The sequence below is a fragment of the Phalacrocorax aristotelis genome, chromosome 7, assembly GCF_949628215.1.
Source record: "Phalacrocorax aristotelis chromosome 7, bGulAri2.1, whole genome shotgun sequence".
Classification (NCBI taxonomy): domain Eukaryota; kingdom Metazoa; phylum Chordata; class Aves; order Suliformes; family Phalacrocoracidae; genus Phalacrocorax; species Phalacrocorax aristotelis.
This window is the reverse complement of record NC_134282.1, coordinates 54,289,316-54,360,081: the sequence shown is the minus strand read 5'-3', so window position 1 is coordinate 54,360,081 and position 70,766 is coordinate 54,289,316. Positions and strand designations below refer to the sequence as shown.

At 54.8% G+C, this 70,766-nt stretch overlaps 1 long non-coding RNA gene across 1 annotated transcript; it reads left to right on the top strand.

Annotated features, from left to right (window-relative positions):
- Window positions 1-41,848: 41,848 nt before the first annotated feature.
- On the top strand, window positions 41,849-45,327 carry LOC142060521 (uncharacterized). The gene is made up of 3 exons (XR_012661782.1): window positions 41,849-41,966; window positions 43,799-43,907; window positions 44,565-45,327. It is a non-coding gene; the product is annotated as an uncharacterized LOC142060521 (long non-coding RNA).
- Window positions 45,328-70,766: the final 25,439 nt, after the last annotated feature.

Below are 70,766 nucleotides of genomic sequence, written 5' to 3'. Positions count from 1 at the left end.
ATTTTATTCAGCACGGATGATTTCTTGCAAACAGGCTTTACGGTCGCGGCTTGTCGCGGCTGCTCCCGCGGCACGGTTCCCCCTGCATGGCAGCCCGGCGACAGCCCCTCGTGCAGCTTTACGCTCCACGAGCCTGAAAACCTCCCCGCGGCATCCCGCAGAGCTGCCCGCATCGCTGTGCGTGCCGCCGGGTGTCTGCTGGGCTTTGTGGGGGTGTTCCCTGCAAGGAACCCTCCGATCTGCGGCTGTTCCCAAAAGAGCAGCTCTCTGGCTGCCTTCAGGGCAGTTTTCCCTCGAGCTGAGCCACGCGCGCTATCGGAGCCACGGGGATATCCCCAAGCCATCCCCCGGGAGCTCTGCCCCAGCCGCTCGGCTGAGGAAGGCTATCTGGAGGAGGCAAGAGAAGGCAAACAGCGTCAAATCTTAATTAATAACTGGAAAGGTGATGCCTGGGAGCCTGCCCGCGGCTGACGCCAGAGCAGCCCGTTAGCACAGCGTGGCTCTGGACCTGACTGCGCCCGCCTCGGTTTTGTGCTGCTACGACTTTGCTCACTTCCAAGCGGTGACCCTGAAAGAGCCGGGGTGACGGAGTCATAGAATCACAGAGTCATTCAGGTTGGAAAAGACCTCTAGGATCATCAAGTCCAACCCCCAACCCAACACCCCCAGGCCTCCTAAACCGTGTCCCCAAGGGCCACGTCTACACGTTTTCTGAACCCCCCCAGGGACGGTGACTCCCCCACCTCCCTGGGCAGCCTGTGCCAGGGCCTGACCGCTCTGTTAGTGAAGAAATTTTCCCTAATATCCAACCTAAACCTCCCCTGAGGCAGACCTCCCCTGAGAGGACCAAACCCAATGCACAAGGCTCAGGGCTCCATCCCGGCTACCTGGGACCCGGCGGGATGCTCTGCTTGCACGCAACAAGAATAATTCAAAACAAAACACACAAGGATGGACAATCCTCAGCAGAGGACAGGGCAACGGATGTGTGACAGATACTAAATCAGGTCTCTTGGTGGTCACAGAAAGGCCTCGGTCGTTGATGACGAGCATCCAGAGCCGGGGCCGAGCATCTCGCTGGGGGTACCCACCTCCCCGCGCCCTGGCCGGGTGTGTCTGTCTGCAGCCTCAGCATCCGTCTTCTACACGCTCATCTGAAAGCAAGCTAGGCCGAGGCCTCGGTAATTGAATGACAGCCTAGAAAAAACGGGCTTTTTATAAAAAAACCAAACAAAAAACCACATTGAAGCAGCCTGCCTTTTAATGTGGCCTGAAGAGATGTAAAAATATTTTAATTCAGATTTTGTTCCACACAAAACTACTTTAAATCACTAGAGTCCAGCGATGTACTTGATTGAGGTTTCGGCTTCCTTGTGGGTTGGAGGCCTCGTTCACTTCACTGCAATAACTCTCTTTAAACAACAATTCTGTGTGTGCGTGTGTTCCTGCAGCCATTTGGGGTAATAGCTATTCGGCATTTTAGATTAAGTTTAAATTGGCTCAGGTCATGTGTGTTATAATTTAAAATTTGTTATCTGAGCTCAATAGTCCATTAAAAAAAATACCTCACTGCTGAGAACCATTCAAAATGATGGCGTTTGCTAAAATGAGCCCTGAGATTGAAAAAGAGGGAACGAAACGACATTTTATACCTAAGACACAGTGATCCCTTCAGGTCAAAGGGAAGCGCATTGGCGGAGCCCGGCGCAGGCAGCGCTGCGTGGCTGCAGGGTCCGTATCAGGGCTGGCAATAACACAATAGAGGGTCATAAACACCGCAATGAATTCCACAACTATGATTTGATTCCTTTTTCCCCCTCTATTTTTTTTCTGCAGCTAAGATAAACAACTTAAATTAGATCAGGGTCACAGAGACGAATGATTTGTGCTGCCTCAGACTTTGCGAGGTTGCTGGTGGAGAGAGGCACCGCGCCAGGGAGGGCTGGGGGGGACCCCCTCGGCAGGCAGCCGGGCTGGGTGATGGACCCCGACCCCACAGTCAGGCTGTGCCCTGGGAGAGCTCCTGTCTGAGTGGGAGAGGTGGTGTGGGAGGAAGGCACGGCTCCCGGGACTGCTCCTGCCCTGATGCCAAGGCTTGGGTGGGAACTCGCTACCGGGACATCCCCCAAAGCTGATGCCCCGTCATCCACGTTGCCGGTGTAACGGCACCTTCGGATTAACTCAGGGCCACCTGGACCGCAATTACCCACATGGGTTTGAGCTTCCTGATGGTAGAAACAAGTGGGTCTGGAAGCCAGGAGAGATTGAATCCAGCACCTGCCTTCCCAGGGGCTGGTGGTCCCCCGCTGCCCACCCCTGCCCTGCCGTCACCCACCCTGGCACAGCCACCTGCCCCCGGGGCTCCGCACTGCACACAACATGGACAGAAACAAGCTCTATCTCTATCTAGCAGTTATATTTAGGCAAATTTTCCTCACCTGGGATTGGAAAGACCACAGAGCCCAGCCTGCCACACCACAAAATCCCATTGTCAGCCTCCACCTTGACACCTCTCCAAGGGGATCCCAGTGTTTCCCCTCCCAGAGGGCTGCAAGCCTTCTTCTGAAGTGAAGTCACTGTTTATTCACACCTGCATTACATAGTTTCATCTTCCTTCGTGCTTATGTCCTTAGTATATCTATTAATCACAACCAGAACTTCCTCTACAGGTGGCTTTTCTTGAGTAAGGAAGCAAATTTCTTTCTACCCTCATAAAATGAACTCTCTGTCTTCCATATCATCCTAGTAACCATGCTCGGGTCCAGGTCCACTTTGAACAGGTTCCCCTTGTGGATGAAACCCCATGACCATGCAGGGCACAGCGTTTTACTGCTGCCTTAGGCCATTAATTTTATCCCATCCCAAACTGAGAGACTTCTTCCGAGAAGAGCATTTGCCTTCTCTCTTTGCAGGCTGAGTCACCCCTACAGGCCATGGGATGTACATGAGACAGGGCCTCCCGGCTCCAACGCCGGCGACCACTGGAGAGCTCAAATTAGAGGTGATGTGCATGGTTTGGTGCTGGGCTGCAGCACCGCCACGGGCAGCACCCGCTCCCCTGCAGGTAGGCTTGGCCATGGGCTGGGGGCAAGGGAAGGGGCCTCTGAAAGCTGCTCTTCCCTTAGCCTACCTCAAGGCAAAGAGCAAACGGTGAAGCAATGGGGAGAGGCAAATCACAGGGCAAGAGCCGCTGTGAAAGGCGAGATGAGGAAATGGCACATGTCTGCTCCTTTATGCGCTCCCACATGGTGATGCTGGCAAGGAGGCCAATCCCTCAGCGAAAACGAGCAATCCCCATCCATGGCCGCATGAAGACATTTGTTATTTGCCAAGCTCCCAGCTTCTGAGATAAACATCTGCACAGTCACACATCTCCCAGGCCGTCTGCCCAGACAGAAAGATCTCCAGGGCAGACGCTTGCACCTTTCCATACCTCAGGATAGCATCATTTTCAGTAATCCCCCAATATGAGCAATTAATAACAGCAGCCCCTCCTCTCTGGCACTGACCAACGCAGAACAAGAGGAGGCTTTCCTCAGCGAAGGCGTATTCTGCGTCATTAATCAGCCCATCGAAATGTACCTTTTTAACAGGATAACCGCCCTGTTTGCTTTGCAGCTGTGCGAGGACTGAAGCAGTGTTCTGCCCGGGCAACACCCGCAGGCGATGGGCACGTCGATAACCACGGGCGCGCACACCCTTACCTGCTTGCACCACCGCCACGGTGCCTGCATCCAGGACCTTGTGTGCCGACCACCTGCTCTGCACTCCATCTCCCTGACCCCTCTTCCACCCACGCACGTCCACCAGTCGCTTCCGGAGTGCCACCAGGTCCTACAAAACCAGGAAAAAATGGTTGTAAGGTTCACAGCAGAGGTTATGAGAAGAACAAGATTTTCACCCCTCGAAGTCGAGAGACGAGGAGAACTGAGATACTCTCTGCAGTAGGATAACCACTTCCATGAGACGCCTGACCTTCAAAGCTGACCAAGGCACTAGAGATGCCTCCAAGGTTTCTCATGTAGGATTTTGGTCCTTTGTGGGACTGATGGATCACAGAGAGCCTGGGCTAAGGGGGAAGGACCAGGAAAACCAAACCTGCTGCTGACCTTCGCACTGCGCTGGTTTAGTAGCATTATAACAGCTATGAGCAATTTCATCAGTACACATCGAGCTCCGCCCACCTCACCCCACACCCTGTGCCGGTGAGTTCAGCCCCAAGACTGCAAACCGGGGTCAGGTCTGTGAAACGGACTGATTTGCCAAAGAAAGGGCTCCAAGCTGAGCCTCCCAGACTGCCCTTCCATGTCTTCCCTTCCATGTCTTCCCTTCCCTTCCCATGTTGCCTCTTGTCAACACCAACCCATGGGCTCCTGCAGCAGCACCCGGACCTGGTTTGCAGAAGAGTCACAGCATGCTCAGCCCAACTGTAGGCTGAAATGTGATGGAGGTGGCTGGGGGACATTGCCTTTGATCCCTGCATGTCTCCCCGAGATGCTGAACAGGCAGCAGCTTTTTACTCTTGTGAACACTTTTAGCAAGTCAGAACACACAGAGCCATGCTGCTTCGAGATAAAGATGATCCACCCACCTCTCCGGTTGCACATTTCTCACTGAGCCTTACTCATCACCGACCGCTACGGTGCATCCTTGTGCCCTTCCCTCCAGGGCTGCTCCACAGGCAGAGACGGAGGAGGCTTGTGGGACACCAAACCACTGATATCTGTAGCACCAAATAGCTGGATGTGGTGGCTGATGTCTGGAAGGCGCCATGTAGCAGCTAAGATCAGCCGTGGGCTGTGCAAAGGACAGAGCAGGCAGCCGTAAGGCTGCCCAAAGTGGTCTGTCAGCGCTCCCCCTGTCCGTGTGCATGGCTGTGTCAGAGCCAGACAGAGATTGAAATGGCTTCTGGCAATTTCCAAGGCCATCGCCATCCATCAGGCGCCTAACAAGTCCATTACTGTCAGCTGACAGCTCACAACACGCATCTCTGCTCTCGCAACATTTGTGCTGACAGAGCCTGAATTATTTGCAACATCCTGCTCCCGGGGTGCTTCTGCCTCGCCTCGCAACGCCGGGCCCGCGTGGTCCCCGCGCCGGCCAGCATCGGCCCCCCAACCCGGGGCCGGACCCCGCCCCAGCCGTGCTGCGGGGCTGAGCCTGCCCCCCACGCCGGGGCTCCATCCACACCCCGGGCTCTGGCGCACGCAGCCCCTCCGTGGGGACGGGGATAGGAACACGGATGGAAATGTTGGGGGAAAATGAGTAACTGCAGCAAGCATTTTGAAATTGGAAAATTTCAAAGAAATTTGCCCAGAGAAGCTGTGGACGCCCCATCCCTGGGGGGTTCAAGGCCAGGCTGGACAGGGCTTTGAGCAACCTGGCCTAGTGGAAGGTCCCTCCCCATGGTGGGGGGTTGAACTAGGTGATTTTTAAGGTCCCTTCCAACCCAGACCATTCCAGGATTCTGTGAAAAGTGTGGATAGGAAGCCGTGTTGGAGTCACCTCTTCCTTATGAGATTTGATATGTACATAAAAATGAAAAAAAAAAAAATACATTTACATAATGAATCCGTGCTCAAAGCCTCGAGAGCGATATGATTAATAGTTGACCATGAGTCCTTATAAGCAGAGAATAGGCGCTGACACAACAGTAGCAGTTTTGTTTCCTAATTTTCCTAAAGCTTCTAACGATCTTTAAAGGAAACCTCATGTGAGATCTCTGCCATTTCCCCTCTTCCTTTTATCCTGGTTACGGTTACGTATCTGCCTCTGGACAAAACGAGGTCTAATTAGCCACAAGCCCCCATTTATCATTTATCATCAGCTAAAGTATGTTGCAACAGAGAATAAATTTGATTCTTTTTTTTCAAGGAGGATCTTCAACTTCTGCCAGCAGCATTAACAGCCTGTAAAGTAATGAGGTACTGTTGATGGTCTTAGACAGGTCTAGACAAAAACATAATTGCCTTCTGTGCTGTTATAGTTCATTAAGGCAGACGTGTTGTAGACCAAACCTCTACATCACACAGCGTGGCTCAGTCCAAAATATTAACAACATAAGAAAGAATAGACCCCTGACCTCTCCTGATGTCCCGCGGATAGAGCCAGAGCATTTAATGGGGCAGTTTCACGTCTCTCTCTGAGCTATCGCTGCAGAAAAACAGAGCTATTATCCCACACTTTCAGTCTACATTTTATCGGTGTTGCTGCAAGTCTCGGCTGTATGAAAAGCCCTTTACAAGGGTTTGCTGGATGGGCTGTATACGGTTATTCAGCACGCGAATGCAGAGCATGACACACACCCAGGTCGAAACATATGCAACCAGCAAAACTCCGCCAGCCCCAGAGTCAGCCCTGGTATCGGAGGGTACGGTCAGTGCCAATTAACACCAATTATCGGTGCCACATTCCTCCTGGAGGGAAGCTTACGGCAACCACGGAGCAGAAGGATCTGCAAGGTACCGCAGAGCTGAATGTGTGGGTTCGTATCTCTGAGTCGCTCTTTGCAACCAAGAGATCGGCTCGCTGGTTTGGGGTTTCCCTGATGCTATCTCAGCCCATTTCCAACCCCAGGAACTGCCCCTTTCTGACGTGCCACAAACCATAGTGCCGCCCCACCAGGCACGATCGCATTCCCAGCTGGAGCTGAGTGGGTCTCCAGCTCCCAGCACCAGCAACGCGTGGGCTTGCTGGGAGTCGGGGCATGGGGGAGGGCCAGCGGTCCTGCCCAAAACTTGCCAATAGGATGCTCAGGGCAAGGGATTAAGATATATTCCATGGACCACTCGGGCCTAAGGGATTTTTTTCCCCAATTTCTCCCCTGTCCTTTCTCAGGCAAAACATCTGGTGACTTCACTGGAAGCTTTAACTGACTTGTACTCATGACACATCATCTTTCCATCCAAATTTGACAATCATTAGCGGGCTTTTCCAAGGTGGACGAGCCACCTATACTTAACCCGGAAAAGGAACGTGTATGCAGTTCTATATGTTCGATAAATAGCATGAACCTTGGGTTTTGGGATCATGAATGAAGCTAGCAAAGCAGCAGAAATAGCTAGAAGCAAGCAAGACAAGTTTTGTATTTTACCTCTGTCCTTCAGCTGCAGCTCTGCCGGAGCCCCAGGCTCGGTCGGGCACCTCTCCCTCGGCGCAGCCGGCCCCGGCTCAGGGCTGGTTTGCGGGCAGGCATGTGGCAGCAAACACCCGGCGGCTCCCGGGGACTGCGCTGGGTCACCTTTCCAACAAAACGCAATTGCAGCCTCTTGTTTCGGGAAATCAACATCTCTAAAAACTTCCAAACTCTTGCAGTATTTTTGTTTCTCTGTGCAGAGTGTCAAAAATTGTGAAAAGTGAAAGCAAACCAAGACAATTCCACCTAATTAGCCCAAACCACAGTTTTAAGCAGAAAGATGTTGCCTGATGAAACCTGTTTACGTGTTTGTGAGCCGCGTTCATTAGGCGAGAAGCATTAATGATGATCCCCATGTCAGGAACTTTAATCAAAGAGGGGTGGGCAAGTGACAGGTTCCCCTGGCTTTTCTCCAGCCCGCAGCTCTCAGCATCCCCTGGCAGCACAGAAAGGCTGCCAAGCCCAGAGCCACCACTGATTTGGGGAAAGGAAAAACAAGAGGCGAGATAATAAAGCTGAGCAAAATGCTTTAAAGGAACAGATCGGGTGCCTTTGGCTTAGGAGGAGAACAAAGCTGCTTTCCGGAAAATTTAAGGCAGTAAATCTAACTCAGAGCTGTGCAGCTCTACCCCGCGGGCAGCTGGAGGCGGTTTAGTCTCTGATCACCTCAGGAGGGTTTAAACTGGCCGCCCGCTGTCCTCGGGGTGCCCCACGCCGTGTCCCAGCCCCCGCGTTCCCACGGCTGGCCGGTCAGAGCAAAGCCCCCTACCAAGGGCAAACACCCCTGAGCCCACCCAGCTGCACGGTACTCGGAGGGATGCTCTGCAGCACCCGTCTCTCCCCCCAGCTACCACTGGGTACTTGCTCGATACCTTACAGAAGCCTCCAAAACCACCCCAAAGCAAACACCAGGATAAAGAAGCTCTCGGGGCCGGGGAGGGAATTTGTGGCGTGAGCCCACCCTGAGCCGCACGTGTTGGGCGCAAGGGTCTTAACGGGGCTCTGTCTGCAGTGACAAAAGCTTCCTTCTAATAAGCATAATAAATCAGTTTCATACCCTATATAGGCTGGAGTCCCATGCAAATTCATCGGAGCACTCCATCGTTATCTCTGCGCTCTAATTAGGCTTCCCAGCACTGAGAGCTGGGTGGAGCCCATGCAGGGCCATTTGTTATTCCTTAACGATGTTCTCCCTTCATGGTAACAGCTACGAGAGGTGCCTGTGTGTACAGACATAAAGGGCATCTCATTTTGCTAAATGCATCCCTTGATCTTTCCTTTTTCAAAAATATAATAATAAAAAAAAGCCTGGGACTGGCATCGCAGGCGGGAATCGCCCTCATCACGCTGCATCTCCTCAACGAGTGGTTTAATCTCTCTTGGAGCCAAAACCCTCCCAGGCTCTTCTGCAGCTCTTGCAGCAAAGAAGCCTCTTAAGAGAGCAAAGGGAAGCGCAGTGTGACGGACCTCACCCATGCCAGCGCCGTTTTTGGGTGACAAAATGCATACGCTTTGATTCCCATTAGCGCCGTGCACTCCTTTGCGGAGAGGTGTCCTGTGATACAGGCTGTCATTAATAAACCACAGCCGTTCACCTAATGGTTTACAAACCCTCGTCTCTCCCCGCATCCCTCGGTGTGGTTCTGAGACGGTCACACGCAGCTCCCGGGCCGTGCTGCGGCCAGTGGCACGGGGGATGCTGGCGTAGCCGCAGACTCCCCCTTTTGGATTAATCTCACGTATTAACATCACCTACTTGTATCTCAATAGAGCCTCGCGGGATTTGCTCCCTCAACGCTTGCCATCGATGCCTCAAAGCTCCAAAAGTAAGTCAGCGAAAAAAAAAGATTATAAAATTATAACTGCATCACCGGGCATGGACAAGGAAGCCATTAATGACAGAATTCCTGCAGCAGGCAGATGGGTGCATCTGCAACGAGACATTTCGGATGCAAAGGGGAGAAGAGACGGGGCAGTGGCCGTGCCCCCCTCCCAGCCCACGGGCACCCACTGCCCGTGGCGGTGCCAGCCCTCCCCCCCGTGAAGGAACACACCGCAGCAACACTGCGAGGGCAAAAATAGGCATAAATCATGCATGTGCAAAGCCTTTCGGTAATTAACGTCACCGGTGATATGTCTGGGAAAGTTGCACCTCAGCCTCGCATGATGTTCTGCTAATTAAAGGCTTATTTTGTTACGGGAAGCCCTTTGTGTAAGATGTTTCACACAATCCAGCCTGAATTTTATGACCTGTGGGCTCCGTGAAGTGAGTAAACTGATGATCCTGGATTGTGCAATGCTCATTAAACGTTAATGCTGTGTGCATTTCCACCCCTGCGTTTGGAAGGCTACTAATCATTTTCCTAATAATTGTACAAAGCGTCTGCTCACCCCAAATCCTTTACTGAAATGAGCCCGCAAGAGCCACGGCGGCACAGCCCTGCTGGACCTTCCAATTTCATGTAAGCAGATGCTGGAAAACTTTCTTCGCTTCTTTAATATTCTGCAGGCGAGCCGTTCCGGGGATGAGGAGGTGGCTGCTGCACCGAGCAGGTCTGCAGGAACCAGACTCATTGGAACAGTAGGGTGCCTCTAACCAAGGTTAAAACATCTTATTTCACACCCCCCGGGTTGCGCCCTGCCCCGGAGCAGGGGGTGTCTCGCACCTTGGAAGCACCCTCAGAGCCTTGCTGGGAAAAGGCGGCTGGAGCGCGCTGGCATTTCAATGGGTTGAGCTGTTGATAAGGAGATTATAATAAATCGGGACCTTTTTTTCGCTAATCATTCCCCATGCAAAATAAAATGCAACGTGTAAATGGGAGAGAGGGAGGCCAGGCTGTTGAGGAGCAGGCAAACCCAGCGCATTAAGGAATAGTCAAGGCGCTGGGAGCAACTTGCTGCCCACCAGCATTCCTGGGCCCCAAATGGGGGTAAAAAAAACCCCAAAAAACCCACGGTGAGATGATGGCAGCGATGACTATCCCAGTGGCTCCGCAAGAGAGACCCGGCTGCCGCCTCCCCCTGCAGCCGCCCCCAGCAGCCGGCACTCGACTCCGCAGCCGTCGCTGCTTTTGCCGACAGTGATTTGCGCCTATGTGGGATTTTATTAAAATGTGCCAAACAATTCTAATTTATTCCTGCCAGCTAAAATGATAATTTCTCTCCGCTCCTGTTTTACTAAATTGCTACCTTTATTTTTGCAATGTGTATATAATTACCAAATGCTACTAGATTCTACACAAAATTTCTCTCCTTGGAATAGCAGGGATGTCTACTCACTGCTGTCATTTTTTTTTTTTTTTAAATGTTATGATTGATAAAATTAAACTGTGAAGCAGGGCATGAAATCTGTCTCATAGACACTTTTTTTTTCTTTTTTTCTTTTTTTTTTTTTGGCAACGGGAGAAAACAATGCCAGTCATAGAAAATTTCACAAAATGATTCACTGGAGAATGGAGGGAAACTTGTGTTTTTTTGCTTGAAGAACTTAATAAGACATCCGCAGCAACTCCGAGCTGTATTGTTATATTCAATTACTTATGAGGCCCCAAGTTTCTCCACTTTAATTGCTCGAAGCAGGGAAGCTTTAGTCACAGTGTAATGTACCCAGGCATGTATGGGGTTTAATGAATCATACTAACTCTGCACTCCAAGCAATTAGGTAAATCTAGCTGTTAGTTAGTGAGGCATAAAATAAATTTAATCTCTCTTCTAAAAAATCAATTATAGTGCTGTAATGTATAATTCAATTTGGGTCATGCTACATAAATTTTCTGGTTTTAGTATGTTTTTCAACCGGTTGTTATTAGATTTTGCAAGCTGCATGTGTGTGTGTCTGGGGTGGGGGGGGAAATGCTTTTTAATGCATTTTAAAGCATCCTGAAACATCCTTGCTGCTGCTGAAAGGGCCCGGCCGAGGCTGTTCATCAACGGTGCTGCCCGTGGCACGGCGAGGCCGGGGGCACCTCCCCTGCCCACGGGACGAGACCCTCCCTGGCGCCGAGGTCCCCCCGTGCTCCACGTGGGCATCCCCCCCAAATAGCAGCGTTGGGGTATCCACCGCCAGCCCCGGCGCCGCGGGAAGGGGGAGCAAAGGATGCGGGAACAGCGTGGCCGCCCAAAACCACGTCTGCGGCGCAGCCTGGGTGAACTAATTGCTGAACACAGGGTGCTGGGTCCTGCCAGCCACCCAAAGCGCTCGTGCTGCCTCCCCCTCCCGGGGCTGCGGGGTCCCGGCTCCCAACGGGCACTGAGCCCCGAGTGCGGCAGACCCACCCCCTGCAGGCACCGGCGTCCCAAACCCAGATCTGAAGGTTGCCCAGCTCATCCTGGACATCAGCCCCACTATTTTCCCAGCTCATCGCAGACAGACACCCCCGCAGCTCCTCCGCACATGGCTCCTACCCTGAGACACGTGTGCCCAGAGGCCCCCTCACTCCAAATTCATCCCACCCCCTCCCCGGTGATGGAGCCTCTGCAGGAGCGGCCCCGGGCGATGCTGGGGGCGCGGGTGTTGCTGTCCTCCTGCAGCACCGGGGACCCGAAATGCATGGGGTGTCCCCCAAGTGCAGCCAAGGGGCACGACACCCATGCGGAGGTGGCACACGGGTCCCTGAGGTGCACTGGCGATGGGTCCTAGAGCCCCGGGCCAGCGCTGGTCAGTGGGTGCTGCAATCCAGCATCATACCGGAGTCTCCCTAAAGAGGTGCTGCACACAGACATCCGCAGCATCCAGGCAAAACCCTTGCAAGAGCATGGCTCTTCCTTTTAGCATCCAAGAGAGTGGGGTGTCGGGAGGTGCGACCCCTCCCTCCCCGGGGCGATGGCCCACCCTGCATGGTGGGAGATGCTCCGGCGACAAGCGAGCAGCAGCGAGCCCGGGGAGGGCGGCCGGGGGTGCGGGGGCAGCCTGGGAGCGGCAGGAGCAGCACCGCAGCCTTGGCACGGAGAGAGCAAATGAGTCACGGGCTGATGCGGCAACATGGGAAACGTTCGGTGCAAGAAGCGCCCACGCTCGTAGTGGCGTGGGAGCAGCAGGGCTTTCAAGTAAAACACACACGGCAGCAAGAACGAAGGCTCGAGTGCCCTCGGGCACCTCGCGAGCACTCTCACGACATGGCCGTCCTGGCAAGAGGACGAGGTGGCACGTTGCTACCGTCTCTACCCAGCGGCATGGATTTGCAGTGCTGGGACACACACCGCGCTCGGTGGCTACCTCTGCCACCGATCTCACCAACGGGGGCAAACGCGCTTTGTTTTCACACGAAAACAAACAAAAAAAAGGCTTCGCTGGCTCTTTGACAAGGCGGAATCTCCTGGAAGAGCGTGTGTTTTAGAACACGTTTTCCCAGAGGAAACAAGGTGCGATATCCAGAGAACCCGGGTTTTTCCCCATCAGGTAAAAACCCCGGTGTCTCACCTGGGCCGGCACCCGCGGCCGCATCCTGCCCGCCTACCCTGGGGCAGCACAGGCGGGCGCGGGCGCACCAAGGCGTCCACGCCTCCGGCAGTGCCGCGCTGGAAGCCGCGAGGCACATCGCGCGCGCGTCCCGGGGGGCCGCCGGCATCCGCACGCGGCGCTTCTGCGGATCTCAGCATACAGAATTAAAGAAGGTTGAGAGCGTATTAACAACTCTGGCATAAAGATTAGCCGGCAATGCAAACAAGCCTGATTCACCTCTAACTGGAGAAATTGGAAGCGTTAACCTCTGCGCCGTGTCGCTCGGCGTAATTGAAATCCAGCCCCGGTGAGCAGATAAAGCAGCGCACCAGGGCATCCCTTTCCAGAGATGTCCCGTTGTGCCCTTCCAGCAGCCAGCGGAGCCCGAGCAATAAAGATGTATGAATTGTCGCAATTTATAGCCTTCTAAAGACAGTTTTTCCATTCGGCGGGCACTTGGGTAAAATAAGTAATAGTCCCGACGGCAGCTGCTGGCGCAGACGATGCGCTTGGTGCAGAGGGAGCCAGGACAGGCTCCGGACAGGCCGAGCGGGAAGGGACAGAACAAAGAGTCCCCAAGGATGCGTTTAACGTGGAAACCGAGCCGGGAGCCGAGGCGCAGGGTCTCCTCCAAAGGGTTTCCCCTTTCCCAGCCCAATTCCTGGCCTCCCAGGGGTGCTGGTGGTGCAGCTGGAGGAGCTGGTGCCGTGTCTCGGTGTAGGCACAGCCGTGTTTTACGTCCCGGGAAAGCCAAAGGAGGAAGTCCAGAGCCAATGCCGGCACCTCCCGGCACAGCACTGCCGCACACGGAGCCCGCGCACACAACCAGAGAACTGCTTAATCTTCTAATTAAGCTTCGCTTCTCAGTGGGTGATCAGGGCTTCACAGTTTATTAAAGCCTTTCCTCTTCTGATAATCTTTTCCTCTGCTTGCATTTCTCTTGGAGGAGGGTTGTATCTAAAGCTCTCTCCAGCTGCCCGGACTCCGACAAAACAAATTATGCCAGCCATTTTCATACTGGCGGGTATTTTTTCCACTCCCACATCTCCTTTTTGGATTAAAAAATTAACAGATATTTATGTTTGTTCACATTGAATGTGTTTGCTGAAGCCTGTCCTCTCTAATGACTTTTCACGCAGCTTCCAGGGCTCTCACTCGCGTATATTTAGTACCTTTATTGATTGGTAAAATTCTAAAAACCTTTGTTTACAATCTGCAGCCACTTCGGGGCTTCAGGGCTCACTAACAAATGCCCAAAATAGGAGGTAGGAATAATTAAAGGAAAGACATGCCGCACACGGACCTCGGCGTTACATACCGTCTGGCTTGATCCATGAGATAAGTGTTATTTAAAATCCACCAGCCAAGTGCAGATTTTATTATAAGCACAACCTCTCAACTGCAAAAAACCCCCCGCTGTCTAAATAAGCACTTGCTATTGTTAGGCCATTTCAACTTGTTGCCTAGCATTTTTCCCTCCTCGCCAGCTTAATGGAGTTTATTCCGTGGTTTCTGAGCTCTCTGCACGTGGTGGCGGGGGAATCCCCCCCCCCGAGCAGTGTTAACTCGCAGGCTGCCCTCGGGAAGCGATGCTCCGTCCAGCTTCCCTCGGGACAAGGCTGGACTCGGACCTTGTGCGTGCGAACAAGGCATGTTCTCAGGTTTTCATGCAAGTCAAATGATGCGCCTGCTGTGGGGGCTGGTCTCCCTAGAGGGAGGTGTGAATAACCCCCGTTACGACGCAGCCTCACCTGAAACGGCACCAGGGAAAGATGAATTTCCATGGCCACGTCCCACCCAGGGAAGCTATCTCAGGCTGCTCAGTGCCCAAGCATCCACTCGCCCTCCCCAGCCTGGGATCCGCAGGCAGCGACTACCGCGGCGCCCTGATTTTGGTGCCGTGGAGATTTATGATTTAAAATTAAAACTCCCAAGCTAAAATGCTTGGCCTTAAATTACACCAACGAGCAAGGTCTCCTGGACGAGCCAGGCATTTGCATACTTCAGAAGTTGGGCTCACGCGGTTTCATCCCTGTCACTGCACTCTAATAATAACCCCAGATGAAACCGCGCTCCCGGCTTCAAAGCGTGGGTGTTGGGTCAAGCCCGCCTGGCCAGGGGCTTCATCGCAGACGAGGAAACTCATGCAGGCATGGGGTATACGCTCCGTCCCAGGGCAGCAAACGCCGAGGGGATGCTGTCCTGGGGATGCCAATCACTCCTACGCAGCCATCGCTGCCAGCCCTCCGCGTCGGGGCTGGGAGGTGTAGATGCATCAACAGCCCTACGCTCCGGTCTATCCCCTGTGGGCGGCGGAGGCATAAATCAGTGCTGCTGTTTGCCCCCAGGCAAGAGCCATCGCGGGGGTCCACGACCAGCGCTGGGGCTTTGCCCGGTCCCGCCGGCTCCGTACCCCCCCGCAATGCCCGCAGCCTTTGGGGGGGCTGCCCACGGCCCAAGTGTGGGCTCCTGGCAGAGGGCATGCTGCTGTGCTAAGTGCAATAATTACAGTAATTACGTGACTAATACGTACAGTGGGCTCTCAGAAATGGCAGCAGCCCTGTGCTCCTGCCATGCTGAAATTCCCCCAAAATCAGGTTTTAAAGGCACGCATTACCTTCACCGCTGCTATGGAGCAGGGGGGCTTTTAATCAGGGCAATAATGAACGATAAATTAGGAGCGAATTAGCGCAAAATCATTTTTAAGCTCTCCAAGTTCCTAAACTCAGGCAGACCTTTCCCATCCTTTGATGTGACTAAGTTTTAATAAGCCCTGGAATAGTTCCAGGACCACAGGGTATACGTGAGAAATTTTACATATAAATATATAATTGACATGTGTACAAATGCCTGCAGGAATGGACGCGCGCGCACACACACACACACATATTGTGCTGCAACTTTAATAGCACGTCCCGAATTGATACGCCGCTAAATAGCATTTCTTGTCCTGAGATCCTATTTTCACACTCGCAGCAAATATGACCTTTGTCTATGGCTGCCAGCTGCTTATGATTTTGACAGATGCAAGCACATTTCTGGGAAGCTGTATCCATTTGGTGGCTAAAGATCAACAGGCTCTTCTCAGGCTTTAGTAAGATTGATTGGCTCAGGAGAATCCCATTTGCAGCCCCAACTGAGAATAGGTTTACCGCGGAGAGGCGTTAATGACTTTGATATCAACGATCTAAATATGTCAACCTGCGACTCGTGTTGGTATTAAGGCACGCTATATTTATACAAAACAGCCATTAGCAGAATGCTAATTAATGTGATTCAGTTTCCAAGTAAATCTCAGCCCTTCCAAGTGGTGTAATGCAAGACTTTATTTTAATCTCCCTGGAACTGCAGGGCTGCTGCTGCGCCCGGTCATTCCTTGGGATTAGCCAGATTTATTTTTGCTGACGTTTCACGTGGCACCCCCAGGTCGGGAGCACCCGCTGCCAGTTATCGCATGGGGAGGGGGGGCGGAGGCGGCAAGGCTGGGTGCTGCTGGGTGCTTCCGAACAGCTCGTAAAAGAAAATCCAATCTGGGTGTTCGCAGTCCTGGCAAATGGGTCCACATACACAAATCCCTACCTGAATGAGGTCAGCTGGGAACAGCAGCACTGTTCTGCATCTTGTAGGGGGTAGTTAACGCTCCGGGATTTTCTCCTGCACACGTGCGAGCTGATACTCGGATAGACGGCACCCCAGTAAAGGCGAGGTACGGACTGGCTGCTCCGTGCAGTCTCTGCTCCCACACGCTGCCTTCGCTGGGAGGGAAAGACAGCTCCATCGGCCTGGAGACAGCCTTGGGACATCCCTAGGGCACCCTGAGGCAGCCCTGGCGGCCCAGCAAACCCCGTGAGACCCGTGAGGATGTGAAAGGCTCTTGTTCGGGACGCGTAACCCTGCTTTTGCGTCTGGTACCAGGGCCGAGGGCAGTACCCAGGCTGGTGACGGCATCACCAGTGATGGAAAGCTGCACCTCGGCGGCTGCTAGTCCATGTAAGGTGTAATTAAAAGGAGCTGGAGTTAAGAAGTTTTATCCCAACTGTCCTGGCTCTAAGAGCATCTGGATCACTCTGCACTAATCCCTGCAACACCCCTGGCCTAGAAGAGCACAGCGATAGCTGCGGGCACTTGTACCACCACTGCCTACAGCCCCCAGCCACGAGCCTCCTCGGACCTGCCTTCGGGCATCAAAGCCGGCTGCTTCTATGGGTTATTTCAGTTTTGCTTCCTAAAGTGTGCAACAGGAAAGAGTCTCGCAATCGCGGCCTGAAAGATACCACGAGAAGAGCCGAACGCACGATCTTAGTTGCCACCAGTTCCCCCTCGGCTGTCCCCTGCAGCAAGAAACACAAAGCAAACGCACAGCGCTGCCGAACACGTTACACAGCGAGGCATCAGAAACCTGACGCCACGAAGAAGATTAATGGAGCAGAGCCGCAAAAAATAAGAAAGAAAATGAAAAGCAAGTAAACACAGAGCTGGTAAAACGTTCTGCTGCTGCTCCCCAAACACACCAGGTCCCTGCTGTGGGCTGGAGCCTGCCGACCCCCACATCGTGCTGATGGCTGGGGCAGCCCTCTGACACCAACCCCATTAACAGCCCATTAGGAAAAATGAAAGATATTTAAGAAAAGAAAAAAAAAGTGAACAAGTGCCTTGGGAAGGGCTGGAGGGGCTGCTATCCAGAAATGAAATGAAAGCTGCCTCTTTCCACGAGCTGCTCTGACCATCGCCCTCAGCGGGTTGGGAAATGATGGTGAAAAATGGTAACGTGGGTGAATTTGCTTCCGAAGCCTTTGGCGTGTTGTTCCTTTGCCCCGAGCTCAGTGATAGATGGTGTTGGCTTTTTGCATTGTGCTAATGAAAGATGCCGTGGGACTCCAAGAAACCTACTCGCCAGATCGGCGTATTTCCTGTCCTGCTGAAATCTCTATTAGGAAACAGACGAAGCTGGGGAGGAAGGTGGAGGATGAGGAATGGGGCTGCCAGCTCCTCCACAAGCGTGGGCATCCCCGCAGGCAGCCCTGCCACCGCGTGCCTCCCAGACACCTGGCCGCGGGTTCAAACACCAAACTTTTGTCTTCTTGGAGGAGACACCCCACAATTTCACGGCCCGCTGGTGGAGGACGATGGCACGACTGCTGCCACTGGAGCTCGCTGCACCCGCGCGGTGCAAGCCTTCTTCGTGCAGCCCTGCCCCGCGGGACGCCCTCCTTCCAGGGGAGGGGGAAGCCACGCCGCATTGATCGCATCAATCTGCTAAAGTCATTATGAAAGGAATTGTGGGAAATATTGGGGTTTTATTACAGCTGAGACTTTTTTCAAGCTCCTGGTATTTGAGAAACAAGCTCCATGTATCATGCTGTTGTCCGACGGCGGGATGAGTGCCGGCGCTCCTGGGCACCCCAAAGGACGCCGTCCCCACTCAGACATCCGTGAGTGCCGCGTTGGGTCCGGCGCGTCACTGCTGCTGCCCAGCGCGCGGGGCTACCCGGCGCTCGCAGCAAGCTGCCAGCTGGCCAAGCACCGGGACCCTCCCCGGTTTCCTCGGGGAGCCTGTGCGATGGCTGAGCTCTGGTGCACCTTCTTGTCTTGGCGGGAGCCGCCCCGGCCAATGTGAACACCGGGGCCACAACGCGGCCCCAGCCTACCGTCGATTGCACTTCGACAGCCTGATGGACTTCACTGCCCTCCCCGGCGTAACAGCTCTGCAAGGAACAAGGACCCTCTAAAATTTAGGGATGAAACACATCCCAGAGCAATTTTCCAGGCTCTTTAAGGGCTCTGCTTTCCCACAACGCCCAACACCTTTCCCACCTTCGCCCCTCCGCCATGCGCCGAAGCCAGAGCCCCACCGCGGGGTCCTCCCGTGCTCCCCGCAGCGTGGGCTGCCCCGCGCTCCGTGCTGGGCAGAGAAGGGGCTGCACCGGCGCTCCTGAGGGTCACCCCGTGTTTTGCACGAGCGTAAGAAGTGCTTCCTCTTGGCGTGGACGCTGCTGGTTGCAAACCAGGCACATTTCTCACCACAACCTGTCTCTGCTGTTGTACCTGCCCCAGTGCAGCCCCGGTACAGACGCTGCAGCAGCCCGAGCTCCCGAGCACCCAGCAGTCGCTTTGCTCTTCGAACAGAAACACCCGTTTCTCTGCTTCTGGTAATGATCAGCAAAATAAAAACCTGATTTTTCTACCGAGCCAGAGGAACCCAGAAACTTCTGAGGCACTTTGACAGCAAGAAGTATTGGGGCAGCTCCAGCGTTCCTCTTTGTATCCAAAAAATACATTTTTTTTTACAAAAAAAGGTGGGGGCGTGTATCCAAGACCCCGTGCAAGCTGCGGTGCAACACACCCTCCCTGCCCTGCGGGCTTCTGCTACAGCAACACCACGGGACAGCTCGGGGGAACCCAGGGCTGCAACAGGAAAGTGATTTAACCCAGAGCCTCCATCTGCGGGGCGTGACGGGCCGGCGGGGTCCGACAGCTCTGCGGTGGGCAGCCCAGGAAGATTTCTCCTTAGGGGACATGTTGAAGGGGAGATCTCTTCTGCTGCTGGAGATGGGGCCAAACCCTTGGCTGACACCCAGCTCCAGTGCAACGAGTGCCAGTAAGAGCACATTTTGGATCATTATGCCACATTTTCACCCAAGGCAGTGCCAAGCCACACCTCTGAGACAGAAAGCTCAGAGCCTTTGCAGGATGGGGGGGCTCAGCCAGGCTTGGGAGGCCAACGGGGCCGTGGCAATGCCAGCTCGGGTCAGTGGCATTTGTCATCGCCGCCACCGCACACGGGGATGCTGCTGGCGTGGCTCGTGCGTGAGGCTCTTCCAGCCAGAGCTGTAATGTTGGAGGAGGCCAATTACCCCCCTCCTGCCTCCGCCAAGAGCACAAACCAGACCGAAAACCTCTGGGATGGGTGTTCGGCTGCAGCCGCCATGGGTAAGTGGAGAATCCCCCAGGGGTAATTAATGGCGCAGGATCCTCGTGGGAAAAGCACAGACAGCGTGCTGGGAGGGATGCAGGCTGCTCACCCCGGCACGTTGCCCACGTGTTTTCCCATTTTGCAGCTCCCCTGGTTCTTGGGGTCCCCCCGTTGGTCGCCACCACAGCCCAGGGCTGAGACCACACTGAAAGCATCGCCCGCAGGGACCCACGTATCCCTGCTATCGCATCCATCCCCAGCAGCACATCCCCAGCAGCACATCCCGGCCTCAGACACATTCCAGCTGGAAGGCTTAGCCATAAATCTTGTGGGGATCTGCTGGAGCTCACCGTGACCCCAATGTGTGTCTGCTTCCTCCTACCACCGACATGACTACCGCTGCACACAACAGCCGCCGCACGCTGACAAGCTGCGGGAGGGGAGAAACATCTGGCTCTGCTCAATGCTCCAGCCCGGATATATATATATATATATATATATATATATATATATATATATAAACCTTGCAATTCCTGCTCCAGCTATGCTTTAAGGCTCACATGCTCGGTGCCTTCCCAGCCACACAGCCCTCCAGAAAATAATAAAAAAAAAAGGTGTTTTAATGAGAGTGCAGCCCTGAAAGCTGCAGCCTGCAAGCGGTGTGCGGCACAGGGCGACCGGGGCAAATAGGGGCTGAAGAAACAGGGATTAGGAGCATAATCCTGCTCTCCCAGTGGCTTTGTGCCTGTGGTTAAATCAGTTTTCCGTACCTCAGGGCAGGCTCTCCCCAACCCTGGGCCAGCAAGGGTGCCGATGCGTTCACTGCAAGGCATCCAAGGCATTGGCATTAGGGTGCCCCCCGTTAGAGCTGCAGAGGAGAAGCCCCCCCAGGTCAGCTCCGTGGGTTCGCCCAGCGCTGCCCTCCCCAGGCTTCTCCCCAGGGCTTTACACCCGGGGAAAATTAGTTACAGAAAGCTGACATCTGGGATACATCCCTGGGATAAAAAAAAATGAGAAAGATGGGGCAACGTGGAGGGAACGGGCGGGTGGATCACAGGCCACGGGTCGCTCACCCACAAGGACCTTTTCAAAGGGAAATGGCCCTGAAATTCATCAAATTAACTCAGCCTCCGCTGCCAGCACCCCGCTCCCTTCCTGGCTTTGCCGTGACCCCAGCAAAGCCATCACCCGTCTGCCGAGAGCGACGTGGCCTTTGAGGTCCCCCCCGCTGCACCCGTCCCCTGCGGCTTAGCGGGGTGGCGCGGCCAGAAACGGTAAACCACCCGGGAATTAAAGCACTCATTGAAATCTGCAAAATCCCCACCGACCCCAAAATAAAAACTCAACGGCAGCTGCAAAACCACCTCTCCACCTTAAGGGAGGCGATGCGCTCTTGGAGGGATGCACATCGGGAGGCAATTCTGCGAAGGCTGTAAAGTTACACGTGTGTGGAAACAAGATCAAAGGCAGAAGTGTGTTTTTAAAGCCAAGGTTTTCATTTCGATCTAGGGGTGATACACCGGACCCCGCTCTCATGCAAAGCAGCTAAAGCCACCCGAAACCAGTGAGGCCCCAGTGACGCACGTGGGGCACCGACCCCTGCCCGCGCTGGGGCGCCCCGAAAGTCACCCCCAGGGTTTGCGCCAAAACCCAGAGCCAAAGGGAATCACGCAAGAACACTTATCCCATCCACCTGCACGTGCTCCGAACCTCCCAGCTCCGACTCCTCCCGGCAGGCTGTGCCCCTCATCCCGGCGTCGGGGCTGCCGGCCGCGGTGACGCCTTCCCGCGCCCCAAACCACGCGCTGCAAGGCGATCAGGTGGATTTTCAACACGCTTGTTTTCCTAGTTGTCTCCTTGCTCTGTTTTCTAATCGGAGATGTCTTAACACAAATAATTATAGCCAAGTAACTGATTAATCATTCAAATGAAATTAAAATTGAGTATGTGATTTAATACATTTAGATAACGCACACGTGCAATAGAAAAAAAGTGATACTTATCTACAATTGTCTCTCAAAACGGATGAGCTTCAATTATTTGTGTGGGGAGAAAACAGAGGTATAAAGTTCAGAATCCAAATTATTATGTAAACTGTTGACACATTCTGAACGCTGTTTTTTAAATGCCATTAAATAGATATTTAAATGGGAATGAATAATTGCATCAATAATTCATTTGCAGCTTAAAAAGAAACTTTCGTGCAGTGTTTGCTGTAGGAAGGGGACAGTTTGGCTCTGAATCTTTTTAACATTTGATGGAGGAAGAGTCTCCTACACACCCGTTGGGTGGTGAGGTGCCAAGGCTTCACCCAAACCTGTGCCCAAATCCATCCGCACAGCCTAGAAACGCTCCCAGGGCTAAAACCACCCGGTTACTAAACCAGTCGGGTGCTTGGAGTGGCGCGTTGGGATGACCCAAAGTATTCCTCTACCTGCGACCCAGACGCGCCCGAGTGCGGTGCATTTGCAAGCGCTCAGAAAACGGAGCGAGCGCCCTGGCCCGTGTCCCGCTGAGCACACGGGGCCGGCGAGGCGGCCGTACCCGGGGACAGCATCAGCCATGCTGGGGCATGAGGAACGGTGTCAACCCCCCCCATCCTTCCCCTGGCGAAACTCTGGCTGGCAGCAGAGGGGCGCTTGCGGTGCCACGGAGCAACGGCTGCCTTGCTAGGGTTAGCTGGAAGGCGATTAGAAAATGATCCTCATGATAATACGCCAGGTGATTATGTGTGTCCTCCTCCTGGCTGCTCTCACACCGCTGCTGCCCGCAGGGACAGCGAGTGCCGCACGTTGCGTTACACCAGGCTCTGCCGTAAATAGCTGTGCATCGTAGCGCAAGCACCAACAGCAGGACCCGGGGCCGGCAGCTCCCAGCGCGCCAGAATAAACCAGAGACTGGTGCAATCCCCATCTACAAATGACATTTTAATCTGGATCTTCTTAAAGACCCAGACATTAAAAAAAGGAAGGCCACCAGCGTTTATGGCGTATTATGTTACAGGGCGAGGAAGTATAACATACCGAGCGCCGGTTCTTTAGACGGCGTGTGCGCTCATGGGGGTGTGTGGCAAGAGGTGACCCAAGGCGATGAGACGCAGCATCAGGCATTTAAAAGAAATAGCCCCGCCAGCAAAAAATGTAGATAGCAAGTGCATGACTTTGGCTGCTCCACGTCCAGCTCTCAGGGGAGCACGAACGGCCTTTGGCAACGGAGAGAGACAACCTGAGCTGCAGAAGTGTTGAAGGGGTGAGGTTTGTTCATACTGGGAAGATGTGGAGGATGCTGTGGGGCTCTCTCATCAGCACCCAGTGTGGGGGGCTGCAGGGAGACGGCTGGGAGGGGGTGCCCGGCCAGGAGCCCTCCCGGGGGGCTCGCTCCAAAGCTCCCGTGCTCAGAGCCCAGCGGCACGGAGGGTGAGGGTGCAGCAGAGCTCAGCTGGCAGGGCTGCCCCGGCCGCATCCCCCCATTGATTTGCTGCTGCACCTCATCACCTCTCCGATGGTACCAGCCTGGACATGTTGCACGTCTCATTTAAACAGGGAGGACGACGTCTTGCCCGGCTCAGACCGTGCCGGTGGCGAGCGGGGAGCTGGTGCATGCCAGCACAGCCCTGCAAGACACAAAGCCTTGCTGCAGGAGGGAAGATGGATCGCTCTGAAAAGCCAAAAATGCAGGCAGCAGGCCGAGCGCCCTGTCTGAACAGGCAGCAAACCCAACTCGCCCCTCAATTAAAGAATCCCCGCGTGGTATTTGCTGTCCAGGGGCAGGGCAGGCGGCTCCCATTATTATGAAATAATTGGGAAAGCATTGTCTGCTGTTTCCAGTCAGGCACCTCTGTTGAGCAGTAGTTCCTCAGGTATGAAGACCTACAGGTCTCAACACACCGGGCCATCTCTGCAGCCCTGGTGCAGCCTCAGATGCTCAACGCAAAGATGAGAAAAGGGAAATTTTAGATAATTTTTTTTACCTCCCAGATGTCTCTAAGAACACACCACAGGCGCTCTGGCTGCAAAGACATCCCCAAAGTTCAGCAGGCCTTGAAAGCCCCAGGGAAAACTCTGGGTGTGAGTCGCTCTGTCCCACGCCAGCACTCCCCGCTGCCAAGTCACCCTCAGCAGCAGATGCTCATTTGAACCATAGGAAAATGCCCAAGTCCTTCAGCTCCACAATGAGCCGGGGTTTTGGAGGCGGAGGGGCGCGGTGGGAACGGCTCGGCCCTCTCTGCCCAGCACAGCGCCCGCGGGAGCTCCAAGAGCACCAGCCCCTGTCCCCTCTCCGCTCCCCAGCACAAGGTGGATATATATTACTTAGCGCTGCTGCGTTAAAAATATGATTGTCGGCCTCTGTAATTTTCCAGTGACAGCTCGAAAAGAAACAGCTGAGCCACAGAGCTCCAGCTCCACATGCCATCTATTTCTACTGTCAGCTCCAGAGAGATCTTAATTATAATGGCTTTTGGTGCTCATTCCTTCCTAATGCTGTAACAGGGAGATGATTGCAGCCGTAAATGAGCGATCAGTCTATTCCCTGCTGGGTAGTAAAACTGGTTGTCAGGCTGGGGAGGGACGGCACGCAAGAAACTGCTCCCCAGTTCCAGTTCACGTTGCACACTCTAGATAAAATTGAATTTGGCTTGCTCATAGCTGCAAGTTACCGGGCACAAGGTGGTAATTGCCCCAGGAATGGAGAGGGAGCAAGAGGTTTAATTGGCTGCAGAGTCTGGAAACAGCAAGGATCAATTTTGCATCGGCTATAAATACGGACGATGAGCTTGGCCCCGAGCCTCCGGCTTTGCAGGCACCGGCTCAGTGTCGTTGCTTCCTTATCACCCCTCCTCGGAGCTTGGGAGCAGCTGCACCGACTCAGCAGCTCAACTTATTTGCTTTGCCCAAATGAAGACAAATTACGGCCAGGGCAAAGATTTCCAGTGGGTGTCGGGAAGTTTGGGACTCCTCTGCCAGCCTGCAAAACCAGGAGCAAAACCCAAGGGACCCGTGGGACCACGTTGCCTCGCTCCGGTGGGTGAAAGACCCTCCCCTCCCGCACACCCCTCGCATAGGAAAACACGGGGAAAACCCCGCTAAATGCCATTCCCAAATACATTAGCTGTCTTCAAAATGAAAAAACACCTTTAAAAGATATTTTAAAAGAGCTGTATTACACACTGGCCCTGACTGAAAGTCCAGCTGTGGAAGTTCCTATGCAAAACCAGCAACCCAGGTTAGAAATTATTAATGAAGATAAAGCACACGAACCTCTCCAAAATGATCCACCTACCCGCTGCTTGCGTGCTGCTTTGGCAACGCCTCACTAAGGCACAGAACCGGGGCTGCTGCTTCTTCGGCTGCGCTGTATCCTGCACTGCCAGATCCTGCCGTTCGCTTCGCAAACTAAAAGCCATTTACTCTGTACAGAACGTTACTAAGTGCACGTTCATACGGTGGTTAGAGACGATGAGAAGTGAAGCTGCCTCCATCCTCAGCCTCCCAAGGAAAGCCAGGGTCTCCTGTTTTCTTTCGGATGTTTCCTTTGGAGCTGAGGCATCGTTCTCACTGAGATGAGATAGAGACACAGGTGAACACGGAGCCACCCCGGGGAAACCACCCGAGCTAAAACCAGCAGCTCAATTACTGCTCAGCCAAAACCCTCTTTGTGTGGTGGGAAGACATAGGAATTACAGGAAAGGTACATTATTATCGGGCTAGGCGTCAGGACAGGCCAACATTGGATTGCTGGTTGCTGGCATGTGGAATATTTCACATTCCTGGAAGAAGACGCCCTCAGTGCTCGGCGGGAGAGGAGCTCGGGCTGACCAGGCTGCCCGGGGTGATCCCTGCAACAACATCTCACGGGCGGGAACGGCCGCGCGGACCAGAAATTGGCACCTTTTCCCATGTTACATAGGGGTGCATGCTCACACATGTGTGCTGAGGGAGGGGTAACTCAAACGCATTTTGTACCCTTGCGAGGAACACCAAGCACTTACTGAGGACACTTTTAAACCTGAAGGCCACCTCTCAAAGATCTAAGCTTCTTCCATTTGCACGGAGATGCTGTCTTCCATCTCCATGGATGCGTAGGGGGTGGCAGAGAGGGTGGCGATCCTGCAGCTTGCCTCTGCCAGCATCAGGGGTGAGGGGCATCCAGCTCCTGCTGCCTCCAAGAACAGCTCGTCATCACTCCCAGCCCACTGTGGAGCATCGGGAGCCCCATTTGTTAGCCCATACTAGCCCCCCATTTCACAGAATCACAGCATCCCAGACTGGCGGGGGTTGGAAGGGCCCTCTGGAGCTCACCCCGTCCCACCCCCTGCGTGAGCAGGCACCCCCAGAGCAGGGGCACAGGGCCGCGTCCAGGCGGGGGGTGAATGTCTCCAGGGAAGGGACCCCACAGCCTCTCTGGGCAGCCTGTGCCCCTGCTCTGGCACCCGCGCAGGGAAGGGGTTTGTCCTCATGTTCAGGTGGAACTTCCCGTGTTCCAGCTTGTGCCCGTGGCCCCTTGGCCTGGCGTTGGGCACCGCTGAAAAGAGTCCGGCCCCATCCTCCTGACACCCACCCTTCAGGTATTTATAGGTATTGATGAGATCCCCCCTCAGCCTTCCCTTCTCCAGGCTGAACAAGCCCAGGTCTCTCAGCCTTTCCTCACCAGGGAGATGCTCCAGCCCCTGGTCACCTTGGCAGCTCTGCGCTGGCCTTGCTCCAGCAGTTCCCTGCCCTTCTTGGACTGGGGGGCCCAGACCTGGATGCAGCACCCCAGATGTGGCCTCACTGGGGCAGAGCAGAGGGGGAGGAGAACCTCCCTCGCCCTGCTGGCCACACGCCTTTCCATGGCCCCCAGGGCACCGCTGGCCCCCTTGGCCCCAAGGGCCCGGTGCTGGCTCAGGGTCACCTCGCTGCCCCCCAGCACCCCCAGGGCCTCTCAGCAGAGCCGCTCTCCAGCAGGTCCCCCCCAGCCTGTGCTGGTGCGGGGGGTTGTTCCTCCCCAGGGGCAGGACCCTGCACTGGCTCTGGCTGAATCCCATGAGGCTCCCCTGGGCCCAGCCCTCCAGCCTGCCCAGCTCTCGCTGGATGGCAGCACAGCTTCTGGCGCATCAGCCACCCCTCCCAGCCTGGGATCCTCAGCGAACTTGAGGGGACGCTCCATCTGTTTGTTAGTCCATCCAAGTCCCCCATTTTTAAGCCCATCCTACCTCCCCATTTTGCCTTGTTTTACTAATTGTAATTAACAGTGAATAAAGCCTATGAAACGAGCACAAATATATTTTATCCATAGCATTACAGGAGGAACTGGCTTGGAAGAGTGAGGAGCAACATACACTTTTATACAAAAACGTCTCCGACCTGCCAAGCCTCTTTTGTCTAAATAAATCCCGAAGTTTACACATCTCTCAATCCCCTGGTCGGCTTTAAGTCCCCAGGGTCTGGTAGGGGACCGTTGTTTACTGACAATTTTACCCAGAGTATCAAGGCACCCAGCAAACCCAAATCCTCCGGATTTAAAGAAGAAAACAGGCACAGCCCATGCAAGGGGCTGGCTGCCTCACACAGGGCTTCGCTCCTCTTCACCCTGCGTTTGGAAGGCGAAGGGTGCCTGTTGTGCGCCACTCCTCACGCCATGCACTCGTCCTGACCCAGCGCCACATTTGCTGCCTTCACGGGAAGGCTGCTATCTAAGCAATAAATTGATTTGCAAAATCTTCAAAAGCTTATAAAAGAAGTGATTGATGCGCTCATCTGCTGGGCCCTTCCTGCCTCCAAAAGTCTGGCTCATAATCACAGCATCTCAAGAAAAAATAAAAAAATAAAGGAAAGAAGGGAAAAAAAAATTAAAATAAATCTGTAAACACTCCAGTTGATATTTTCGCAGCTCTTTCTGGTGGCACCTGCGGCCCTCGAAGCTTGCGGCAGCGTGCGAAGCCTCCCTGACCAGGCAGCCCCCCGCAAATGAACTCATTGACAAATGTGCACCTTCCTTCCCTTCGCCCCCGCCACCGCCGTGCCTCCTCTCCTGCCCGCCTGGCCAGAAGGAAGGGGGCTCAGAAGATGTTTAATGTTCGTCTTTGCTCCTACCCTGCATCGCCCAGGTGCCCCTACGAGGGACGGGGAGATGGCGCGGGGCTGGTTTGCCTTTGCCAAAGCCGGTCACAGCTGACTGAAGTCATTTTACAGCTGAAAAGAAAGCTGTGAAGACCTCTCACGGGTCACGGGCGGCAGAGCAAGAGCCACACTGTGGCTATTTATGCTTCAGGGCTGCCGCAGATTTATATCTTTGTAGTTATATATTGTTTAAAAAAAAAAGAGAAAGGAAAAGAGCTCGTCCCCTTCTGAAGTTACAAAGTCAGAAGATCGCTGACTCAAGCACTGAAAGTCCCTGAACAGCCGCTGCTCGTGCAGATTTAGACTCAACCCCAGCCAACCAAAAAGAATAATTATTTCTCTGCTCCGCTGTGCTATTTAAAGTACGACAAAGTACAAAGACACTGAATTATGCACAGAAGAGTCATGCTCACGCACAGCGAGGTAGCAGCCACTGAACATAAATAAACTGGATGCAAGTGCTCCTGCACCCGACCCCGGTCTCCCCGGTGACTTTGCTTGATTCATATAGAAATTACAGCCTAAATGGGACAGCGGTTTCCAATGTCCCCTGCCAATCCAGCACCCGGACCCGGGCAGCCGTGCAGGGACAAGCGCCGGGTGCCGCAGGGGTGCTGCGGGCTGCATGGGGATGCGGCAGGCAAGGATGGCTCTGGCCATGGAAGCAGGATGGACCGAGGAGTAACTGCTCTCACATCTTGTCCCCTGAGGGTGTTTAACGCCAGAAATAGCCCTGTCCCGGTGAGCAGTCCCATCCCTGCAGCCGGGACAGCCCCACGGGGGGGGGACATCACCGCACCCTCGCCCCTCGGCTCAGGGATGGGCTCCCGGTGTCCCCCGACCAGCAGGTTCCCTCCAGAGCAAGGCTCCTCCTGTCCCTGCATAAGCCTTTAGTGACAAATCAAGCCCTGGCTGCGTTCACCGTTCGGTTCAGCGTGTTTCCTACCCATCTGCGAAGAAGGAAGGACCCGACCACAGCATAACACAGTAGGCGAGACCACCGGCACAGCCGCGCGTGAGCATCGTTCCTCCAGCCAAATCCCAAACCAGCATCCTCCCCTCCCAATCCCTGCTTCGGACCAAGCCGCTCCCGCTGAGCTGGGCTGCACCTCTCAGCACCTGGCCTTGCTCAGAAAGCCCCAGGGGATGCTCCGCAGGGTGGGCGGTTGCCACCCATGATGTGGCACAAGCCATCTTGGCGCATCCGTTTTCAGCCTGGAGGCTCTTTCTCTGCAAAACATAGAATCACAGAATCATTAAGGTTGGAAAAGACCTCCAGGATCATCAAGGCCAACCTCCAACCCAACACCCCCAGGCCTCCTAAACCATGTCCTCAAGTGCCACGTCTACACATTGTTTGAGCCCCCCCAGGGACGGTGACTCCCCCACCTCTCTGGGCAGCCTGTGCCAGGTCCTGACCCCTCTGGCAGGGAAGAAATTTTCCCTAATGTCCAACCTAAACCTCCCGTGACGCAGCTTGAGGCCATTTCCTCTCATTCTATTGCTAGTATAGTATATATATAGTACATAAATATACAAAGTACATATAGTACTGTACATATCACAAAATCCCAGGCTGGCAGGGGTTGGAAGGGGCCTCTGGAGAGCGCCCCATCCCACCCCCTGCTTGAGCAGGCACACCCAGAGCAGGGAACGTATAGTACAGTAGCATGTATAGTATCTACATATGGTACGTATAGTACATATATGTAGTACCTCTTCACCTGCCCGCTCCCAGATTTTCTTCTGAGTCCTGTACCCACAGGCACCGGGCACAGGGAGGGGGCGGCCCCACGGGCGGCACAAAGGAAAGCAAACCTGACATTTTTCAATGGGATGGGATTTGCCCAAAGCCGATCCACTGCCACATTCCCAAGAGTCCCTTGGGATGTGCCCAGCAATAGCCTGGGGCTTTGCTGCACAAAAAGAGCTTTCAAATAATTTCTTTTTCTTTTTTTATTGGCCCCACAGTACTTTATGGATCATTGTCGGTTTCCTTATCTTCTCATAATTTATAAAAATGGCCTGTCGCTATACTTGGCTTCACCTCAAGTTCAGTAAATCAAGGTATTTAATTAAACATAGCAATTTACCAGCTCTCAGCCCAATTCATAAGAAACTCACGCATCATTTGAGAGGGATTTTCATACACTTCACTTGGAAAAAGTACAGAAACGACTTCAGCAGAACGAAATACATCTTTTTTTTTTTTTCTTTTTGGCAACTCACAAAACCACTTTTATCCGATACGTCCCGGGGAGAGCCGTGGGGCACAGCTCCGGCGAAGGCGGCGGCAGGCGCGGCGCGGGCCGGAGCGCATCACGCAAGAAGAAAGCGTCACTGTAACAGCCACCAGCAAACGCAGCGCCCTCCCCTGCCCCTCCACAGCCAGAGGAACACCCCTACGCCACCGCATTCTCCTTCATCGCTCAGAAAGAATAAAGATATTCTGCGTCATGACACGGAAATCTCTGGAAAAGTCTGGATGAGCAAGTTTTGTAGCAAGACTTGGTTTTTCCTCTCCTTTTCTCTAACAGCGGTGTCTGACGGCACAGCCGACACCTTGCACTTCAGGTTGTTCTCCGACAGGCTCGGCTCTCGGCGACAGACCCGCGTCACCCGAAAGGTGCCCCGTGCAGGGACACCGGGCTCAAGGCAGCGACGGCGCAGGGGAGCACGTGGGGGGATGCAGCCGGGGGCGGCCGGGCGTGGGGCAGGAACGCGCAGGCGTGATCGGCGCGAAGGCACCGGCAAGCTCCAGCCTCGCAAAGAGCTTTTGTTTCTCGGCCACGGTGATGGTCCTGGGCACTGCGTTCCAGCTGTGGGCAAAGCACCCCCGGGAGATTACACATTATTGGGCCACGGAGGCTCTGAACTCGGGACCAGGCTGCACGAACAGCGGGACTTGGGGGTTCTCCCCCATCCTTTTCAGGTTTCTAAAGCCACCCGGGTGGGGAAGCTCGAGCAGAGGCTGGCACCGTCCCGGGTGGGCCCCAGCACCCCACCTCAAACAGCAAAAGGGGCTCGTGCCTTTCAGCAACCAGCAACTTGGAAAGAGCTTTGGGGATGTGACCGAGTTCCCGAAGGAAGATGAAGTCGGGCGCTCACGCGCAGGAGCCGGAAGAGGCGCGCCACGGCCGCGCCGTGCCGGGGCTTCGCGGGAAGGCGTGTCGAAACGTAGGAGGAGAAACGCCTGAAAGTGTTCCACAGTTTCTGCGCCTCGCTTTGAACAAAAATAACGCTATTTTACAAATAAAGTCATTAACAACCATCGCTACCTAGAACCTGCCCAGCACCTCACCCGCCCTCGTGTTTCTGCCAGCAGAAATGCTGGTGCTTCTGGGTTTGCAGGCGGTGACTCTTGGATGGCTTCGCTGGCCGTGAGGACAGCCACAGAGATGCCACGAAACGCCTTAAAAATTAAAAAAGCAAAATAAAATTTGGAACTTGTTTTAAAATCCAGCTTGGATCTTTAGGAAAAAAAACCAACATTTTTTTTTTTCTTTTAAAAACCAGATTTTTAGTATTTGTTATCCTTTTTCTTAGGAAGAACCCATCTCCCACACTTTGGCGAGCCTGCCGGGCTGCGCCGTGCCGTGCCGCAGCCCCGGCACCCGCCGGCAAACCGCGCTCTGCCCTTTGGAGCCGGATCGGTCCCATTAACAAGTACAAGATTTCTTGCTCAAATAGCGTGTCAAACCCGACATCTGAGCAATAGCGCAAACGCAGCACATGCAACCACTTAGAAGTCAATTAATATCGGCGGAAGGCCCCTTGTTGAAGGCAGCAGAAGGAACGATGTTACATTTCCGGAATAATGGCTGAAATTTGCCATTGTGTGTCATCAGGAATCATTTAAAATAGTTTTGATCTAAGTTCTTTCTGTCAGGGCTCTAATGAATTAACAGATGACAGATTGCCGTAATGAGAGTCTCTGCTTTAAAGACAAGGCTACATTGTTTTTTTTCTGTACTACTCGTATAATTTGGGATGTTTAAAAATAATTACGGTGGAAGATCAATACCTTACAAATTTTCAGACATTTCTCACACACAGCGGAGAGGCGAGCCCGCCTTTTGCTCAGGTTTTAGGAACGTGGGTGGGAATCCTTAGACCCCCAAAAATATCACTACCCCTCAAATGCTGAAATCTGGGGCTGTAACTAGAAAAAAAAACCATAATCCCTGCCCTGTGTGTCCCAGGGAGAGCGTCTTCACCCCAAAACCCAGCAGGTCCTTTAGGATAAGCCCCCACGTCCCCAGTTTGGGGATGTGGGCAGTAGTGTGGGGTTTCAGTGGGGGCTGCGGAGCCCCCAGCCCAGGGCACCAGGCGGCCCCTGAGCACCGATCCCCCAGCCCAGGGTGCTGGCTGGCCCCTGAGCACTGAGCCCCCAGCCCAGAGTGCTGGCTGGCCCCTGAGCACTGAGCCCCCAGCCCAGGGCGCCGGACAGCCCCTGAGCACCGATCCCCCAGCCCAGGGTGCTGGCTGGCCCCTGAGCACTGAGCCCCCAGCCCAGGGCGCCGGACAGCCCCTGAGCACTGAGCCCCCAGCCCAGGGCGCCGGACAGCCCCTGAGCACCGATCCCCCAGCCCAGGGTGCTGGCTGGCCCCTGAGCACTGAGCCCCCAGCCCAGGGTGCTGGCCGGCCACCAAGCCCGTCAGCTGCTGGGGTGAAAACAAGGAAAAATCCAATAACCAGAGCAGGCTCGATCCCCAGTTTGTGCCGCGTTCCCCATCCTCATTAGCTCGGTTGCTGGATCACATATTTCTGCTGTGCAAAGGGACCACAAAGGCATATTATATTCAATGTTAAGTAAACAAACTTTTGAAAACTGCCTTTTATTGATTCCATACGGCCATCTGGTTTGAAGGAAAAGGCTCCCTCCTTCTTCCCCCTCCCTGTGAAAATATTCGAAGGTTAGGGACTGGCAGCGGCTCAGCATGGCTGAAAACCACCTAGTTTCCTTTGCGGTTAACAACACAGGAAAACGTCTAACTTTCAGATAAATGTTGGAGGCTTATTTGGTTCACCCATCTGGTAGCCAGCCTGTTCTGCGAAAATTAAAGATATACATATGCAAATATTCACAGTCTGCTTCCAAGATCTAAAGAATTTTTATGATGTAACCACAAAAAGAGGTTATTTAATGTTGACAATATGTAGCAGAGCAAAGCACTATAATGCTGCATATGGTAATGTAACTTACGAAAATGAAGCCGCAGTGCCCTTACAGAGTAATGAAAAGCAGATTTCACCTTGAAGACTATTTGAGCTGTTTAGCTTGTAACGACTTGAAAAAAAAACAACCAAAAAACCCAAAAAACATTGGTGTGAATATACAACTTGCCACACAGCCGCACGAATGCCGGGCCGTGCGTGGCAGCATCACCACCAAACGACCTCAGCCTGGCAGGCGCAGCATGCCGCAGCAGGCGCTCCCCCTCCCACCCTGCGCCGGGGATGTGCCACCGTCCCCCTGGGGACATCGGCAGTGCAGGCAGGGCACACACAAAACCCCCCCGAGGGATGCCAACAGAGCCCGGCAGCCCCACGCGTGGCTCCCTGCGTCATGGGTGGGCATGGGGACGATGTGTTCCTCTGCCCCCACAGCGGTCCTGGGGGACGAGAGCAGTTGAGCAGTTCTGGGTCAAGGGATGTGGGAAGGGTTGCACCCCACAGACCCCGAGGGAGGCAGGGCACCCACGGGTGGCACCACTCCATCACTGCAGGGCAGAGGCAGGGTGAGCTGCATGTCCGCCTTGAATCGAAGAATCATTAAGGTTGGGAAAGACCTCCAGGATCATCAAGGCCAACTGTCAACTCAACACCCCCAGGCCTCCTAAACCACGTCCCCAAGTGCCACGTCTACACATTGTTCGAACCCCCCAGGGACGGTGACTCCCCCACCTCTCTGGGCAGCCTGTGCCAATCCCTGGCCCCTCTGTTGGTGAAGAAATCTTTCCTAATATCCAACCTAAACCTCCCCTGACACGGCTTGAGGCCGTTTCCTCTCGTCCCATCACTGGTGACTTGGGAGCAGAGACCAGCCCCCCCCTCACTCCAGCCCCTCTCAGGCAGCTGCAGAGAGCGAGAAGGGCTCCCCTCAGCCCCCTCTTCTCCAGGCTAAACCCCCCCAGCCCCCCCAGCCGCCCCCCAGCACACTTGTGCTCCAGACCCTGCCCCAGCCCCGCTGCCCTTCTCTGGACACGCTCCAGCCCCTCCAGGGCCTTCTTGTCCCGAGGGGCCCAAACCTGAGCCCAGCACTCGAGGTGGGGCCTCCCCAGGGCCGAGCACAGGGGCCCCATCCCTGCCTGGCTCCTGCTGGCCACACCAGGGCTGACACAAGCCCGGGGGCTGGTGGCCTCCTTGGCCACCTGGGCACTGCTGGCTCATGCCCAGCCGGCTGTCAGCCAGCACCCCCAGGGCCTTCTCTGCTGGGCACTTCCCAGCCCCTCTGCCCCAGGCCTGGGGCGTTGCCTGGGGCTGGTGTGACCCAAGGGCAGGACCCGGCATTTGGCCTTGTTGAACCTCATCCAGTTGACCTTGGCCCATCAATCCAGCCTGTCCAGGTCCCCCTGCAGAGCCTTCCTGCCCTTGAGCAGATCAACACTCCCCCCACCTTGGTGTCATCTGCAAATTGACTGAGGGCGCACTCGATCCCCTCATCCAGATCATTGATAAAGGTATTAAACAAGACTGGCCCCAACACTGAGCCCTGGGGAACCCCTCAGCCAAGCAAGCGGTTGGGATGCGAGGGGCAACCTCCCACCACCATCACGCTCCAACCGCAGCAGCCGCACAAAACACACGACCCCCACGATTCATCAGAAACATCGACCGAGCCATGCAGAAGACTCTCCTAGCCAGCTCCACGTCCCTCATGCTGCTTTGCATGTAGCAAAGACTTATTGCTACCGCTAAAATTAATTATGCCCTCCTCCTGTAACGAGCACCTTTGTATATTATGCGAGCGCTTTGCCTGTCATCGGCAGCCTCAGAGAAAGAGAAAGATGTTTGAATTAACAAAATATTACTGTGATCTTCTCCCTGACACTATGGAAGCAATAATATTTAGTGAGTAACTGAGTTTTCTTTAATAATTTAGCAGACTGCAAAAACCTTGATCATCCAGCTGACTCTGAGAACAAAATAGTCAAGCTTTGTGCGTCCTAAGCTGAGATAAAAACGCAAGCAGAAGAAAGAAGTTTAAAATTATATTTTAAAAAGCTAATTAAAAACGCAGCCCACATGCAAGAAAGAGGCCAGGGAAACTGTTCTTTAAAGCAAGTGAAGCCACAGGTTTCCCTTTCTGCCTGTTTCATCTGCGAGAACAGAGTGGAGGGATGTCGGCAAGCTGCCCTCCCGCCAGCTCCCCGCGGGTGCACGGAGGAAGGCAAAGCTGGAGGCAGCCGGATGCAGGGACCCCCAGACTGGCTGTACCCCAGGAGGTGTTTCTGACACAGCCCCCCGGGTCATTCGGTGACATCTGAGGGGACAGCAGGGTCGCGCTGACCACAGCACCAGGCAGGTACCAGGTGTGAACCTCTCCCCCGGATGGTTTTGATCAGTCTGATCATCAGCTAGCGATAGAAGAGGAGGAAACGGCCTCAAGCTGCATCAGGGGAGGTTTAGGTTGGAGATGAGGGAAAATGCCTTCCCTGCCAGAGCAGTCAGGCCCTGGCACAGGCTGGCCAGAGAGGTGGGGGAGTCACCATCCCTGGGGGGGTTCAAACACTGTGTAGACGTGGCGCTTCAGGACATGGTTTAGGAGGCCTGGGGGTGTTGGGTTGGGGGTTGGCCTTGATGATCCTGGAGGTCTTTTCCAACATTAATGATTCTACAATTCCATGATTCTATCCTTGGTTACCGTGTGAGAGCAAAGAAACCCCGTAGCCGGGCAGGCTGCACTCCTGCAGAGACCCCCGGGAAGGGCTTCTGGGAGCATGGGGCAAGACAGCTCCATGGGACAGCATGGTTCTGGTGGAGGCAAGGACCCTTCCCAGGGTGATAAATAAAGCAACACTGCAAAACCCACGGCTGGAGCTGGCCCAGCCAACATCAGCCCAGAAGAGCGGGAGCAGAGGGCTGCGGGTGCAGCACGAGCACCCCTCACCCTCAAGTCCTGCCTTTCTCCAGCTCATGAGCAGCAAACCAGAGGTGGACCAGAGACCAGCTGGCACAGCCGCTCAGGGCAGGAGGGCCCTGAGGAGGACTCTGCGCTCAGCTCGGCACCGTCCTGGAGTCAGGCATGAGCCTGTGGATCCCAGCACCCCCGTAACCAACACCAGACAGACTTAATTTTTGTTGTTATTATTGCCTTTAAGAGGCTGGGCTTCTCCTGGGAGCCCCCAGTCGTTGAGGCAAATAACTTGACACGGTGCATTTTTGAGCATCATTGTTGGAAGCTACAGATATTCCCAGCTCTGGGCTGGGGAAGCGCAGGGCCTTGGCACTCTGCATCGCGGAGAAGGAGCTGTCAGGGAGCCCTGTGGAGGGAAGTTTGGAAGAAAGAAGAAAGCAAAGAAACCTTGGCTTCTCTGACAAGGCCAGAACTATTAAAAGAGCACTTAGGGCCCTTAACATAAAAATGCATCAAAGAGGAAAACCAGATGAGAACAGATTCATTTGCCTTGGAGAAATCCTGGCTCTCTGATATGCTGCCTTCCTCCAGCAAAGGTTCAGTGTGGATTGAAATGCCTTCGGGCAGCAGAGCTGTTTTGTCTAAGGCGTGTATTTGCAGAGGGCATTTTAAGGAGCTGCCTCTCCGCAGGGGCTCCCTTCCCCCGCATTGGCATGCAGAGCAAAAAGCCCCCGAATCCGCAATAATGAAAACTAGATTCCTTTTTAGATAAACACACTATATCAATGACAAAAAGATGAACCAAAGCTACATCAATGCTCAGAGCATCAAAAGAGTTCAAGATCAGGCTTCAGGCCTGCCAACAACCCCATCCACTGCCTGCCAGCGCCTCGGCAGGTTGGGCAAAGACCAGCCCTGCTGGGATTTCTTGAGGACTCATCTGCAAGCAGATACCTGGGTGGTTGTCACCTTTGCAAGGTCACAGGACTTTGAGGGATGCCACAGCTTGCTCTGTGGACATCACAGGAGGTCCCACCCATAAACGAGATGCCAGCCCTGGTGAAGGGGCCGAGGAGCTCGGGAGCATCCGAGCACTACCAGAGCACCGCAGACGCCAAGAGACACCCCGTGCTGCGCACTCCTGGCTCCCACGGCACACCGCTTCCAGCGCCAGAGGCAACCAGGACAGCAAAAGCCCCAGGGATGTATCCTGCTTCAGTGGGAGTTGGTTTTGAAGGGCTTTGGGCAGGGGGACACATAACACACGTGGGTGGGCGTGCAGAGGTGCTGCAGGACCCCACCAGGTCTTCTCCAAGCTCTGGGACAGGCTGCGTGACAACCATCACCATGGTGGCTTTGTCACTGGTCGTGCTCACCTCCTCTCCCTACGCACGGAGATGCAGCACCAGCACACCATGCCTTGAATTAAAAATAAAGCAAAGCATCCCAGTAAGAGCCTCAGGGACAAGGTAAAGCCCATCCACCACCTTCACAGCCAGCCCAAGCAATGCCTGTTCCAGGCTTGCCACAACCCACAGGGAAACCTCTAAAGCCCTGGATGGTTTGTGCAGCTTTTCCCCCAAAATGAGACCTCGCCAAGGCGAGTGAAACATTCACGAGGCCCTACGTGCCCCTAACCTGCAGGTAACACTTATTCAGTCCCCCCCACACACTTTGGAACCCACCTCTGTTTATCCCCCACCATAAAAGCAAGCGGCTGACGGGGCACCGACACACTGCAACATCTGGGAGCCATCGCAGCCCTGGTGCTGAGCAGTGAGTCAACAGAAGGTGTGATGAGAGCCAGATGTTCGGCTCTGCCCATACGTCCTAAGTGGAGGGGATTACAATAAGGGGACAAATAAAGAGGAAGGCCTGCGAGAGTATGTGGAGCCCCTGGAGGCCTTTAAAACTGATTTTTAAAACCCGTTTCCCTCGATGCAGAGGGAATTTTATAGAGTAGCACCAGCAAAGCGCTGGCTGTTTGTTGCAAGGCCAGGCGACGCCGAGCCTGGGTTCCAGGCAGGAATAAAACCCCCGGTTTCCTGACGCGGGTAACATTTGCCAGTACCCGGGCTCCCAGCATGCTAGCTACAGACCGGCAGCATCCAGCACCAGCCGTGGAGGCAAATGGGCAATGCCACGGGCATCAGGTAGCTGCTGGTTGCAGGACGGCCGCTTGCAGGGCAGAGTGGGGATGAGCAAGCAGCAGGGAGGGAGCCTCTCACCTGCATGGTGCTTGCAGCAGCTTTTGCGTGAGATAGGTTTTCTCCTCCCTGCTCTGTCCCTCTGCAAAGCCTCTCCTCCTCCGCAGGGAGCGGGTGCTCCAAGAGCAATCGAAGGGCTCGGTTGCTGGAGCAGGGGCGTTTTCCGAAGCCCGGCAGGACATGGATGCTCACAGCCCTGCTGCCATGCAGCGCTCCGGCTCTCATGCTGGAGGTGGCGGCTCTCACGCCGCCAGCATCTCTGCAAAGCCCTGGCCTGGCTCCATCAAAGCACTTTGCACCTTCCCTGTGCTGCCACAACTTGCAACTGCTTGCAAGTAGAAATAAAATTAAGCCTGGCTTTAACTGCGATGAAAATTATGGGATAGCAGGAAAACAGAGAGCAACCCCATCAGTCAGGGATCACCAGCAGCCACTGTTCCCACCACAGGCAGGGGCCGGGTGTGCAGACCCCCTCCATCAGCGATGCAGTTACAGGGGTCCCACTCATGCGCAGGAATGCCTGCATCCCACAGGAGCCCACGGCAGGACCGAGGCACCCAGCATGGGCCGGAGGTGCTTGGAGATAAGGTTTGACTGCTGGGCAGAGCTTTAGGACCCTTTCTGATGCGAGGGCCTCATCCTGGCATGCAGGAGCCTACCCGTGGCACAGCACCAAGCCCGCACCCCGGGAGATGACACAGGACACCCTGCATTTCCCCTCTGCACCGACAAACCCCTCCGAGGAGGCGAACAGGTTTTTGTTTACAGCTTGAATCTGCTCCTTCCTGTGCCTCATCCAAGAGCTGGTTTCAAATGGAATAGAACATCACTCCGGGAGGAGGCTACGCAAACCCTGAGGCTAAATCAAAACGTTTCTTGGAAGGTGATGCTGCAGCAGAAGGGGATCCTCTGCTATGAGAGACAATATGTTTGTGCAGCGATGGCCTCCTCTTCCCGGGCCTCCCTTCTCACTGCACAAGCAGAGCAACAGGCTCGGGTTGGTCTTTGCGCCGAGCAGTTACACAGAATCACAGAACTGCAGTTGCTCAATGCAGTCAAATTGAAGAACTGTAGAATCATTAAGGTTGGAAAAGACCTCCAGGATCATCAAGGCCAACCCCCAACCCAACACCCCCAGGCCTCCTAAACCACGTCCCCAAGTGCCACGTCTACACATTGTTTGAACCCCCCAGGGACGGTGACTCCCCCACCTCTGGGCAGCCTGTGCCAGGGCCTGACCGCTCTGTTGGTGAAGAAATCTTTCCTAATATCCAACCTAAACCTCCCGTGACGCAGCTTGAGGCCGTTTCCTCTCGTCCCATTACTGGTGACTTGGGAGCAGAGACCAGCCCCCCCCTCACTCCAGCCCCTCTCAGGCAGCTGCAGAGAGCGAGAAGGGCTCCCCTCAGCCTCCCCTTCTCCAGGCTAAACCCCCCCAGCCCCCTCAGCCGCCCCCCAGCACACTTGTGCTCCAGACCCTGCCCCAGCCCTGCTGCCCTTCTCTGGACACGCTCCAGCCCCTCCAGGCCCTTCTTGTCCCGAGGGGCCCAAACCTGAGCCCAGCATTCGAGGTGGGGCCTCCCCAGGGCCGAGCACAGGGGCCCCATCCCTGCCCGGCTCCTGCTGGCCACACCAGGGCTGACACAAGAACCACATTCCGGTTTGCTGAGGCACCCCAGGACCCAGTCACACTCCCCGAGCTCCCACCAGTCCAACCCCAGCTGCTCATTAAAAGCCCAGTAGCCCATTAAGGGTTACTGCAGGGCTCTGCTGCAGCTCCCCTCTTTGGGGAGGGCTGACCGGCCGTGGGTTGGTCTGCTCCGAGGAGCTGCTGGGTTCCTCTGGGACCTGCTCGGCACCCTTAACCCCACAAGCACTCACGTGGGCACCCCACCACCCCGGAGCCCTCAGACAAACCAGGGACAGGGCCTTACAAGCCAAAAAAGGAGAGAATAAGCAAAACCCTGTAGTACAAAGCAGAACTTGGTGATTTGAGCTTAAAGGTCAGGGGCTGGTTCATAAATTAAACCTGAAGCTGTGCTCCGGGGTCCCCACGAAGCCTCGTCCCGCTCCCGGGAGCGCCGGCGTGGCCGACAGGGGCTCCAGCGGGGGATGCCAAAGAGAAGAGCTATTAGTTTAATTAAGTTAAATTATCCACCGGGGCTGATGGGGCCGTTCTGGGCTTAGGTGTTCCCACCACTTGCCTGCCTGCTGCCTACCTCCTGCCCCTAAGGGCTCGCAGCCGGGACACGCCGGCAGGGGGCGCCCGAGAGCGCCGGGCTGAGCCGGGCCCAGCTGAGCCCGGTTGAGCTGAGCCTGGCTGAGCCGAGCTTGGCTGAGCTGGGCCAGGTAGGGGAAGTTCTGCCCTGCTCCACCCCTGCATCCCCCTTGCAGCGTCTGACCCTCCTTACACCCCGCGGTGCCGGCGGGCAGTGGGACGTGGTGCAGCCCCCGGCACGGGGCCAGGGCTCCGATGCACTGACAGGCCCTGCTGAGCTCAGTTCTGCTCCTTCCTTATTCATCAGGGCATTGCTGCACTTGCCGCCCGAGTTAATTTGGTCTCCCTGACCCGCATCGGCTCTGCTGAGCCCTGTGCGTCGTTAACCGCGGCCTTCGTGCCAGCTAACGAGGGACTCAGCCGACGCAGGGATGCTGCGTCATTCCATTCCCACCGGGGTGGCTTGGTTTTTCCATGGCTGGTCCCCCGTTGGAGCCCAAAACGCCCAACGATCTCACGCGACGGGGCACTGCGGATGAGATGCTTCGGGGGGAGACGCAACATCATCTCCTCCCCGCTTTTCATTTCCACGCTGTACATCGAGGCTGCGCCGGGCACGTGCGGCCGGTGCCAGAGCGCGGTGGTGCGGGTGCCAAAACCCCCGCGGCAAGCACGGTGCTGCCTAGGCGTGCGCTGGACCAGCACCGCAGACCGGGACGAAATGGGGTGAGCAAAGGGTCGTTTGGGCACCAGCAGCCCCGTCCTCAGAGCCACGAGCTCCCTGCAGCACGGCCCGTCGCAGCCGCAGAGTGGCTGATGCCGGTTTATTTTTAATACTTAATGAGATAAAAGGTTGGAATTGCTTTTAAGCCTTAAATTGCCGTAGCCCTTTTTATCTTTAAAAACCACGACAAGCAGTTTTGGAGGGGATTTTTTTTTTTTTTTTTTAAAGTTTGTTATAATGATTCCTGGTAGCTATTATGTTGGAAATAAGGCTCTTTCAAAGACTGTTGGGATACATTAAATGTTTCATTTTTCAGTCTCCGTTTCTTTGTTTTTGATCTCCATTCAGATTGATTAAAGACACTGACTGCTCAATTTTGATTAAATCCTAAATCATAACTGGCTTACAAAACAACTGTGAAAGCTGACATTTATGAAGTTCAGTAAACTAGTTGTAAGAACAGGAGTGCGAGATGGAAAAAAATAATAAAATTCCTTTCCAAACAAACATCAGTTGACAGCAAACAGATGGTTAGAGGCTCTTACTTGTAAACTGGAAAAATTAAGATTTGGCAGGTTCTGTTAAAAAATAGTTACAAAACATCTTAAAGTTTTCCCCTTCATATCCTGGTGTTGCTCTGGGCATCGTTTCAATATTTTCATAGGCTACTGCACGGAAAAGGTTCTGAATACATGAAAGCAGCTGGCATAAAAGGGCTTAGAACTACTAGTTAAGATTTATAGGAAGCAAGGCTGCCAGCATCCCAAAGATGCAGTATTTAAAACCCAGCTTCTCAGCCCACCAATAAATCACTATAAGTTAGCAGCGTAGCTGGGGTTTCATCTCCAAAGGTGCGAGAGAAGTGGGTAAAACGTAACCTTGGTAGATTTTTCCATATTTGTTGACTTACCCCGTGATAATGTTAAGCTAATGTTTCTTGGGCAAAGCGCAGCCGCATAAAATTAAACCTCTCACTGACACAGGTTCCCCCACAGGAGGGGAATTCAGCCAGAGACCTGCATCTTGCAGACAAACATTTCCTCTTCTGAGCCGCGAGGGAAAATAAAAGGTCGAGGGAAACACAGGTCGAACGTCCCGAATCCCGTAGGGATGCAGCGCGGGGGAATTGCCGTGCCGAGACCCTTTGCCGGTGAGTTTGGCAGCGTGACCTAGACCTGCTTGTGATCGTGGCCATTGCAACACCCCTCGGCGGCGCACCGCCCCTGCGTAACGGGGGTCAGCACCCCCATGCACGCCCCGCACCTGCAGCACCCAGGCTGTGCTCGGATCAGGGCAGCAGCGTGCAGGGTGCTCCCACCAAACCTCCCTGTGTGGTGGCTTGAGCGGGTCCCTGCAGCCGGGTTGCAGGGGCCACCCAAAACCCGGGCAGCCCCTCGGGCAGCTCGGAGCCATGCCCTGGCCGTGCTGCCCCGGCGGCCGGTGGCTCCGGCTCTCGGCAGCCCCGCGGCGTGCCGGCAGCAGCCCGTTCTCCAGGGTTAACAAGTGAACTGCTCCGTCTTTGCCGGAGAGTCAATGGGGCCTTGTCTGCAACCTGAATTACTGGCCTGCAAACAATCATTTCAGAGGCAGCATCCAAGTCCAGTTCCTCCCCTTTTCTCCCTCCCCCTTGCACCGAAACAGCCACCGAAACCGTTTGCAAACTGTTTGCAATTGCTCTGGGCGCAAACACAAGATTTCACTGGGTCGTGCAGCCGCTCCCCGCGAGCCGAGGGCTGCTGGGGAGCGAGAGCCTCGCTCGGCTGGCGTCGCTTAGCCCACACGGAGCAGAAATATACTCGCGGGCTGAAAACAATTTTAATTTTAAGATCAAAGGGAGTCGGAGGAAGGAGGGAGAGTCGCGTCCAGGAGAGGGCCCGGCATGTGTCTCTCCTTTTTAATGAGCTGCAGCAGTTGCAGGAGCTGAGCAGCTGCCGGACTCTGTGCCCGGAGCCATTGCAGCGCTGCGGAGCCGCAAGCAATGCATGGCCCGGGCGAGTGGCTGCAGCAAGGCGTGCAGGGCCGCCGCAGACCCCGCCAAGGAGACCAAGGCTGCGGTGTTAATTCAGGCGCTGTTTAAAAGATGCTGTGGGTGTGAGAGCCCAAAGCTCCCCTGAACGCCAGGCAGCAGATTTGCAGGCTCTGCGGGTGCAACGCCGGTGGGTGCCAATTCACCAGGCTCCCCGCAGAGCCCGTGCAGGAGCACGGCCACCCCAAACCAGTGCCAGAAATCACCCACTGGCATGGCTCACCTCCTTCCGCTGAGTCTGTGGGACACGGCGGTGCACGTGCTGCTTACCTAGCAGTGCCGAGCCTTTTTTTTCCCCATAAATGCAAGCGTGTACCGTGTTCTCCCAGGATGTGAGATGCCCGTGTGAAGCTTCTTCCAGAGCAATTGCCACATTTCTTCTTTTCTGTAAGAAAAAATCCCTGGAGAACTGGGGCTTCATTGCCTCTGCTTCCTTCCCAGGCAAGGCTTGCTGTAAGGAGATGCAGAAACATGTTAGAGAGAGAAGAAAACACGCAGACAAACATTTCTGAACCTCATAGCACCGCTTTGATCCTCGTTTCATCTCTGGGTCAAGCTGTCTTTCGGCAGAACCTGGTTTATCATTCGTACATCTAAATCCCTGGAAAAGAAACCCCATCTCATGAGATGTTGAAAACTCTGTTCAACAGCATGCTAAAAATAATCTCCTCCAGGGAGCAATCCTGCTCTGCCCTGGAGGGAAATAGAAAGATGATTTAATAGGTCTTTTCCATCTCTGGTTCCTGTAATTCTGCAGAAAACCGAGGCCGAGTCTGCTGTTTACTTTTCTGGATATGCAAAACTCGTCTCTGCAGGTCTCCATCCCAGCCTTCCTGAACAGAAATACTGACTGCCTCGCTGTAGTCCAGCTTTGCAAGTGCCTCAGATTTCTCCTTTTTTAAAATAAATCTTTCTCTGATACAGTTTTTTTCCTTCCTCCCTCTGCTCCTTTGAAGGAATTCTCAGACAAACACTGGCTGTTTCCAAGGGACTGCCTCGAGTTGCCATCTTTTCTTCCTGGGAAGAATCCTCTTCCCTGTGTGCTGAGCAGAGATAATAAATCAGGTGAGCAGGAATGCGCCAGCCCCAGGCCAGCACAGCTCTCGATGACTCCTCCGACCGGAGGGGAAAGAGCCTGGGAGGTTTATTCAGCAGCCGTCTGGCTGTGCTGGTGATGCACTTCATGGCACTTGAGCTGGCGGATGGGAGACCGGTTGCTATTTCTTAAACAAAAAAACCCAACAACAAAACCAACAAATGTCAAGTGCATTTATAACCATGTCTCCAACACCGCTGGCTTGGTGGGAGATGAAGGTTTTTCCCTTGGAGCCACGGCCACCAGCTTGGCCAGGGCTTCCCTGCGAGGGACACCAGTCACAAACTGGGGCCGTCTCTGTGCTGGGGACCCGGCAGGAGAAGCATCACAGCCCCTGGGCAGGCAGAGGGTCGGGCAGAGCACATCGCTGGGATGTTTGTGCAGCCCTGGAGCTCGCTGGCCGCATCCTGCTACATCTGGGCCATGCGTGAGCGTGAACAGGGCAGCAGGGACCGGCCAGATCATCACCAAATCGCAGCCAGCCGGCCACCTGGGCCAGCCGCATCCAAGCTGCAGCATTACCCAGCATCCTTCCGCTCCGTTCCCCATCCAAATTCCCATTTGTTCTTTGTTTTCTGCATTTTGCTTTTTTTTTTTTTTTAATTTATTTTAATTTTTTCCTACAGCCTGTTGTGGTTTTTCTGCCTGCATAAACCCAGAATTGGCCTCCTGTGACCCCCGAGGAGCCGGGGCCGGTGCTTCCAGCTCAGAGCGGCGCAGGCGGGTGGCTCAGCTAATGCCCCCGCTGCTGGTTTGGCTCAGCCCTCCGCCGGCGCGGCCGCTGGACCGCAGCGCGGCAGCAGATGCTCGATGCCCTGCAGTTAGATGCCCTTCCAGTTGACAAGACCAACCGCAATGGCGCAGCGCCGATGGCCCAGCAGGTTGCCCAGAAGTCCGCGATGGTCTCAGCAACGCAACCCAAGCTGCAGTTCCCCTCCACAGCCAGCCTGCCAGCCCTCGGGGCTGCTCTTCGCTCCACACCCGCCCCACAGCCTTTTCCAGCATCTCTCCCATGTGTTTTCCTTTCCTCTGCCTGTTCCGCGATGTGATTTACAGCCGGCGTGCTGCTGCTCCCCTCTGGGCTGCGCCGCTGCCGTGCCCTGTGCGGCAGCGTCCTTAAGCCTGGTGGCCTTCGGTGCCCCCTCCTCAAGGTGTTTTGTGGTAGGGGTGGGTGAGGAAGGCTGTGCCGCTGGCCGTTGTTTTGCCCTGCCTATAGATAATTAGAAATGCCACCGTTATGCAGCCTTTAATTAATTGACAGGAAAGAAAAGAAAGCTGGGTTGCCCTGAAGGAACTTATCACAGATATTAAAATGGTATCAAAGAAGTTCTGCAGCTCTTTAAAGGGTGCTTTACATTATGGGACCAAGCCCAGAGTGGGAAAAATGAGGTTCCTGCCTGGGAAGTGACGGTACCAGAGCAGCCGTGGCACATGCAGTGGGGCAGCTGTGGGTTAACTTGGGCTGCTGGTGGCACACCGCTCACCTCCAGCCAGGAATGGGCATGTAGGGCTTCATTCTTCTCTGAAAGCCTCTTGGAGCCTGGTTGTAAGTACTTTCCCATTTTCAGGCAAGGAAACAAGCCCGAGCCCTGAGCCCACCCTACACTACAATCCAATTATCCATCCAAGAGCAGAAAATCACAGATGGTTTTGCATGGATTTTCTGAAGGAGCGATACTCCAAATGCTGTTATCTGGGGAACCGTAACAAAATGTACACGGGCACTTATAACTGCAGCATCTGGAAGGAACGGATAAAAATCTACTTATGTGCACAGGCAAAATTTCCAAGAGCAAGAGTGCTTCTGCAATTCATCGCCTGAATAGGAAACAGAGCAAGCACCAGCCGAGTCAAGGACCGTGAGCCACTGGGAGTCAGCCTTATCCACCGCATCCCGGCTTCTGCTGAAAGCGAGAGCAAAAAAAAAACCTCCCAGCCCCTGGGATTCAAACGCTGCACAAATTCAAACCCCGTGTGCCTATGTGGGGCAGGAGTGATTTGCGGCTTCAGATGCTGAAGGGGAGCTTGGGAACAGCTGTAGAGCAACGGAGAGGATGTAATCATGGAGGGTGCTGGAGGGATGGAGGGAGGGAGGCAGAAAGCAAGCGAGGCACCGGTAGAAATCTTTGTGCTGCGGATTCCTCTGGCAGGCATAATGGAAGGGGGACCGGGCTTAAAGGAAGCAGAACAAAGGACAAAAGAAATGTGAAGGCTTGGCAGAGAGGGAGGACTTCTGAAGGCTGCAATATTGAAGGGGTTTTTAAAGGAAGCGTTTGAAAAGAAAGCTGCCGGCACTTCAAAATCCGGCATAGCATGCCACTGCTCGCGTGCTTCAGCTCGAGAAGGACCGACAGCGGACCGAGGGGAACAAAGAGAATTTTTAATAAGAAATCAGAAATACGGCCTGACTGTGCAGGGCACTCGCGTGGTGTGATGTCTGGCTCCAGCGCACGCCTCCCGATAGCTGGCGGGGTCGCATGAACTCGTTACAGAACTTCCAGGGGGATGAAAAATCTCCTAGAAAATATTAGCACCAAGCTAAACTGGTGCATTGGCATACTGCCCACCGAACAATTTATCTCGGATATAAATAGCGTAATTAGCCTACACGGTATATACATTGCGTACCACTAGGATGACTTTTTGTTGGAAAACAAATAAATCTTTAAAAGTTTGAACCCTATTTACAGAATTGCGGCTCCATAAATCATTCAGATCATCAAGGCTACTTTATTAATGCCTTTCTGGCTACATGCTTGCAAGGAAAAGGCAGAGAGCTGTAAAGTTTGGCTTTATAAATATTCCCCAGCACACAGCAACTGTCTTTCAGCAGGTAATGAAACATGTGACATGCTCCTAATCTATGACCGAGGGCTATGTCGTGGTAGTTTCCTCCCAGTACGCAGTTCCAGTCGTTTTCTGCTCCCACACTGGAAAAGAGACTGGGATTTCTGTAACATGCATGGGAAGGGAGAACGGGGTCTGCCTGAGTTGCAGCCAAACTGATGTCATTCACTTAAGAAAGCGCAGCTTAACGCACAGTAAGGTAAAGCTCTGGCTCAAGCGCTGGGTCTGAGCCTTGCAGCGGGGAAAGGGGCTGCGGCCAGAGGCCGAGCTCCCTCTTCATCCCACGGGTGTGCGACACGCGCGTGACAGCGTCCGCGGGCGCGCGGGATCCGGCTGCCGGGCAGGGGTCTGTGCGCGCCGGCCCGCGCTGATGGGAGCCCCGAACGCAGCCGGGCTGAGCCTTTGGAGAGCATCAGCATTCGCCTGCAGCCTCCGCTGAGCCCTCAAGGGAAAGCTCAAGCCGCCAGCTCCAGCTGCGGGACGCAACCTTCAAATCCACACGGCGTGGCCGCCCCCCGTGCTGCCGCTCCGGGGCACGCAGCACCTGCAGACACCCTCGCCCTTTGCTTCGGTTGCAATGAGAGAAGCTTAATTGAATCCAGCTAATTTCTGTGACGTCTGGAACCACCCTCACTCTGTCTTTATAGCCCATTTGGTAACTAATGGTCAATTTGCTGTGCGTGCAGAGATGGGGACAGGGACAAATATTAGTATTTCTCCCTTAGTCCATCCCTGTTGCAGAAACAAGGCTGCCCGAGTGGTGAATGTGACTTGAGCCCTGCCGCACTGGGGTCACCTTGGCCAAACACCTTTAGGGGGGCATTGCCTGCCCCAAGCCTGACCTTCAGCATGAGCAGGAGGGCATCACTCTGCTGTTTGCAGACTCTTTAGCCCCCGAGGGCCGAGGATTGCTGTGGCAGCCCCTGCATGGCTTCCAGCACTTCTCCAGGGCTTTGACGCAATGTCAGCGAGCTGCGGACCCGTGCGGGGGAGGAAGGCGCAGGCGGGGGAGCAGGTCCTCGCAGCGGGGCCGCAGCGCATCCCAGGACCACGCAGGGATGGCGATTCCCCTGCTCCACCACCGGCTCCGCTCGGCTGAGCTGCGTGGGCTGGGGGCCACGTGGAAAACCTTCTCTGGTTGACTGGGAGAGCAGCGCATGGCTGTAGGGAAGGAGGAACGCACGTGTTAGTACCCCTTCCCATCCGCCCTCGATCCACCTGGGAGCTGGGTCCTGGCTGGCTCCCGCTCGCCCCTTTGGTGCTGGGGTGGTGGTTTCGGTGGCAGTGCTGGGCTCTGCTCTGCCAGCTCCAACGCTGCGGCAAAGGGCCCCCAGGTACAGCACAGCCCGGGCTTTGCTCCCTGCCTCTCTCCCACCCTTTGCTTGATGCTGTGCAAAGCATCGGGTGCGCGGCACCTCCTAACGCCCGACGCTGGCGTTTAGCCCAGCGCAGTGACCCCCGTTAGGCATTCCTGCACAGCTTTTGCAAGGAAACCCAGGCAGCTCTGAGGCAGGCAGGAGCCCAGCTCGGCATGCAAGGAGAGCAAGCTGGCATTTGCCGGAGAAAGATGGCAAAAACATTCTCGCAGCTTGCCACAAATGCACAATTGCCTGTTTTCAAAGCTATCTGCAAACCTCGAGGGAGTAATCCTCACCCCTCCCTCGCCCTTCCCCGGTCTGTCGCAGGGCAGGCAGAGGAAGGCAGCGGCTCCCGCTCACAGCAGAGAGACTCGGCCACGCAGCCGTCGGTGCCCAGCTCTCTGCTCTCCCCTGCCGCTGGATGCGCGCCTCAAAAACCTCTTCACGCCCATCAAGAGCGTGGTGAGAGCAGGCGTCCCCCTCCGCGGGGTTGTCCCCTCCGGTGGGGTTTCAGCAGTGGCTCCAAGACCAGCACCTCCCCTGCACCCTCTCCTGCTCCTTCTCCAGGCGGCTGCTCGGTTCCTCCCAGGATCAGGCCAAAGGTGAGGGTCACCTTTGTTATTCACGCCTCCTGGCATCTCCTCAACAGTGCTGTTGAATTCCCGAGAGGTTACTTAGCGCCTGTTGGGGGGGGGGAAGAAATACAAGTTTGTCCGTTTATGCCTGGTCGTTAGCTCGGTAGGTCGCCGGCACCAGGGAGCCCACGGCGAGGCAGCCTCTGCTTTACAGCTCCCTGTGCGCAGCCTCCTCCTTTTATTTTTAGTTGATGGGATTTAGCATAAAATAGTGCTGACCTAGCAGTAATCTAAAATATTTGCAATCGACAGCTAGATCATCGTGTGCCATATTTTTGACTTGCAAATAGCTTCCACGGATAGCGAGGGTGTATTTATTAAACACAGCTAGTGTTGCATCTTTATTTAGCTCCTTCTGTTACCACACTGTATAATTCATGAAATTGCCTTATAAAGTTAGGGAGGAATTAAAACATTGACCAGCCCGTGAACCACAGTTGACACTTCAATTATTTTAAAAGGAAAGCTGAGGGAAACTAAAACCTGACAAATAACCCTGTGCCGGGGGAGAGGGGCCGGCAGCAGAGCTCACCTCGGCCGAGCAGGTGGGAGGCAAATCGGAGTCAGCTCCGGAGCATCATGCAGCAGCCGGATCCATCCTGCCCTTCCAGAGGAAGGATTTCCATCCCAGACGATGGGAAGTCTTCCCAAGCCCTCCTCGGGATGCTGGGCAGCATTTCGGATCTCCTACTGAAACCAGGCGGTGGCGAGGGCGAGGAAACACCAGCAGCGAGGACAAGGAGGTTATTTTGGAAAGCAAAAGCTGTTCCCCACCATCAGCTGCGCTTCAGAGCAGACCCCGTCTTTAGCAGACCTCAGCCCCATGGCAGCATCGTGAGTCTGGGTAAGGAAACACTTGGCTTTCCAGCTCAGCGCCTGAGCCTAGCTCCACAGGAGGGAAATCACGCACCGTCCTCTTCTGAATATGATGTTTTAACACATCCTTGCTCTCTAATAAAATGTGCCCCTCAAGTTCATCTTCATGATAAAAACAGTTTCTGTCCTTAAATTGGAGTCCGTGTATGCACCGACTCATAAATATTTCATTAGCACCTAGAAAGTTTCCAGCAGAATTTGATTCGATTTGGGGCTCCAGGTTGCCTGGGCATCGCGTGGACACGGGGTGGGTGAGGGCCAGCATCTCCGCGCTGAGGCACCCTGCTGCAGGGAGCGTACCCCGCTGCAAGCCATGCACCCCGCTGCAGGCAGCGTATCTCATGTCAGCAGAGATGCACGGCTTGCAGCGGGGTTCACTGCCTGCAGTGGGGTGCACTGCCTGCAGTGGGGTGCGTGGCTTGCAGGGGGGTGCACTGCCTGCAGTGGGGTGCGTGGTTTGCAGGGGGATGCATGGCTTGCAGGGGGGGTGCACTGCCTGCAGTGGGGTGTATGGCTTGCAGGGGGGTGCATAGCTTGCAGGGGGGTGCACTGCCTGAAGTGGGGTGCGTGGCTTGCAGGGGGGTGCATGGCTTGCAGTGGGGTCCATGGCTTGCAGTGGGGTGCACTGCCTGCAGCGGGGTGCACAGCCAGGATACCCCATCCTGCAGCACGGGATGCACAGAGCCTCAGGCAAAACCTCTCCGTCTGGCCCCTTCCCCGGCCCCCACCCCGGTGCCGGTCCCCAACAGCACTGATGTCCTGGAAGAGAAGAAAAAGTCCCAGTCAGAAAGTGGTGGCTTGTGTCCATGAATATTCTCAGCACTGGGAGGTGTTTTCATACCGAACAGGGAAGAAAAGCAAAATTCTGAGCTTTTTAAGAAAAAAAGCTAAATAATTTTCTCTTGTGTTGTCCTGAAAAAAGCCCTAACATCAAGGCCCGGCTCCAGAGGGCAGCCTGGAGGGTCTGAAGCTGGGCGCTGCTCCCCCTCTGCCAGGGGGGCGGCTGTGAGCGTGCCCCCCGGGCAGCCAGCCCCCCAGCTCCAGGGTGCTGGAGTGACCCTGCCTCTCCTCCAACCCCAAAGCTTTCCCTTTGGAAACGTCGTCCCAGCAGAGGCATTTCCCTGCTTCGACATGCCACGTGCAGATGAAAACCAGATTTCACCAGAAGCGCTCTGGCCAGTACATGCTCTGCGGCTTTAAAAAAAAAAATATAATAAATAAACATCAAAACAGAATTAAATACTAACACTGGCACACAATGTGACACGAAAACCTAAATTCAAAACATGCCCATCTCTGGAAAAAATTATTTTCCTATAGGAAACCTCAGGCAACGCGTCTTCCAGCCAGCCCTACCCAGGGGGTCTGCCCAGTGGGTCCCATCCTCCGCGAGCTAGAGCTGAGTGAAGGGTGACTGACTTCAAAGGTGCTATTTTCAAGATGGAAAATAGCAGAAACTAGGCTGGGAATGGCAAATCCTGAGTGCAGGGCTGCCCCGGTCGGAACTGCCAGCCCCAGAGCCACGGTACCGGGGCTGAGCCGCTGCAGAGCTCGGCGGGCTGAACCTCCCCGTCGCTTCTGGGAAGGGGACCATGGGTCACGGCGGGCGCTGGCTGACAAACGTTCCCATGAAAAATGCCAAATTCATCTTCGTTTGCAAAACGTTTCCTTCCTCCTCAGCCTGCAGCTGTGGGAAGGGACCTGAGCGGCCGGTGCTGCAGCGGGCTCTGCACTGCCCCATCTCTCTGCTCCGTGAAAAAACCCTCATTATTAAAGCAAGAGGGAAGATCCTCGCTCTGCCAGGGACGTATGGGCTCAGTGGTGTGGGCTGAATAATTGCCAGCAAGCGGTGTACTCAGCGTCACCTCTGGCCCCACGCGGAAAGGCTGCCACGACGAGCGTTTCTGAGGTTTATCGGTCGTTCAGAACCCTTGCCTCTCTCATTTTTGGGAATGGCGCTCGGTGAGTCGGATCGTTTGCAAATAGCTCCCCACGAGCGTTAAGCAGGTTAAATTCGAGCTGTGTTTGCTCAGCTTGGGGGGGCCATATCAGCCTGGGGGAACGCCCGCGACTCCCGGATGAGGGGCGGGTAACGCTGCAATTGGGTTTTGTGCCTGCGGAGGCTCCGCCTTGTATGTTGATGGTTTTCACCATGGTTTTCCAATATTTAGAATCACAGAATTATTAAGGTTGGAAAAGACCTCTAGGATCATCAAGTCCAATCCTCAACCCAACACCCCCAGGCCTTCTAAACCATGTCCTGAAGTGCCACATCTACACATCTTTTAAATACCTCCAAGGATGGCGACTCCCCCACCTCCCTGGGCAGCCTGTTTAAATTTGCTTAAAATTTAAAATTATTTCCCAAGCCGGTTTTGCCAAAGCCTGGCTCAGAAGCAACGCCTTGAGTGACCGTGCCAGGGCTGGACGGAGCAGCGTGTGGCCGGGGGAGCGCTGCCGGTGCTTGCCGTGGCACGCAGCCCCCCCCTTACTCCCCTTTTGCTGCTCGGCGTAGCACTTCGACGGCGGGATTCGGTGCCGCGAGCAAGCAGCAAGCCCTGCATTTATTTCTCTACTGCCTCTACGTTTTTTCCTAACCACATGTGCATCGGTAAATCCTCGGAAAGCATTCACCTGGAAAGCCAGGGCACGGGTTTTGTTATAAACTTATTTCTAGCGTTAGTATCTCTGGCAGGGAGGAGGAAAAACTGCTGCCACTCACACATCCATTCGTCTTGGCGGAGGTGATCCCTCAGCATCAGCATAAATAGCAGGTCCAGGCTCTGTCGCACACCAAGCCTGGGCGGCTGTAAATAAATGATCCCCGAATGCCCTCGCCAAGGGAAAGGGGCACCGGGGGTGTTAACATCCCACCCCGTGTTACCGCTGCCCGTGCTCCTTTCTGCTCAGCTATTCATGGCACTCCATGCCTGTAATAACTGGTGTTTTGGCAGCTGACGCCGTGTAATCGAACCAGGGCTGTCAGGGAAATTTGTAGCTATTTGCTTCGCAGGGTTTCTTCATTCCACTCAGCAGCTGTCAGCCTGCGTCGCCTGGTTATTGATGATAGGCGCTAATCATGCAACAGATTCCCCACATAAATCAAGAGGCAGTAGAAAATAAAGTTTCTTCACACTGAGGTCATTTGCCCCCCTCCCAAGTGCCACGGAGAAGAAAAATACAAACTCTTACTCCTGCTATTAATAACCTCCCTCCCCCCGGCCCCCGGCAAAGGGAGATGGTGTCAGATTTTAAATTACAGCTTTTGTTACATCAACTGAATTGCGTGTTTATAAAACTAATTACTGGGTAAGTTCTGCACGTTATGGGCTTGATTTGTGGACTGTCACATGTTTGCAGAAGGGATCCTGTAAAAAGGCATTTTTTTTCTTTTCTTTTCTCCCCCCCCCAGCAGAGAGCAGAGAGATCTTGCATATTCTAAGTGACAGCTTCAAGTACCTCAAGGGTGCTAATCCACCATGAAACCTTTTTTTCCATCATATCTTTATTGCGCTGGAAATGGAAGGCACTTCTCTCTCCTCGTGGCTGTCACTCCTCCCAAGTGTAAACCGGACAAATTTAGCCCTGGTTCAGTGTCAGATGGCACGAACCCAGCCTCGGCGCTGCTGCTTGCTGGCATGCTGGCGTGCCTTTCTTGCTGGCGGCCAGGGGCCAGCATCACCCGAGGGATCAGTGCGATGACGAGGGGTGGCCGTTGGTCCTCCGGCGAGCGGTACCCACCGCCGCACCGGGCTGGGCGTGGGGCTCTTGCTGCCCACATATCGAGATGCCGCGCAGCCCCTGGCACTGCCAGCCCCGTCCATCTCCAGCTACTCGGTTCATCCTCATCCACGCCTCCTTCCCAAAGCGCCTTCCCCAGGGCTGTGAGCCGCCTCCCCAGCAAGCCGGAGCCTCGCTGGGCACCCGGCTTGGCTGCTGGCTCTCGCCCTTGCAAGCCTGGAGCGCTGGGAAGGGGAAGGGGGGTGTTTAGAGCAGCCTGAGCATGAGGTAGGGGAGACCCCAGCGCCGCTCACACCGCAGGCAGGACACACAGCCACGCACGGCTGACGGGGGTGAGAAAAGCCCCTCTGATTGATAATATTCATGGCAAGAGGTTGCAGCTTTACTCCTGGGCAGGAGAACAGGAGCGTGCATTATCAGGCGTGTGTCGGCACCGCCAGCATGACCTGCTTCAGTCACCCAAAACCTCCTGTCAACGGCCTTACCTGAGCCTGCCCCTCCTCCGCTGGGGAAACGGGTCTCCTGGCCGTGCCCGGAGCAAAGGCAGGCAGCATGGCGGCATCCGAGACACGCCACTGAACGTCAGGAAAACAGCTAATCCTTTTATTATTATTTTTTTAATGTACAGTTAGCAAATCATGAGCCCCAACGCTTGCTAATTAGCCTCTAGAATGATGCATTCGTTACAAAAATGGTTAATTTGCTCAGCAGTGTGCCTCATACAAAAGGGGAGCCAGCCTTTGATGGCAAAGCTTTTATCCTTTTCAAACAGATCCTCAAGTTATCAACTTCAACACAACATCAAGGCCTGCTTTTGTTGGAATAATTTAACACTAATAGTTCGCGAATGCTGCCACCGCTCGTGTTGCAGAGCTGTCACTGGCTGCAGTGAGACATTTGGTTCAAAGGCAGTGCCAGCACAGAGCCAACTTGGAGTTGTTTTTTTTAAAAAAAACCTTTTTTTTCCCTTTTCTGAAAGGCTCTGGCTGTCTGGTTTGGCAGCACCCGTCTTGCCCATACCCGCGGCGGGGGCATGGCCGGTGGGTGATGCTGCAGCAGCCCCCCCAAGCCGGGAGCTTGGCTCTGGCAGCTCGCAGAGGGCTGGTGGATGGGTGCTGCAGATCACTGCTCTGGGTGGAGAAGAGGCAGTTATGTGGACATGGGCAATGCAGTGCTGTACTGAAGGGCCATTCCCACACTTGCTCAAGAAATGTGCTCCCTGCAAGGAAGGTGAACCCTCTGATGGTCCTCAAGGCAGCACGAGCAGGGGGGGCTGGGAGGGCTGTCACCACAGACAGCATCGCCCCCAAAACCCTGCCATGGGACCACGCAGCTGGCTGCAATGCCAAGCCCCCCTTCCAGCCCCCAGAAATCAGGGGCTCATCACCCAGCAGATGCAGGCAGCTCCGGCACGGCAGCACCCAGGGTGATGGCGAGGGGTGGGTGCGAGCCAGGGTCACAGAATCACAGAATCCCAGACTGGCGGGGGCTGGAAGGGCCCTCTGGAGCTCATCCCGTCCCACCCCCTGCGTGAGCAGGCACCCCCAGAGCAGGGGCACAGGGCCGCGTCCAGGCGGGGGGTGAATGTCTCCAGGGAAGGGACCCCACAGCCTCTCTGGGCAGCCTGTGCCCCTGCTCTGGCACCCGCACAGGGAAGGGGTTTGTCCTCATGTTCAGGGGGAACTTCCCGTGTTCCAGCTTGTGCCCGTGGCCCCTTGGCCTGGTGTTGGGCACCGCTGAAAAGAGCCCGGCCCCATCCTCCTGACACCCGCCCTTCAGATATTTATAAGCATTGATGAGATCCCACCTCAGCCTTCTCTTCTCCAGGCTGAAAAACCCAGGTCTCTCAGCCTTTCCTCACAAGGGAGATGCTCCAGCCCCTGGTCACCTTCGTAGCTCTCCGCTGGCCTCTCTCCAGCAGTTCCCTGCCCTTCTTGGACTGGGGGGCCCAGAACTGGACGCAGCACCCCAGATGTGGCCTCACTGGGGCAGAGCAGAGGGGGAGGAGAACCTCCCTCGCCCTGCTGGCCACACGCCTTTCCATGCCCCCCAGGGCACTGCTGGCCCCCTTGGCCCCAAGGGCCCGGTGCTGGCTCAGGGTCACCCCGCTGCCCCCCAGCACCCCCAGGGCCTCTCAGCAGAGCCGCTCTCCAGCAGGTCCCCCCCAGCCTGTGCTGGTGCGGGGGGCTGTTCCTCCCCAGGGGCAGGACCTGGCACTGGCTCTGGCTGAATCCCATGAGGTTCCCCTGGGCCCAGCTCTCCAGCCTGCCCAGCTCTCGCTGGATGTCCCAGCTGGCACACAGAGGCAGCTCCCGTCCCCCCATCCCCTCCTGAGCCCCCCGCCGAGGCCGTGCCGGGTGCTGCCAGGTCCCCCCCGGCACGCACGCGATGCGCAATGGCGCGGCACGGGTGCCTGCGGACTCGCTGCAGCAGCGTGGTGAGGCGGAAGCAAGCAGCAAGTCCCGGCTGCAGTCATCTCCCAGTTAACACCAGTTAGAGTGCTGAAACGTCTCCACAGGCAAAGGAACTGAACTAATGAGCCGCGCACCCAGATATAGTAACCGAAGTGTCCAAAGAGGAAAATCAGTGTTGGTGATCACTGATGCCTGCCCGCGAGTTTCCCGCATATTCTGCATTTTAGCATGTCCCCAAAAGCCACAGCTCTGGTGACCTCCTGGGGAAGCAATCCGAGCTCAGCGGGACCTCTCTCAGCAAGCCTTTAGTCAGCTCTCAGGCTCAGTTTACCTTTTATTGATGCTGGAGAGCCGGGACTCAAACGGATCAAGGCAAGGCAGGCTGTCCTGGGGCCTGCGAGTCCATCCCTGAGCCGCTCCAGCTGCCGTCGCCGCCGCCGCTCAGTGCCTCCGCGCCCTGCCTCGCCTCCCACCGCCGTGTCACCTCCTCAAAATACCCTGACATCGGCCGGACCGGCTCCGTCTCACAGCCTCATCACCCCCGATCAGCACCGATGCGTCGTCCCCGTGTGGGACGCGTGTTCACAGCGACAGCGGCGCCCGGCATGCTTTCTCCACGTCAGATAAAATATCCACCCGTGCGTGGCAGGCGTGGAGCCCAGCCGGGAGAGCGTGTCAGCAAGGAAAATTGCCAAGAACGGGGAAAATAAAACTGTTTTTTTCAGAGTGCATCCTGCGCGAGGGACGCTCGGCCAAGCAGCCCCGGCCGCAGCAGGAGCAGGGGCAGAGCCCGGCCCGGGAGGGGATGTGCCTGGAGGCTGCATGGCTGGGTTTGCCCCGTTGCACCCCTCGTGGCACGAACGTCTTGCTCTGGAAAATGCATCCATGTGCTCACACTCTTCCCAAACACTGGCAGAATAATTTTCTGCCTTTGCAAGGAGCCTGACACCCCAAATTCGGGACAAACGCAGCATCAAACCTGCTGCAAGCATGGGGTGGAGAGGAACATGACGGTGCCAGGGCTCGCACCCCTCGGGGACCCCCTTGGCTTGGCAGGGCTGGTGGCACCCAGCGGGGTCCCCACACCAGAGGCATCTCCCGCTCCCCAAGTCCCCAACACAACCCTCTCCACCTGCGCAAGGACGTTTCCTTGGCTCCCCGCTGCACCGAATTGCTCGAGCCTCGTCGGGCCGGCTCCAAGGTGGAGCAAAGCCCGGATTTCCCGACCTCAGACGCCGTCCCACGAGGGACCGGCCACCCCCCCCAGCTCGCCCCCCTGCCAAGAGTGCTTCGTGGCATCGGATGTTGGTTTTCGCAGCACGGCGGCACCCACAGCAGAGCAGGAGCGCTCGCCCGGCTGAGTCAGAGCTATTCCTAGGTGAGCAGTTAAATAATTCAGTGACGTTTTATTTCAGAATTTAATTATTTTATCATTTATTTATTGGACTAAAGAGAGCTCTCCGGCATGGCAGGCTGTAAATCCCTGTTTCCTCCAGCCTCCCCCTGCCTTTCCTCACTCGGCTCTCACGTTCCCCGCTCCCACGCTTCCGTGCATTATCAAAGGTGACATAATCCCACGCGAACGCGTCTCCCCCACCTATTTCTCTGAATTATACGGTTTTCCCTTTGTTTCCCCCTTTCCTTTTCCCTCAGCCGCCGAGCGATTGGGAAACAAAAAGGCAGGAAAGACCCAGCATCCACGAAACCAAACGGCGTCGGCTCCGAGGCGGCGGCTGCAACGTCGAGCATCCTTCTTGATGTACGATTTTGCCGCCGCGCGTGTGTTTCAACAGCAGCGAAGGCACACGGATAGATTTCTTTATTTTATTTCTCCTCAGGACTGTTCTCTAGTCTGAAAAAAAGAGAAAAACTTTAATTGTCGACGCCCAGCCCCGATGTCAAGGCTGTTGGCTGAGCCCGTAACACGACTCCCTCTTACGGGGCTCCAACATCGCTCAGGGTGCCACCACATTGTCTTCAGACAACGGCTGTCTACTCATAAATTATCACACCTACTTCATCCTTTTCAGGTATAACCAGTAATTTAGCTTTCAGAAAGGGAAAAAAAAGAAAAAAAAAAAAAAACACAAAAAACCCAACCGTAGAAAGGGGAAAATCATCTCGCGCAAGAAATAACTAAAAAAATGTGCAAAACAGAATGAAAATGACACTTCAGCTTTAACATCACATCATTAGCAAGATATTTTATCATGCAATTCATCTGCCTACCTACCTGCTTCCCAAACCACAATGTTCCCCTCAGAGTTCTGTTCCTCTTTTGCAATGAACCATAAATTACATGCTGACAGCTTTAATTTGTGCAAAGTATGCCTGGTTGCTTCTGGCACAAGCAGCCGGCTGCTATAATAAGGTCAATATATATTCATTGTCGCATTGCTTGATGTGCCAGATAACACAAAAATGCAGAAATGTGGTAGTTTCTTTGGGGCTACAAAGTGGGAATGATAGAAAGCTAAGAACGCTGCATCTCATCAGGGCATCGCAAGCAGTTGGCTCATCATTTATGCATGGCATGAGCAATGTTATGATTTAACTAATCATCATCAGTTATTCATCCCATTGCTGTCAGGGGACCACGCAACACTTTCATTTCTTGCCAGTTCTGGATAATTTATGTTCCCCTATCATTCCAGGGTTTGTTGGTTTGTTTGTTTGCTTCCTTCTTCTTTATGCTTTTTTTTTTTTTTGCCTTGTGGTTGACCATTAGCAGGTAAACTCCAACATTTCCTCCGGAGCATGAGGCGCCGGTGTACAACGAATCCTCCGAAACGCTGCCCGTGGAGGAGGAGGAGGAGCTCTGCCCTCTCTGGGGGGACCCGAACCCGCCATGGCGGCGCGAGCGGCGTGGGGGGAAGCCGCCCACTCGGCACACAAGCCCCCAGGGACACCTGCCCTTTGCAGGGGTGCTGGTGGGTCGCATTGGTGCCTTGGGGAGCGACACAAACCGACGTTGTCTGGACACCGAGCACCCCCTCCGCTCGCCGCCCGCTCCCAGAGAGGACGGTGATGGTGACAACAGCTCTACAGAGCCGCTTTCCACCTAGCCTCTCTCTGCTCCTGCCCTGTGCACCCTCCGACGCTCAGGCAGAGGGGCGTATCCCCCAAAACCTCTGGAAATGGGAGATCTGGGCACCCCGTGGCCGCCTCCTTGGCAGGCGGCAGCTCGGGGCGTTGTGCAGGTCCAAGAGACCCCTGCAGCCCACCCCACGCTGCCCAACAGGGCAGTTTGCTTTTTCTGATTCCATTGTAAGCAAAGTAACGGCAGGGCAGGGGCACACGGTGCCCAGAGTCACGGAGAGCCCGCAGGAGATGGTGCCGGCTCCAGAGCAGCCGGGATGGCTGCGGGTGCCCGCGCTGGAGCCGGAGGCACCGGCGCAGGTGGCCGTGCAAGCGAAACAGCCCCTGAACCCCAAATTTTCCCAATGCATCGCCATTACTGAAGCACTAAATGGCTTTGCACAGCGCTGCTATGAACGTTTACGGCGCTCGGTACCCCCCAACACCCACAAACTCCTACCTGCCGAAATTATAAGGGCGGTCGGTGCCCTGGCAGGGAAAGAGCATCGCGGCCTCATGGACCTCGGGACCGAGGAGGAAAACCCCGCGGAGTATGCACGGCGGTAAGCCCAAGCGCTGCTCCCGGTGCTAACACAAGTGAGTTTTGGGGTATGACCTCCAGAGATGTACCCGTTTCAGGGCATGGAGATGCAGCAGCACCTCGCCATGGGGAGGGGCGCAGGGGCAGAGGCACGGCAGGGGTGGGTAGAGATGCTCAGTTTTCCAACCTTTAAATCAGAAAAGAATTATTCCATGATGTGCCCTAGCAAAAGCAAACCTTCTCCTTGGTTTGAGGGCAAATCTTGTTTTCCTGGGCTCGGAGGGGCTTAAGCCTGGAAATCCACTCCCTCTCCTGGGGCCTGCCCTGGTGCCTAGGGCTGCTGCTGCAGAGGTTTTAATTCAGTCCCAGTCTGTAAGAGAATAGATTCGAACTCTGTGTTGGGGAACAGGAAAAGGCGTCCTCGTCTGCGCCGGGGAGGTCTGGTTTCAGAGACGGCACCGTCCCCCCAGCCCCGGGGTCCCGGGGGGCGGCGGCAGCCCCCGAGCCCCAGGGACGGGGTTTATCGTCTGAGCATCTCAGCAACAGCCTGACGTCGGGTTTTTTCCGTACGTGTAACTGCACATCTAAACACACCCGTTACCGCTACACTCACGGACGTTTTGTGGAATCCGTATTAAAAGCAGTAGATTAGACGGCTTTTCCCCGAGATCATAAGTATTTAAAAAGCAATAAGGCTTAATGCCTGTTTTTCTTACTTTGTAAGGTGGTTGGGGATGATAAATGATAGGCAATTTCATGGCTGGAATTTCAATTTCCCAAAATATTAGTGCTGTTCTCCACTTCCAAGAGCTCCCTTTTGGCAGTCTCCTGCATTGCCTCCTTCTTCTCTCTTTCTGAATTCATTTTCGGGTCTGACATCCATTTCTTGGGCCTGGCAAAGGCCTCGGGAAGCTGGTCAGCAGCGCTCAGCCCCATCCGCAACCCGTCGGAAGAGAGGCTGGAAAGCTGAAAATTTTTATTTTGCCATTTTTAAGTAGAACGACTCTTCTGTTTTGAAATAGGTTTAGATGTGGCCAATGTAATTTAAAACGAAATAAAAAAGCTCCAGTATCGTGAAATGCTTCCATTTCAGAGAGATGAAATGTGTCCGTTTCGGCGAAGAAAAATAAGTTCCACCTGAGACTCATTTTTGATGTGTTTTTTTTGTTTCGCGTGAAGAGGAAAAGAAAACGAGGCATGTTTTTAGGCTGGTGCAAGTGACTTATTGACCCCAAAGCAAGAAAAAACAACCAACAAAAAGCCAGTAACCCTCCTAAAACAAGGAAACATTCAACCCAGGTGTCGTATTGACGAGCGCTTCTGTGAAACCTCAGCATGCATAAGCTGAAATTTCTTATTGTTTTTCCTATTTACCCACGCTACTTCTCTCCTTCCACCCAGAGAGGTGCAGAAGGGCTACGAGGTGTCCCGGGCAGCTCAGCCGCGGGGACACTGAATTAAGCAGTTTTTATCAGCCACGCAGCAGATATATCTTTCCATTAAAGTGCTGCCAAGAAGATTCTCCCATCAGAGGCGACAAGAACGGCTCCAGGAGCCAGGATTTGGGTGGGGGAGAGGGAAGCCCCCGTGCTGCTGCGGGGTGTTAGATACAGGGACCAGGGCATGGCTGCGGGAATGCGACCGGCTCGTGCACGAGTGGGGAATGGATGGAGGAAGGAAAATGCAGGGATCTTCTCCACCTAACGACAGACAACAGCCCTGCTCATTGCCAGCGTGCTCTGCCAGCGCTAGCTTGTCCTGACGAGGCCCCTCTGTAATATCCTCCATTTCACAGCTCAGAGATGAAACCTGAAGTTCAGTACTGTGCGGTGAAGGCGGCATCAGGGCAAGTCCACACGTCCTGGCCCTCAGCCACCCATCGCTGATGGAAAGACCGGGTGCGCCGGCTGCTCGAAAAGTAAAGCCCTGAAAATCTGGCACTCGGAAAATCTGGCACTCGGAAAACCTGGCACCCAGCAAACCCCAAGCCCTGTCCCCAGCACCAGCCCCAAACAGCTCAGTGACACCCCTCTCCCTGCCCCGGGCTCTGTGCAGGGGGGGTTTCTCCAAGCTGGGGTCCCTGAGCCCCACAGCCGCCACACAGAGATGGGGCCGTGCTCGCCCCAGAGCCCCACCCCCCCAGCGTTTGCTCCCTGGACCTTCTTGAGAAACCCCATCTGTCACAAGAACTGGTCAAGTTTTTCAGAGGCAGAGCTGTCCTGTGGCGAGCGCAGCGGCCCCTCCGGCTGCCAGCGCCGCGGCTCCAAAGGACCCCCAGCCCCAGTGATGTATTATTGAAATCCATTAAAGTGCGGCAGCTCTGACAGTGCTCTAAGGTAATATGTCACGGCACCACCGCTCTGATGATGTACTTACATAATATATCAAAGCCCCATCACTCTGATTATGTTCTAATACAATATATCAAAACGCCATTGTTCTGATGATGCACTATTATAATATATCAAAGTACCGGGGGCCTGCTGATGTGCTATTACCAAACATCAAACTCTTGTCAATCTGGCGCTGCGCTGTCATGCAATGGCCACTCAGAAGACAGTAATAAAATTAAGCTTATTCTTTAAAATTTATCTCTCTATCCATCTGTGGAGAGGTATTGATTTAGCACAGGTTCGGAACTGCATATATATCCCATAAATTAAGCAGCTGGCTGATAAGGTTTTGTAGGTTTTAGGGCTTTTAAAATGCAAAGGGAGCTTGATTTGGTTTTTTTGAGCTTGCGGGTCTCCAGTGCCAGCCAGAAAGGAGAGGAAAAAAAACCCCTCCTCTGCTTTGCAGCCGTGCACAGACCCGAGTTTCGCAGAGCACCCAGCGCAGCCTGCGGTTTCAGCGGAGGGGTGCTCACCGTGCCGCTGTGGGCGCAGGAGAGCTGAAAGCCCATCAAGCTTTTAAAAACAAGAGGTGCTGGGCTTTTTCCAGCAGCCTGAGTGCATTCTTGCTTCTCGATATTTTCCTCAAAACCACCGTCTCCTGGGTGTCTCGCAGCCTGCTGTGGATTTTCTTTTTTTTAACCTTAGAGGCTAATAGCAATTTGCTGGGATGAATCCACCCCCGTACCAGGGGATGGTGCGTTGGCACCAGGCAGCTTCCCCGCCTGCTCCCGCCCGCACGTGAGGACACACACCACCAAAAATATACGAACAAAGGCTAAAGAGCAATTAAAAAAACAGAGGAAGAAAAGGAAGCGCTGCTTGTGATGTTCCCAGCCCTGGGGCAGGACTCTGCAGCCCTCTGCAGCAAAGCCTGGTTTGTAGAGCCAGCAGCACCCCGAGGGCTCTGGGCACCCGGGTGGGCACCAGCTGAGCCCCTGGGCTGTTAACCCCACGCCAGCCCCCTGCCCTGTCCAACCCCAGGCAACCCGCCCTGTAAAAGGCCTTTATCAGCATAGGGTTGGGAATCCAGTGCTTTTCCATAAAAAGAAAGGGGAGTAAGAAGTAGGCATCACGTGTTTTTATGACACATAAATAAACACAGATATCAGTGGACGCTGGTGGACACAGCAGCATTACCTTTGGCTGAGGATGTCAGCCCAGGCCAGAGGCTAGAAACATGGACGTAGGGAAATTCAGCCACGAAGCCAGCCCAGGACGCTGGACCAGAGTGATGGGGATGGGCACATGCAATGGTTTCTCCGGCAGCAGAGCAGCTCCGAGAGATGTCCTTGCCCTTCCCCATCGCCAGGGCTGCGGCGGGTCTCAGAATCCCAGAATCCCAGACTGGGGGGGCTGGAAGGGCCCTCTGGAGCTCATCCCGTCCCACCCCCTGCGTGAGCAGGCACACCCAGAGCAGGGGCACGGGGCCGCGTCCAGGCGGGGGGTGAATGTCTCCAGGGAAGGGACCCCACAGCCTCTCTGGGCAGCCTGTGCCATCTCCCTGGATGAAGACCCCAGCCCCGTCAGGGCCGGCACTGGGACACCCGTGCCACCAGAGCCAACACCATGCTGCCCGAGCACGTGGGGCCGGCCTGGCTCAGCCCTCCTGGGCGAAGGGCTCTGCCTCGAGGAAACTTTTACCACCCTCGCCGTTTTATTTGGCTCCAGAACAAACCCGAGGGTGGTTAATGACATCTGCATGCTTTCCAGCTCCCTCCCTGTAATTAGGGCTGCCCAGAGGTGCTATTCTAACGAGGGCCAGAGGAATTTCCCCGGGTGCTGAGCAGAGAGACCTGGCAGAGAGTTTTTGCCTTGGCTCAGGGAATCCTCTACAAACCTCCTCTGGGGGGAAAAAATAATATAAAACCCTTCATTTATGGCACTGGAGCTTGGCTTTGAGCGAGGCTGCAGTCGAGGAGCACCTGCCCTGATGGCAGGGCCAGGGGAGTGGTGTTTAATGGGGTAAGAGTGGTTTGGAGGTGCCAAGAACAGGCAGGGAGCTGCAGAGGCAGGTGGGGATGGGAGGTGTTTGCTGGGGGAGGAGAGGAGACCGATAAGAGCCGCGAGACAGCCTGGGGTCATCCTAGCTGGCTCTCCGGTGCTCCTCAAACACTTCCATCTGCAGAGATAAAAGTGCTCAGAAGAGACTGAAGCTCTCCCCGCAGCGGTGCAGGAGGGAGCGGGGGCGTGGGGGAGGCTGCCAGCCAAGGCTGAGCTGACAGGGGCATCTCCAGCAGAAGAGAAAAAGCTGCTTTCTTCCCATGACCCTTTCCTTTAACCCCTGGGCTGCCGCGCTTGAGTTTTCACGCGAAGTTTCTCCCTTTTTCTAGGTTTTCAGCCCTTCCTGCACACCCTGGGAACGGCAGCGATGTCTTTGCCCCTCCTGCCCTGACCACGTCCCTCCGTTCTTGCACACCCCGACCATTCCCTGGCTGCCCAGTCCCATGTGTCCATGCTGGGGGGTACAGCATGCATAGGGGTGGTCTGACCCCATAGAGAAAGCTCCGGCCCTCTCCCGCCCCCCCATAGGCACCAACTGCCCATCAGCGCTCGCTGAAGATGATGGACTCGGCCAAGAGGGATCCAGACCCCCTGTCCCCTGCAGGCCATGCTGGCATTTATTTCTGTGACTGTGCAGATGAGAAAATGTCATTAAAAGAGCAAAAGCAGAGTTCGTCCCTCCTCAGGCAGGCAATGCCCAGAGCCAGGGACCGCAGCGGTGACGCTGAGCAGCAGGGCTCAGCCTGGGGACCCTCTTTGTGAGAAGGGCTGTGGGTGCAGAGCTGCCCCAGGGATGGTCCAGCACAGCAGGGACCTGCCCAGTTTGGAGAAAACACTGGTGGAAGTGAGAGCAAAAACAGGTGTGAACCAGCCAGCTGCCCCAATGGGCCAGGAGGAGGTGCTGAAATGGGAAAATAGCACCTATTCTCCCTAAAACTGCTCGGGAGTGGGGAGCTGGGGGTGTAGCAGCAGGGGGAAAAGGAGGAGGCAGCTTTTGGTTTGCAACCAAACGACTGGGTCCCCTCTGCTTCGAGCGAAGGCGGGAGGCAGAAGGGGCTGAGAGCAGGGCTGGGGTCAAGTCCCGGGAACCCGAAGCAGCGGCTGCGAGGCCGGGGAGGAGAAGGGAGGAAACCACCCACGGCGCCTCTGCGAACGAGGAGTTTTTCCAATCTGTCTAAACCCAATATTAAAAGGAGCCCGCAGGAATGCTGGACGCCTGCCACCCCGCTTCGCACCTTTTGCAAACCGAAACAGCCAGCGAGCAGCTGGCACGGGAGGGGGAAATTTGGGGAGCCTGTGCCTTTGTTCCTGCAGGAAGCTCCCGCACGGCTTGTCCAGGGTCCCCGCTCCCATTCCCAGGGTGGGAAGCCTCTGCCTTTCATCTTCCAGTCCTCCCAGTGCAACCAGCTGGGGCGGAAAAGCTGCAATTTCCCAGTTTATTCCCCAGGGCAGCAGCACCCGCAGGTGTCATTAATTAATAAGCGGCTGCCCACGGCGCAGGGTCTGCGACCCAGCTTGCAGCGATACCTCTGCATGGACGGAGCCAGGGCAGGATTTGGCCCCGCGCCACGGTCTGCGGCTCTCCCGCCTGGCTTGCGGCATCGCAGGTAGCTCAGGGCAGCCGCCACCCCTCGGTGTCTCCGGTGGCCGTGCTCAGCACCCTGTGCATGCCTCTGCCTCTCCGGGTGCCCTTTCCTCAAGAGCAGCAGCTCCTCGGCGCCCAGACGGACCGGCATTTCCGAGCACGGCTCCGGGTTGCGCAGGGGAAGGCGCTGGCACGGCTGGGAGAGCAAACAGGGGAAAAAAGAAAAGAGATTAGATGCACACGTTTTAACCTGTCCGTTGCAACGAGAGGCCAGATAACGCAATGAGCTGGAGTTGCTCAAGAGTAAGTTTAAAGCTTGTTGATTAATGAAAAGGAAAATATTCATTAACGATGTGTCACTTGCAGAACGTCCCCGTGGCCGCTGAGCGGGGTGAGCCGGCACGGTGCCCATGCCCAGCAGCCTTGCTTGGCCCCCTCCGAGGGACCCCCGGCCCCAGCCCGGCACCGCGGCCGGCGGCAGTGGGATGCTGTGCCCACGCTTGGCCCCCGTGGGGAAAAGCAGGCAGGATCCAACCTGTGCCGTCGCGTCGAGGGCTTCCCGTCCAAATCACCTCCGGAGGAGCCATCCAAGGGCTGGGAGCTACCGAAACACCTTGGCTTCAGACACCTGCGTAACACGCCGTGCCACTCCAGGAGCTAATTACTTCTGATGAGAACTGAGTGCGTTTACAAAGGGCGCCTGCAAAGCCCAGCCCGCTGCAGCCGAGCTCGCCCGAGGAGCTCTGCGGGTCCAGAGCTTGCTGAAATGCTGCTCTAACCCCAGCGCTGCGAGTGCTGCGGGTACAGACGGAGGCGTTTGTCCTCCCGGGTGCTCAGGGGACAGACAGACACGTCACCTCTCACCCCACAGCGTTACTCCAGCCCTGCATGGCACCAGGCCCCCGCAGAGGGTGGGCGCACCCCGGCCGCACAGGGGGAAGAGGGGCACCCCAAGCCCCTGGCGATGCCCCGTGCGCGGCAGTGCAGACCCCGCAGCATCCCCATGATGCCGAAGCAAGCACCGTGCGCCCTCCCCAGCGATGTGCACCCCCGCCCCGGCGCAGAGGGCAGCGCCTTCAGGCTGGGTTTGCTTGGCTTGAGAAAATACTGATTTTTGAAACAGCTCTTTCTGGTGCGGCTGGGCTGACGGGGCTCTTCTGCAGCCGAGTGCAAGGAGCCAAGCGAGCATCCCCGCTTCCCTCCCGCAGCCCCTCCGCTGTTTATTTTAGTGTATCTTTGGGAAAACGGCCATTGGTGGCAGGCAGAGACGTTTAATCAGGTTCGTGTTTACTTTCGGAGCCACTGTACAAACAACACACTGTGGGTAAATTAAACAAACACCGGTTATAAAGTCTACATAATCAGCTTAAACTCAAAGGATAATTACAAGAGTCAAAATCTACAGTATCATAAAGATAGGCAGTCAAGGACTGGCTCCAGCACATGACAGAAATATAAGTTAGCTTTGAAAGATAACCTTGTGAGCTACAATTAACTCACAGGCTTTGACAGTTACCGAAACCCTAAATGAAAATAGCCCGAGGAAAACAAATACAAGGTTTGGCACTCCCGAAGAAATTTAAACCTAAACATACAAATTAAAAGCACCTCGAGAGGCAGGGTGGGATTTAATAACATAATGTCTCCCATTCACTTGAAAGTAACTGATGCACAATAAAAAACCCTTTCTGTCAGCACAGGCAGTGGGAAAACCCGCCGAGTGGCTGTGGAAATCGAACCCTTTTCATGTAGAGGTTGGTTTTTGTTGGGTTTTTGTTTTGTTTTGTTTTGTTTTTTAAAGCAATGACCTGACAGCAAAAACCCCGCAGGGAAATGGCTGATTTTGAGAGATTGTTAACAAAAAGTGCCCGGGCCAAGCCAGCCCATGCGCAGCGCCCGCTGCAGCGAGCAGCAAGTGCAGCCTTCATCGCCCGCCACAAGCACAAATAATAACCTTAATTAGTCGGGGGTCTCACGGGGCAGCGGGGACCCTGAAGGAGGAGAGAGAATATGGGGGAGGCCATGCACAGATGGGGCCAACACGCCATGCAGCAGCACACACAGGACAGCCCCACAATCCTGCGGCGGACGGGGTTTTTAATCACTAAATTAAATTATTGCGAGCTATCAGGCTTCGAAATTCACGGGACAAACGTGGATAGGGTTTGGCAGCGCTTTCACCAGTTCTCCTGCCCGTTTCCCAGATGGTTCGGGCTCAAAATACAAACACGTCCACAAAAAGGAGGAAAAATTCCCAATTTCCGGCTCTCCTTGCACCCTCTGGATGTCAGCCCAGGGTTGTGACCGCCTGCCACCCCTTTGATGGGCGAGGTGGAAGGAGCTTCCTCCTTCTCCATCCAGCCCCCCGTGGGCAACTCCCCTCACCCCAGAAATCATCGCCACCGGGGCTAATTGGGGTGCTGGCTGGCAGCCTCGTCAGGGAGAGAAAAGAAAACAACCTGCCACATTACGACTTCCAACAAAGCTTCAGGGAGCAGCAGGCTTTCCTCGGAGACGGGAAAACAAATGCCTTTTAAAATAAAAGCCGATAAACTGACGAACTTAGCGCTGCTTCTCGCTTATAAATCACAGCGCTGCGCTAGCTAATGGCTCTGGCAATGGGAGTTCAAAGGAAAGAAGTAACCTAATTATAAAGTTTGTTAGATTTATTGTCAGTTAATAACAGCGTTTTCAAAGATGCTATGAGTAAGATCAGTGGGTTTCTCATGCTTTACGCATTTTTCTCTTCCCAACAACTATTCTAGGTCAGATTTATTGCGCTGCCCTTCTTTCTCCATCACAGGGAGCGAGGACACTTACAGGCATCCTTGCGACGCTGTGATTAGCATAATGAGGGCAGGTGAATATATCACAGTTCCTTGTGGCTTTTTTGGCTCAGATCGCGAGCGAGAAAAGGTGTCAAGAGCTGCTGGCAATTTTTGCAAATATTAAGGTAATGAAACAACTCGACGTTGCTGAATTATTAAAGGTCCTCCTGCATTTCTGATATTTTATTCCTTTTATTAAATGTGTAAGTGAAGTATCAGGGAGCTGGGCTGCTTTCCTGCTCCCACGCCTTTCCCAAAAGCGGCGGAGGGGTGGGAAAGGCAAATCCAGCCCGGCGCAGCGGTTCTGGCCGGGCTCGGACGGGCAGGGTGGCTGCACAGCCAGACGCTCGGCCAGCAGAAGGGACCGGCCCAAGCTTCGGGTCGATGAGCCCGAGCATCCCACGGCAAAGCAGGAGCATTTCCCAGGGTTTGGAGGTGGCGGAGGGCCACTGGGCTCCTTTTTCCCATAGCATTAACAAAAATATTCTGCATTAAAGCACTCCAAAATAGGAGTAATATTCGAAGCTTAATTATCATTTAAATATAATAGCAATCTGATGTTTCCACCGAGCGAGCGGGTGCCAATCAGCCAGCAGTAAGCACGGCGCTTTCTAAACAAATCGTTATTAACTTTAATATATTGCAGGCATGTAGCAAGCTGGATCCAATTTTAAGTGAAAATTAATGGCAAATTCTTGTAACCACATTAAGAGCCATCTTAGTTCATTTGAAATCAGTTAAACATGAAAACAATATGAAAGCCATCTTGTGTGCCTGGAATATAAATATTTGTCCTTATCCTTGCCAGAGCAGCAAGAAAAATTAAGAGACGTTGGCATGTAAGCTTTATATAAACACACTCACAAAAGGCCGACATTTGATGGATTAAACTATTTGTCAATTTTTCCATTTCCTTCGTCAAAAAGTAATTAAACATTAAGCAGATGTCAGAATCTAATTGGTTCTAGAGAATATTGCACAATAGGATTTATGGCAATTGTGAAGTTGTATTTACATGTCTGTAAACAGGCAGCCGTTTGCCAGAAGACGCCGGTCACAGAGCTCCTGCCTCTTCTGAGTTTAAAAAAGCCTAATATTCGGAAAGCCCTTCTCAGCTCCGCACCCGCCGACCAGCCCAGGGGATGTGGGAGGATGCACGGCTCGGCTCCCCGCCGGGCTGGGATGCTCTCGGCCTCCCGGTCGCATCGTGGGTGCGTCGGCCGCATCCTGCACCGCTGCCTCGGCTGCCCCAGGCTGGGGGAGCGGGGCTGCGCAGGGACGGGGAGCGCGGTCCTGGGGCACCGCCGCACCCCCGGCTCCTCGCACGGAAATGGAAGCGTTTCCTTTCCTTTGAATCCTTTTTCTCCCCTTTCCTCCATGGAAGAATGAGAGAGGGGAAAACAAGTAGGAAAACAGCTTCTCCTCAAGGCCACCTTTGCATTTACTTTGTTCTTTTCCTGCTTTTTAAACTGAAGGGAAACCCAAGTACAAAAGAAGGAAAAAAACCATATTGGAATGTATTTTTTAAAAAATTTATGGTCAAAACTATATTTTTCTTTGTATTTTCTGCCCTGGTTAACTGCTGTATTTTCTGCCCCAAATGTATTGTGTAAATTTGAGGCTGTCCTGTGCAGGGACAGGAGTTGGACTCAATGGTCCTTGTGGGTCCCTCCCCACTCAGGACATTCTATGATTCTGTGGTTAACTGGCTGCCTCAGAGCAGGGCACCCAGCAGCCCCCGCAGCCCCGTGGTCCCCGTTCTTGGGGTGGGGGGACTGGTGCCGGCGATGGAGCCTGGGGTCCGAGGGGGCTGCACCTGCTCTTGAGCAATAATCCCCATTACATTAGTCATCCCTACCAGAAACCTTTCAGGTGAAAATGAAGGATACGGGCCCGCTTAGGCAGTCAGGTGCATGGTGTTGGGGACCCGGCACGGAGGAGCAGCGAGCCCCCAGCATCTCCCACCAGTCCCAGCTTTGCAATTAAGCCCGATGAGGACCAATACCCAAAACACCCTCAGCTGAGGGATTGGCGGAGCCCCGTGAGCTCAGCTATCTCCTCCCGGGACAAAGCCGCCTTCCTGGAAGAGGATGCGCCCTAGATGACCTGCGCTACGTGCTGGGGTTTATCTTCTCACCCCGTCATCGCCCAGGAAGGCGGCGGTGCCGGCGCCGGTGCCGGCAGAGCCTTTCCTCCAGCACTGGCACGGCTCTTTGGATTACAGGGAGCTCTTGGATCCCCCCGGATGGCTGCCTTGGTGGATGTGGGGGGGTCCCCCGGGGCGAGTGGCGAGGCAGCACGTCTGTCACTGCTGGTTATTTTTGCTGTTTTTCTTGAGAAAAGCCATGACAACTTTCTTGTTTTCATTGGAAAGTCACGAGCCTGAAGTGCTGGGGGTTTATTCCCTAGAAAATTTCAGCAGGTTTATGACTGATGAAGCACCTGTAGATGATGCTGATGGAGGCTCCTCCGCACAGCTCTGCCAGCGACGGGGGGTTATGGCCTTCCTCACCATCACCACTCCATGTGGT